Genomic DNA, 72,089 nt, shown 5'->3' with positions numbered 1-72,089 from the left:
CAAAACTCTGAGGCAGAAAAGTTTCCATTTTAATGTCCTATAACAACTCTACAATTTATCCCTTAGGATAAAATATGTTTTTATTCTCTTCATTCTGTATTTCCTTCTTTGAACTGCTAGCTGTGTGGGAGTAGAGACAATGCTTCCTCTGTATTAGAAATTCTAACATCTACAATTGTGTAACCATGAGCCTCTATTCAGCATTTTTTGGCCGATTCGGAATACTTGGTAATGCTAAAGGAATGTCTCCATCTGAGCCAAGACCCTAGAGAGAATATACACCATTCAAAGGGCAGAAATTTCAGAGCAACATTACTGTAATTTTTTTCATAATAATCCCTACATCCTGAAGATTGTTGCTGGTGATTCTGAAAGGCAGAAGAAATGAATTATTTTTGGAAAGCTAGAAACCATAGAACTTCAAACGTCCAAATGAAGCCCGTGAGTTACCTAAAACAGATATTTTAGGGAGAGGAGTAGAAACTTTCATGCCCTAACTTTTTGATAAGCCGTAGCAATTCCAAAAAGTATCACAGTTGTATACCCAGAGGGCTATCAGCTCTGAAGGTCCTGTATGGCTAAACGGCCTTCCTGCAAACGAAGAGAAACCCAACAAGAGAAAGTTCTACAAAAATACCATAACTGACCAGTGTCTCTACCTCAAAACCTGGAGCTTAAACCTGGAAGCTAATTTGAAGATTAAGTTCCAACTTCTATAGAACATGCAACTGCTAAATAATGCAGCAAAAACTCAGCCCTTTGGATGGGTTAGAGAGGGAGGTGGGCCCAAGAGCAATAAGTTTCATTTTTATATATTTAGGAAAGAATGTAGTGATATTAACATTCTGTACATTTGGAAAGCAGTCCTTGACAAATAGAGGTCCTCCTGAACTTGATTTAATGGACAGGTAAAAATTATTTGGAATTTGGGTTTATATTTTTTTTCGCAAGCTTACTGATGTTTTTTCTAGTGTGATTCTTACAATGATTGGGAGCATTTAGCAGGTGGATTCAAAGATGTCAGACACCCTGCCGGGGCCCAGACACCACACATACCCATCGTGACTCGGTCATGTTCTCGCAGACATTGACGTGGTGAGAATTACGGAAAGCCCGTCCATGAGGATCTGAGCTGAGATCCTGTGTGAGTGCACTGGGGCTACCCATAACAAAGTGCCAGAACTGGAGGCTTCAGACTACAGAACTGTTTCCTATCACAGCCCTGGAGCCCGGAAGTCCAGGATCTGGGTTTCGGCCAGTCCACGCTGCCCCCACAGGCTCCTGGGAGGATCTGTGCAGCCTGTCTCTGAGCTCCAGGTGGGCTGACTGTCCTTGGCTCGTGGACACCTCCCTCCAGCCCCTGCCTCCATCAGCACACAGCCGTTCCCTGTAGGTGTCCGAATCTGTGCCTTGTCCCTTCCGACCCACGTTATTCCAGTTGGACTCATCTGAACCACTTACATCTGCAAAGACCTTGTCTCCAGATAAGGTCACCTCCTGAGGCCACGAGAAGGATATGATGGAGCAGGGGCCCTTCCAACCCAGGGCAGACCCTCACTCAGATTTATGTAGAAACACAAAGTATGCTTTACGTTTTGCATGGTTTTAATCTGGGTTAAATTTCCAGGAACACGAATTCAGTGGGAAGATTAGGCAGTTGTGTGGTTTTTATTTTTGGAATTTTACCACGAGTTTTGTCTTTTTTTTTTTTATCTTTTCGAAAAACCATATCATCATTGGCAGTCGATAATAATCCTTGAATTGCGGATGCCATACTTCTGTTTCTTTTGCATTCGTAGCTGTCAACCACACAATGATTCTAAATTTAGGTGCGAACATCTGACTACGTTTTTCATCGATAAGAATATGCAAACTTGATCATTTATACATATTGAAACATGTATATTTTATCTTTATTTTGTCTTAATTCCTTTCCTTTTACTTCTCTCTTGTGTTATAGTTAAGGTGTCAAATTGATTTTTTAAATTATGTTATCAAGAGAAATAAGGTAAATTCTAATTTTGGTTAAAATATAAACATGTTCTATGTAATTCATTTCTGGATAGTTAAAAAGGATGTATACTAGTAAGAGTTCACCAGGGAAACAAAATTGACAGGAGATATATATATGTAATGTAAATATTATGAGATTTATTATAGGAATTTGCTCACACGACTGTGGGGATGGGCAAGTCTAAATTCTGTAGGGCAGGTTCCAAGCTGGGAACTCCAGTGAAGGTTTTCTATGAATTCCCCGGGAGAAGCTGGCTGGCTGAAGCGGAGGCAGAAATCCTCTCTTCTGACTGCTGAAATCATCAGTTCTCCTTTTAAATCCTCAGGCTGGTTGGCTGAGCCATCTCTCATTGCTGAAGGCATATCCTTTGTTAATTGTAGATGTCATCAGCCAGTAGATGCAATCAACTTACTGATGATTGAAATCCAGGAAATATCCTCACAGTAGCAGTCAGGCAAGTGCTTGCTTGACCAGACAACTGGATACTGTGTCCTGGCCAAGTTGACATGTAACTTAACCATCACAGGATGGTACAAAATATTTGTTATTAAAAGGAGTCTGACAGGGTAGCAAACCACCGCCCTAACTGAAACATTGTGAAACATGCCAGAGATTAAAAAAAAAAAAAAAAAAAGCCAGGTTGTAAAAAGACTTCTCTAGATACACTCTATTTATTATAACAAGACTGTTAATTGTGCTATTCAAATCTTTTAAATCCCTACTGATTTTTCTGTCTGCTTTGTATATTGTCAAGTTGTGTTATTAGGTAGGTGTACACAGATTGAGAATGTATATATTTGTTTCATGAAAAGAACATTTTATCATTCTATAGTGGCCTACTTTTTTTTCCTTTTCTTGATTTCAGGTGTCATAATCTTTTTTAAAATTCAGTTTTATTGAGATATAGTCACATCATACAATCATCCATGGTGTACAATCAGCTGTTACATAATACCATCATATGGTTGTGCATTCATCACTCCAATCTGTTTTTGAACATTTTCTTTACATCAGAAAGAATCAGAATAAGAATAAAAAAATAAAAGTAAAAAAGAACACCCAAATCATCCCTCCCATCCCATCCTATTTTTGGTTTAGTTTTTGTCCCCATTTTTCTACTCATCCATCCATACACTGGATAAAAGGAGTGCAATCCACAAGGCTTTCATAATCACACTGTCACCCCTTGTAAGCTACATTGTTATACAATCGTCTTCAAGAGTCAAGGCTACTGGGCTGCAGTTTGATAGTTTCAGGAATTATTTCTAGCTATTCCAATACATTAAACTCTAAAAAGGGTTGTCTACATGTCAGGTCCAGATTCATCCCCAGGAGCCATATCCTGCTTTGCCAGGGAGATTTACACCCCTGGGAGTAGGGTCCCATGTAGGGGGGAGGGCAGTGAGTTCACCTGCCAAGTTGGCTTGGCTAGAGAGAGAGGGTATATAGTGGCCCACTTCTGCACTTTTAAAATTTTTATTAATTTTCTGTTCACACACTCCATATACATCAAACATACAGACCTCCTTCCTCCCACTTCCCTATCCCCCAGTAACCTCTAATGCACTTTCATCTCTGTAGATTTGCTTTCTGGACATCTCTTACAAGTGGCATCATTCAATATTTGTCCTTTCGTATCTTGCTTATTTCACTGAGCATGTTTTCCAGGTTCTTCCATGTTGCATCATGTCTCAGAAGGTCGTTCTTTCTTATAACCAAATAATATTCCCTTTTGTTTATCCATTCATTTGTTAACAGAACTTGGGAAGTTCCTGCCTTTTGGCTATTGTGAATAACGCTGCTACAAACAGCTTTTTGCCATAAAGTCTGTTTTGATTGATATTAATATAGCAGCGGCAGCAGCTTTCTCTGGATAATATTAGCTTGCAATAGTTTTTATACTTAAACTTTCAAACATTGTCATTATGCTTAGGTGTGGGTCTTGTATCAGCATACCATTGGATTTTGCTTTTATATTCACTCTGGCAATCTGCCTTTTAGTCGGTCCATCTATATTTATAGTGACTACAGATATATTTGGATTTATTTATGGCATCATTCAGTCAATACTAATTGAGCAACTACTATGACCCGAGTGATCAGCAAAACAGACGATGAGTTTTCCTATGGTCAGTGTGAAAGTGGGAGAGAACGAACAAGAAACAAACGTGTTCTTTGTGCAGCGGGTGCCGGGGAGAAGGTTCGAGCAGAATAAGGGGGCTGGGAGGTGACGGATGGGGAGAGTCGTGGAGGCCTCTCTAGTAATGAGACTTTCAGGCCAAACCACGACTCTGAGAAGGAGTGAGCCACACAGATTTCCAGGGAAGAGTCCTCCCGGAAGAGTGCAGCGCGCCTGGCATTTTTGAGGAGCACCGAGCTCCAGCATGGATGGGGCCGAGTGGCCAAGGGCAGAGTTAGGAGACAAGGTCAAGACCCAGCGAGGCCCAGACCCCCCAGGGGTGTCCTGAGGACTTGAGCCGTGACCCGGCGAGAGGAAAGAAGCCATTGCAGGGTCCGAAACGCAGCGCGGCGTCAACTGACGTGGGGCCAGGTCGTGGGGAGACCAGGCGAGGAGAGCGGTCAGCAGCCCCCGACACGATCTGAGTGAGAGATGAGCGTGGCCTCCTCCAGGGCAGCAGCGGGAGACGAGGGAAGAGGTGGGCACATGTTGCAAATACTCTGACAGTAGAGCCGATAGGGTTTGCCGCCCCCTCGGCCACTAGCTCGAAAACAGCCGCAGACCGTATGGTTGTGTTCCCATAAAACCTTCCTCCTGGACGCTGAAATCGATTTCATAGAATTTCCACATCACAGAAACCATCTTCTCTTCTTTTTGTTTTTTTTCCCCCAATCATTAAAAAATGTGAAATCTATCCTTAGCTCACAGGCCCTACAGAAACAGGCGGTGAGTGGGATTATCCCCATCAGGGCCGCGACAAGCCAGAAGGGGGGGTGTTGGACCCTTCCCTGCTGAATGAGGAAACTGAGGGGCATGGCTGTGAAGGGACGTCCTGAGATCGGGCAGCCAGCAGGGACAGAGCAGCCACGGGGACAAATGCACCTGCCTCCGAACCCCACTCCCAGCGCCGCGTTGGCTCCCTCTCAGGCGGCTGCACGGACAGCGTGTAGACGGATCGACTCGGCACGCTGGCACAGAACGCTATCGTATGACGTTCTCTGCCAAGTGCTGTGCTTCATTTCTGAAGACCCCCATGCTTTCCATTATTGAACTTGTTAATGATAAAGCAGAGCCCCGATCAGTCAATACTTTATCCTCCCTGATCCTGGGTTCAGAAGTCATTATCACCATAATTATTCACTTATTTTTTCACATCCTGCCGTGCTCCTTAAAGGGCTTTAGGCAACTGAGAGCACTACAACCTCACAAATAAATGAAGTAATAAATGGCTGATGTTAAATCTTTAAAAATATTTTAATATATAAGCCATTCAGACCATTGAGCATGGCCGTGGGGGGCTATTAATTTGATGTCCCTCTCTTTTCAACGTTTACGCAAGGAAAATAATCCACCTGCAGTAAAAGCCAAAGGTGGCCTTGCCAGCTTCCCTGTCACGCACGTCTAGTTTCTGACAAGGGACTGGCAGTCCCACCCATAGTCCCTAATCCTTGCTACGTGCTCTTCTTGAATAGCAAATTATTTGAGAAATTTAAAAGAAACCCCTGGACAGGACCCTCAGGTTCAGGGAACTCACAACTCGGACCTCTGGAGAAACCAGGTCTAGGTGAATAAATCACCTAAAAATGTTGCCACAGCCACATTTATCCTCTTGGGCTGTTAGAACGCCTCCGCTGTGTCCTGCCTCAGGGCCGTGGCCGTCGCTTTCTCCTGCTCAGAGCCGTCTTGCCCTGTGCTTCACCGACTCCTTCCACCCTCCAGGTCCTGGCATGGGGGACCCTCTCCGACCATGCACACGGGGATTCTTTCATGTGGGTCTCCTTCACTGCGTTCCGTCTCCTTCATAACCCTGTCCACAATATGGTTTGTTTGGGCTTAATACATCTTTGTCAGGCTCCTCTTCTAAACTGAGAGTTTCATGGAGGCCATGGCATGATCGAATCACGCCCCCACCAAGACACGGTCGAGTCCTAACCCGCAGTCCTGTGGGCGTGAGCTCGTTTGTAAACAGGATCCTTGAAGCTCTGATTAAGATGAAGCCACACGGAACTGGGGTGGGCCTTGATCCAGGATGCCCAGAGTCCCGATGAGCAGAGGAAATGTGGGCGCAGAGTAAGACTAAGTATGAGGCAGAAGAAAACAGATGGCCACGTGATTGAGTCGTTCTAGTTTGCTAATGCTGCGGAATGCAAAACACCAGAGACGGATTGGCTTTTATAAAAAGGGGGTCTATTTGGTTACACAGTTACAGTCTTAAGGCCATAAAGCGTCCAAGGTAACACATCAGCAATCGGGTACCTTCACTGGAGGATGGCCAAAGGTGTTCAGAAAACCTCTGTTAGCTGGGAAGGCACGTGGCTGGCATCTGCTCCAAAGTTCTGGTTTCAAAATGGTTTTCTCCCAGGACGGTCCTCTCTAGCAAGCTTGCTCCTCTTCAAAACGTCACTCACAGCTGCACTGAGTTCCTTCTCTTTGAATCAGCTCATTTATATGGCTCCACTGATCAAGGCCCACCCTGAATGGGTGGGGCCACGCCTCCATGGGGATATCTCATCAGAATCATCACCCACAGCTGGGTGGGGCACATTCCAAGCAAATCTAATCAGCACCAAAACGTCTGCCCAACAAGACTACATCAAAGATAATGGTGTTGGGGACACAATACATTCAAACTGGCACAGTCGTGGATGGCCAGCCAGTCACCATCAGAAAGCTACAGGCGTCAGAGAAGCCGCACAGTGATGTCGGACTTCTAGCATCCAAAACAGACAACACTTTCCTGTAACTAAGCCAGCTGGTCCATGGTATCTGTTTTAGCAGCTCTGGCAAACTAAAACAGACTGTGTGTGCTTTTTGCTCATTACTGTTTCTCTGGCAGTGGCAAAGGGTGCTCAGTAAATACACACGGAGTAGACACATGGCTGAGTGAGTGAAGGACTTGAGGCAGGAGGGGGCCCCAGTGGGTGGGCTCCAGCCTCTCTCCCTCACCCCTGCCCCAGCCAGGGCACCTTAGCGTTCGTTAGTTTTACCTTTGGGGCATTCATATAATCTTTCATTTGAACAAGGGGTCCAATTTCTTAAAAACAAAGCAAACAAAAATTCTGGCCTTGCTAAATTAGAGAGATGATTTTGCAGAATTGTGGCAGACAAGGTTGGCTGACTAAAGATGTGAATATAGACTTACATAAAGCTATGGTAATGAAGTTAGTGTACTATTGGCAGAAAGATGGAGCAGTAAAGCCTTGGAGCAGAGTACAGAGTTCTGAAACAGACCTATCCGTAGATGGTCGCTTTCTTAACGTTGACAGCACCACTTTGGTTCAGTGGGGAAAGAATGGACTTTTCAATGAATTGTGCTGGTGGTGTACGAAATCCACATGGGAAAAAGGAACCCTAATACCTGCCTCACGTCATGCAAAAAAAATTATTTTTGGCAGATCATTGATCTGAAAGTGAAAGGTAAAAAAATTAAAAGCTTCCAGAAGAAAACATAGCATACTATTTTCAGCACTTTGCAGCAGGCAACAATTTCTTAAAGAGAATACAAAACATACTTACCATAGAAGGAATTATGCAAACATTGGACTTAATTAAAACTAAAAATTTCTATTTGTCAAAAAATACATTATGAAGAGCAGAAAAAGACAATGCCCAATGTGGGTAAGATATCCACAATACATGTCTCTGCCAAAGGAGTCATCTCCAAATAGATGAAGAAGAAAAAAGATGAACAATCCAATTAAAACATGGGCAACAGATTTGAACAAATATGTCACAAAAGAAGATATCCAAATGCTCAACAAGCACATAAAAACGTGTTTCACAGGGAAATACAAATTAAAACCACAATGAGATACAACTGCCTCTCTACCAGAATGGCCTAATTTAAAAAAAAAGGCTGGCCATGCCATGTGTCGGCAAGCACGTGAAACAACTGGAACATTCTTACATTACATTGCTGGTGGGAGAATAAATTGGTACAAACACTTTGGTAAATTGTTTGGCAGCATCTACCGAAGTTAACGATATGCCTGTTCTATGACCCAGAAACCCTTTCATAGAGCAATGAGCACATTTTCCACCAAAACATGTCCTAGAATTTTTATAGCAGATTTGCTCACAATAGCCCCAAACTGAAAACAACCCTACTGCCCATCAGCAGTAGAATGGATAAGTTATGAATATAATGCAATGGAATGCTAGGAAGCAATAAAGAAAGAGCACTACACATGATGACATGCATAAATCTCACAAACGTTACGTTAACCAAAAGAAGCCAGCCACAAAATAGTTCATGCTGCGGGTTTATAGTCATGTCAAATGCAAGGCAGGAAACACGGGTCCTTGTTGATGGGGTCAGGCTAGCGGGGGCATCTACAAGTCAGTTATCAGCTGGACAGGGGCCAATAGAGATAGAGGTGAGGAGAATGTTCTAAATGTTGTAATTGGTGATGGGTACACACACACATGGTATCACTACATTTCACTGTGTGCACTACATATATGTGTGTGTGTGTTATAACACAATTAAAAAGTTGTGGTTTTTTTTAAGGAAAGGATGAACTCAAGAAAGACTCTAAAGGTAAAAGTTAGGTTCTTGGATGTTTGGATACTAGAGTCGACGTAGAGAGATAGGGAGGATTGAAAGCTTTGACAGGACAGTCATGACCACTGATGGAAAGTTAGGAAATGGGCTGGGAAATTGACAGAGATCATTTGGGACACTTTAATGATGAGATAATGGGAAGGTCTCTAAGTAGAAATGCCCAGAAAATGGGTGAAGATCTAGAACTTGGGCTGAGTTCATAGCTGGAAATGTAGAGTTTGAAGGCTTCGGCAGGTGATAGAAGAAGTCTGAAAACATTTGCGGTCTCTGAGGGCAAAAAAGGGTTGAAGAAAGCACTCAAGTACTCACACACAGGATTGGTCCTCAGATAATGTCTACAATTAGAAAAAAAACATGCAGGCTCCCCGAGGTCAGGTGATGTTTGTAGAAGATTGACAGAATTGGAGCACGGATTTCACAAGCAGGGAACTTGGCTGCTGTCTTTCTTTCTTTCACAGTACTTGTGCTGGTTTGTATATATTATGTCCCCCAGAAAAAGCATATTGTTTAATGAAGTCTTGTGGGGGCAGACGTATTAGTGTTGATTAGGTTGGAACCTTCTGACTGAGTGTTTCCATGGAGACGTGACCCACCCAACTGTGAGTGACACATTTGATTAGGGTGTGACCTCTTGATTGGATGTTTCCGTGGAAATGTGGCCCTGTCCATTCAGGATGGGTCTTGATTAGTTCACTGGAGTCCTATGAAAAGAGCTCACAAACAGAGGGACCTCAGAGCAACTGAGAGTGACATTTTGTAGGGGAGCTGCAGCTAAGAGAGGACAAAACACCCCAAGAGCAACATTTTGGAGAATGCCATTTTGAAACACAACCTGGGAGCAAGCAGATGCCAGCCACGTGACTGCCGAGCTAACAGAGGTTTTCCGGATGCCAATGGCCATCCTTCATTGAAAGTACCCTATTGTTGATGCCTTACCTTGGACACTTTATGGCCTTAACACTGTAACTTTGTAACCAAATAAACCCCCTTTATAAAACTCAATCCATTTCTGGTGTTTTGCAAAACAGCAGCTTTAGCAAACCAGAACAGTACTTCTATGGACTATTTTTTCCCCTTTTTTTCCCATTTATCAAAAGTCTCATATCTGGGATATGTTATTGGAGTAAATTTCCAGGTCCCAAGAATCCCAGGTTCCTAGGATTATCACCTAGGTGGGAGACCAATTGTTCCCATCCACTCCCAGTCACTCTCTTCTGCATTCCCTTCATTCAAACTGAGCTAAGACAGGAAAGTCAAAGAAACAAAAGCTAATGGATTTGGAAATATGTTTACTCTTCTGTTCTAGCCCAGAGATGGGCTTAAAGGTCATTTGAAATAATTATCACCTTGATAATTGAGCAGATGGTAATCACCAAATCAAACAGTTCCCACCGGCCGGCATCACTGGAACTAATTCACCCTCATGTCTGGACAATTTATTTGAACTAGATTGTATTTCATGGGAGCCACTTAGAGTCCTTGCTGATCAGGGCGCCCAAGAAGCGGAATTTCCAAAGGATTTTTATTCCACAAGAAGCCATCCCTACAGAAGCTATGAAGATTGAAGATTGCCATGAGCCCAGAACCTAATTTTGATCACTCAAAATACCATAACTGTACCTTGAACATGTCTTTTCCTTCCTGCCTCTGCCTTTGCTTGAGCTGTGCCCCCACCTGTGTTACCCTCCTAACCTGTACCGGGAAGGTCTTAATGACAGTTCCAGTGGTTATTTTATACCCAGTTTAGGTGTTCAGTTAATCTCTCTCCATATTTAACGAATCTGATCCAAAGAGGAGAAAAGCAGCTGAATCTCAGGCACCATTCTTCTTAATTTGTCATCCTGGCAATGGTTTCCTTTGTCTTATTCTACCCTTTACTTTGGTCCTTTCTATAAGAATCCTAAGGGAGTTGCCAAACTTTGAAAATCTACCTCTCCTCGGAAGCCAGTCGCCCACACTGGCAGGTTCCTGCCTCCGTGAATGGGTCATCGCTTTTAGGAGGGAATGTGGATAGTCCATTCGCTTTGAAGAAATTAGATGAGAGTATGGAGGTAACTACTTATGATCACTTAATTTGGAACAGAGCCAAAATCAAATATAAGCACATTTAATTTAAAGGAAAAATCAATTAAAGGAAGTGGGCGGAATGTTCTTTCAGTCAATGAAGTCATTCAATCAGCACATAATAAATGACTAGCTTTTGAAAACATAATACCAAGTGAAAAGAGGGAAAAGATGCAAAGATTGGCATCCACAAAAAGAAAAAGACCAAAACCAAAGGATAGAACCACTTATGAATTTCATGACCTCACTGGTCCTCTAGCGCCATTTTGTTTTGCAACCATTGTAATTCTCCAACAAATTGTCATTGACTTTGTGCACCCAGAATCTTAACCCCTTTCTGTTTGATGAATTCCCACACTTCCTTGGAAGGGGTAGAGACTGCTCCCATTACAGGGTCTGGTAATGCCAGATACCGATTTCCAGTCTCTCTTGCAGCTCACGCTCCGACAGGGGACCTGACTGCAACCAGCCTGCACGTTGCATCGACTCCTGAGCTAATGGTGTCAGGAGTGAGGGTCAGGGGCTCTCTCTTGTTCTGGTAGAAGTCTCTTCTCCAGGACCAGTTCCAAAATGGGATGGTGGGAATTTCTCCAACGTGAGAATACTATGTACCTGGGGGAGGAAGCATCAGTTAGAAGAGAAGGGTGGTGGGACAGGGTGGGAAGACATCACCAATATAATATCATGTTAGTTCCCCGGGCTGCCATAACAAATTGCCACAAACTGGGTGGCTTAAAACTAGACATTGATTGTCTCACAGTTCTGGAAGCCAGAAGTCTGAAATCAAGGTTCCAGCAGGGCCCGGGGTCCTCAAGGGATCTGGGGAAGCCTTCCTCGCCCCCTCGTGTGTGGTCGCCCGCCTGCCATCCTTGGCGCTCCTTGGCTTGCGGCTGCGGCACTTGAGCCTCTGCGTCTGCGGCCACTGGTGCCCATCCTCTGTGTCGGATGCCCTCTTCTTACAAGGAGGCCGGTGTGTTGGATCCGGGCCGACTCTGCTCCAAGAGGCCTCGTCTTGACTTGGCTGCATCCGCAAAGACCGTATTTCCAAACACGGTGACCTGCACAGGTCCTCGGCCCAACAGGACGTCAAGAGATCTTTTGGGGGGACACAATTCAACTCAGAATGAATATAAATGTCACAATTTTGCTTGGAGGTGAACAAATTTAACTTGTAGCAGAAAGGGCCTCAGACAGGGTGATAGGGATGGTCTTAGGAAATATGAGAAATATGCTGTCAGTGTAACTCGCTTATTATTCTTTTTTGCCCCCCAAACCATCCTGTGTGCTTAAGGTACACTCATGGCCCAGGTTTAGGTACCAGATGCCCACTGAGGTCCACCCACCCAAGCCCCCCTCACTCCCTCACCTCCACAGGACTCTTCTCCCCCTCTTCCCACAGAGTTGGAGCCGAATTACAACTGTATTGTGTCGTGTTGCAATTTTAGGCCAACATGTCTTACCTGAAACCCTTGGGGCCCAATGTTGTTTGGAATTCAGGAATTTGCAGCTTCAGAATGATAACACGTGGCATATGCTCCCATATTATATTAAAACCCCAGAAGGATTTGGGGGCAGCACCCTATGATCAAGCACATTAATATTTCTGCAGCAAAATACATGAATATTCAGACTAAGTGAGAAAAATAATGATTATAAATAAATAGTCTCTCACCAGTTCAGGGCACATTTTGCAGCCAGAAGAGTTCCACATGCTTTCAGTTTGCAGAGTTTCTAAATCTTGGAGTTGCGTATAAGGATTGTGGACCTTTATCTCTCCCACAAGACTGAGCTCCAAGAAGGGAGAGAGTGAGAACCTGAGACCTCAGTTCTATGTCTGACTAAATAAATGATGAATGGGTTTTAAAAAGAAATGTCAAAGAATCAAAATGGTTGTTCCATTCCTTTTCCATTGAGCTGCCCCCTTAGGGGCAAATGGTTAATCTGATAAACCAATACAGGTGTGGACAAATTTTACCTGTAAAGGGTTTGGCTTTGTGAGCCAGATGGTCTCCTTGCAACTCAACTCTGCCACAGTAGTGCAGAAGCCAATATAAATGATACGTAAATGAATGGGCGTGGCTGTGTTCCAATAAATCTTTATTTATAACAACAGGCAGAGGGCCAGATTTGGCCCACAGGCCGTGTTTGCCAACCCCTGAACTAACCCGTGCAATGTCTTGTTTGATGATCAGGATTCATTCAGCAAACACTTACTGGCTTCTACCACATCTGGGCACTATTCTTATACTGGAGATTCTGGAGTGAATAGAACACTATGAAGTTTGCATTCTAGCTGGTCATGGGAATTAGATTAAATTCTTCACATCAGCTCTCTACTTCCCTTTGCCTGTATAAAAGCGGACCTATTTTAGCGTTATGTTTAAACTTTCTACCTTTATTGTTGATTTTGTTTTTAAAGCATTTTGTGTCTATTGCAAAAATATGTAATTTAGAGGCATAATCTCTCCCATGTTACCCCAGCCCGGCTGTCTGGAGATAACCAACATTTTTATAGCAGCTTGGTGCATAAACCTTCAGATACTTTTCCTAGCATTTACTACCAGATTTGTAATCTCTTCCCAGGATAGGATTATACAATATATGCTTATACTGAAGGCTGTCTTTTAAACCTATTTCCATGTCAGTGCATGTAAATCCACCCACATTCCTTTTCCTTTGTATACAGTATTCCACAGAATGGATGTGTCATAAACAAACTGCCCATTGCTGAGAAATTGAGTGGTTTCTAATTTCACTTACTTGGTTTCTGGAATCATCAGAGGAAACACGGATTCCTAGAGAAATGGCTGATTTTAGGGCAGGGGGAGGGAAGATAAAGTCCTAGAGGTAGAATTTCTGGATCAAAGGGTCTGCTACATTTTAATAAAGGAAAATTGTCCTCCAAAAATCATTGTACAGATTTTACAATGCCAATATATGAGGGTGCTTGTTTCCCCAAATCATCCTAACACTGAAGATTGTCAATCTTTTATCTTTGCCAAACTGATAGGCAAAAATTATTGCATTTATTTTAATTTTATTTGTTTATTTGACCAATAGAAAATCAGACTGTATTCATAATTATTGAATTTTTTACTTTTACGTCTGTGAATTGCATGTTCACATTCATTGCTATTTACAAATTGGGTTATTTTCCTTTTTCTTATGGACTTTTTTAAGAGCTCTTTTTTACTTTAGGGAAAATAATCCTTGTGTTGCAACTATTTGTTCCCAGATTGTTTAATTTTTTTTTTAATGATGGTTGTTACCTTACAAAAGATATTAATTTTCCTGAAGTCAAATGCATCAACCTTTTTCTTAATACTGGTTGGCTTAGTCCGGTGTATGGGAAACTCTTCTGGAAAGAGCCAGAGAGTAAATATTTTAATAGTAAATATTTTAAGCTTTCAGTGTCATAAGGTCTGCGTTGCAACTGTTCAACTCTACCCTCATAGTGCAAAAGCAGCCATAAATAATATATAAATGAGTGGGTATGGCAGTGTTTCAAATAAAACTTTATTTACAAAACATTCGGCATTTGGCCCAGGGGCCATGGTTTGCTGAACTTTATTTAAAGTATATCTTTTTGGCCTTTGCAAGAACTTCTGTGCTCCAATTTTTTTAACTCCACCGATGTTTTCTTCTATAACATTTTTCATTTTTTATGTATAAATATTTCCATTTAAAAATAATACCATTTCTGATATTTATTTTAATGAAAGGAATATGGTAGAGATCCAGCTTTATTTTATTTTTATGAAATGGCTGGTCAATTTGCCCAATGCGAAATATTAAATAATCTATTCCTTAGCCTCTGATTTGAAAGCCAAATTCTCCAGACTCCCGGGGGTTGCTTGGTCTCGTCCTGGATTCTCAGCCAACCCCTTTGCTCTTTGTCTTTGTGTTCTAACTGGCGCGGCTCTCTAGTATCTTCGAGTGTCTGTGGAGGTTAATTCTCCTTTGTCTGCTTTGGTCCAAGTTCTGCCAGAATTAGAGAAGCCTCGGCCCCAAGGAAAAGCCCTAACTTGGGGTTCTTCTGCCTCTCTGTCCCTGAGAGTTGGGCATCGCAGGATGCTGAGTTAGTTTCTTGTGCTGCTGTAACAAAGAACCGCAAACTCGGTGGCTTCGAGACAGGAGACGCTCATTCTCCCAGTTCTAGAGGCCGAAAGTTTGAAATCAAGGTGTCTGCACAGCCAGGAAATCCAGAAAACAAGAGACAGAGCCCTGCTGTATCCGTCGGAGTTTACTTAGGAGAAACAGAAACCATTTTATGGATTAAAAAAAAAAAAACACTGGAGACTGACTTTACCACCTAGAGGAAAGAGGGAGGGATGCCGAGGAAAGTGGGTGCTGGTGCTCAGGAAATTGGGAGACCCCTGCCAGGGGTCACAGCCGCGCTTTCTCCTGCTGTCGTGACAAGTGAATTGGGTAATGGTCCATCACGTGCAACTGCAGGGCGGCAGGATTTCTGGAAGCTGGGAACCTGGCTGTGCAAGACTCCTCAACTGGACTTTGTTGGGTTAAACACCTGCGCTTTGGGTGTGTTACCAAATCTATGGAACAACGTAGACCATCCTGACTCACCCAGTATATTATAGTCTGTGTTTTTAAAAAAAGTGAGGAAAATTAAAAGAACAATTGAAAGCCACTGCACCCTATTAGAATGGCTAAAACCCAAAACACTGGTAAGGCCAAATGCTTGCAAGGAGGTGGAGCTGGAGGGCCTCTGGCTCACTGCTGGTGGGAATGCAAAAGGGCGCAGCCACCGCGGAAGACAGCCTGGCAGTTTGGTACAGGGTTCCACACAGACTTGCCACGTGATCCAGCAAACAGGCTCCTACGTATTTACCCAAAGTTGCTGAAAACCGACGTCCATGTAGAGACCTGCACACGAATGGTTACAGCAGCTTTACTCAGCACCTGCCTAAACTCGGAAGCCACCATGGTGCCCTTCCACAGGTGACTGGATAAACTATCTGTGGTGCATCCATGCAATGAAGTGTGGTTCAGTGACACAAAGAAACGGGCTCTCACGCCCCAAGAAGGCAGGAGGAAACTTAAATGCAGATCTCTGAGTGGAGGAAGCCAGTCAGAGAAAGCTACACGCTGTGTGATTCCAACTAGATGACACCATGGAAAAGGCAAAACTCTAGAGACGGTAAAAAGCTCAGTGGTTTCCAGGGGTCCCCGGGGAGGGGACAGGGATGGACAGGTGAGCCGGGCATTTTTCAGGCAGTGAAGCTGTTCTGTGTGGCATCTTAATGTGGGACACATGACATTACGCATTTGGCAAAGCTCACAGAACTGCGCAACACAGAGAGTGTGCCCTGATGTAAACCGTGGACTTTAGTGACTAATGATGTATCAATGTTGGTTTATCAATTATCTCACACTAATGCACGATGTTCACAATAGGGGAAGCTGTGGAGAGAGGGGAGGGAGCTCTGGCTCTGTTCTATCTGTTCTATCTGCTCAATTTTTCTGTAAACCTAAACCTGCTTAAAAATAAAGTCTATTTTTAAAACAAGTGATGGAGTACAGTCACTCATGTACATACACACACACTCATATTTATATTTTAAACTGTTAAAATATTAGACAAGCTATGAGCTGCATGAGTTTATTTGCACAGGTGATGATTCATGAATCGGGCTGCATTTAAACTGTGTGTGGGAAGGAGCTCCGCCAGGGGGATGACGGGAAAGCTGAGAAGGGCAAATGGGGGGACCAGTGAGGAAAAGTTCTGATGGCCGTGACGTTTCCATTTGACGGAGGGGGATTCTCACGTGTGGTCTGCGTGTGCGTTCCGATAAGCTCTCTCTGTTGGACTGAAACTGGCTTCTCACCCAGCATTGCTCTCCTGCAGCTCTGTGGGGGGCATCCATTGTTTCATGTTCTCCAAAAGCTCCTGCAGGCCCCCCATTCTGTCTTCTGGAAAGTTCTTTCTTGGAAAGGGGTCTCTCCCAGCCATGCCCAACGCAGGCACCAATTCTACTTTACACCAGAAATTAATTACAAATGGTTACCTATGAGGTCAGGAAGGAACAGGGACAAATTAATGACAATTTATGTATCAAAAAGAATAATGACCATAGTTAATTATTCAAAATATAAAAATTCAAATTATAAAATTCAAACTATAATTCAAAATATAAAATTGGCACCTCAAAATTTAAAATATAAAAACCCATGCATTCATAATGATATTCAAAAAAAACAATAAAATGATGAGTTTTATACTGTTGGTAATCATCTTTTTTATTTTTTTTACCTTAATCACTTCTGCAATTTCCCTTTTGCCAGTAAGGTAATATTTACAGCTTCGAGGGATAGGTCTTAGATATATTTGGGGCCATTAGTCAGCCTATCATTCTATCTAATCAAAATAATGAAAGATTTAAGGATACGTGTAACATTGAACCTGGAGGAGCATACCATTTGACCCCAAAATTCCACTCCTAGGCACTTGTCCTGAGGACAAAATAGGACCATTGGACATAGACGAATGTATGAGTATGTTAATTGCATTTCTCTTTATATTAGAGGAAATTTGAAACTAACTTAAATGACTATCAATAGAAGATCGATGAAACAAATCGTGGCATATATGTACCAAGATATACTTTGCAGTCAATACAATTATGCTATAGATCAGCAATTATTGACATGGAAAGATGGCCATATTACAGCTAATGAAAAAAGCAATATGGTCCTATTTTTCTTTAAAAAAGAAATGTACCAGTATATGCATGCCTTGAAAAATGTCTGAAAAGTCATACATCAAAATGTTAATATTGGCTATTTGAATCTTAGGATTATTGGCAGTCTAACTTTTTCTTTGTGCTTGTTTATACTTTGTTATTAGACATAAACACATTACTATAGTAATAATTAAGAAAAAAAATAAAGTTACTAAAAAGTCCATGGTTTCTTTCTACATTCACATGAATAATTGATCTAGTTAGTGATACATGTTTACTTCAAATTAGGAATTAAAAATTCCCAAAGGGTAAGGAGCATTTTTATTTCTTATATTTTCTCCACAGCTCTATAGGGTAGGATTGCATGTAATGGGAAGGCCATACAGACTATTGAATAATAGCAAAAATAGCTACGAAGTAAATCGCCCGGCTCAGCCTTTGGCATTGGAACTCTACTAACGGAAACTAAAACCTTTGAGTCATTTCAATTTATTATAAATGAGCCCTCCTTACAACTGCCCTTTGGTTTTGAAATGTTACCAAAGTATTGGTTATGATCCTATTGCTTAGCTAATGTGAAAGTTTTAAAAGCCATTTAATGACATCATTATCCTGCAACTCATAAGGAAGGAGGCAAAACTGAATCAGGTTTTGAAAAAAAAACAACCATGCATGGACCTGTGATTTCTGATATGAGAGCAGAGCCTTGGTAGGCAAATTTGAGAAGGTGATAAAATAGGCCTTTTCATTCACAACTTCATTGCCAGTATTTTGCCCTCTTTATCAGTCAGCTGTGGCTGCATAACAACCGCAAAATCTCAGTGGCAAAGAAAACTGGCATGCACTGGTTGATCTGGGCTGGGTTTAGCTGGGGTGGGGAGTGCATCTCTGCTTCTTCAAGCTACACATCTGCCTGAACTCTTTTCCTCCCTGCTCCAGTATTTGGACTCCAGCCTGCTCCAAGTACATTCATTGTCTGGCCCAGGTGGAAAGGGCAGAAGTACTTCAGCAGAAACTCTTTTCTGTCAACGTCAGAAGGGCGAGAGTGCATGCCCACCCTTGCAAGCACATTTCAAATCCCTGCTTGTGTCGTGTCTGCTAATAACCCATTGACCAAAGCAACGTGCAACATCAGTGGGGCAGGGAAATAAATTCTGCCCCTCTAATACCATAGCAAGAGTATGGAGATACAAAACTATTATGGGAAAATGTCAAATTGTGACCAGTAATTCGGCCTGCCACAGCTCTCCTTCATGTCTCCCTCACCACTCCTCTTGCCAAGTCATCCAGTGTTTCCGTGCGGCCCTAGCTCCTTCACACTGGGGCCTCATGAATGAATTGCACTTTTATTTACTTTGGAAGAGGTTGCCTGTGGGGAGGCTGGCGCTTCACCCAGAGAAATGAATTGTGCATTTCTGGGCAATGACTCTCCAAGACACTTTTATCTAATCATCTGTTCCGCCTGGAGGGAAAATCAGCCCTGCCCGGGATGGTACGCTGGGTGTCCTTTTTGAGTAAATGAAAGCTGATCGGCTGTCTGGTGGTCCCCGCTCTTATTCTCCCTTAGGGCTCTCCTGGGTGAGAGGAGCAAAGCTTTCATCTCTCTCCGACAGAACATTGTGGGAAATGGAATATGGAGGAGGCGAAAGGGACTCGGCAGCCACCAGGAGGCTGTGGATGGCGGGAAGATTGGAGCCCAGGTTCCCGCACTTGAGAAGATGCAGGGTGACTGCAGCCGCAGGAGGTGGCAGGAAGGCTCCCTCGGGCTGCTGTGATCAGCGTCCCCTGCGGGGAAAGGCACACGTCCCTCAAACTGCCGAGGGGGACCAGCACTCACCCTACCGACGTCCGACTTTAAATCTCAAGGAAATGCACAAGCAACTTTATTTCCTAAAGTTGTAAACGAGTCTGGGATCTTGCGGGCTGATGCGGAAGATGCCAAGATGTATATAAATTAAACAATTTTAGGACTGTTAAGAGGAAAGAAGTTACAGGTAAAATAATTCTTCTGTAGCCTTTAGTGACTCACAAATTACCTAAGGGCTTTCGTATTTTTTCTCTTCAAATCTAGACATGCTTTGGATATTTTTTGTGTCTATTGTTTTCTAGACAATGAGGGGCATACATAACCAGGGACGTCCAACTCCTGCCTTCCAGGGACATAAATGAGGCTGAGATGAGAGGAAAATAGAAACATCTAGGCAGTAATACAAGGCAGTAAAAGGAAAGAGCTGGAGATAAAAGCTGCAAAAGAGGGAGGCTTGACAGCAGGGCTCAGTGGTTCTCGAAGTGTGCCCCTTAGACCTGCAGTGGTGACACCGTCACCAGGAAGCTGGTCAGAAAGGCGAGTTCTCAGGCTCCACTCCAGGCCTAGAGAATCAGAAACCCTGGGGCTGGAGCCCAGCATCTGTGGTTTCACGGGCCCTCCGTGTCACTCTGGTGCACGCTGAGGTTGCAGAACAGCTGATTTAGTGGACGTCTCTGTCTGTGCCACTCAAAGGAGGGAAGTCTGCAGGGGAGAGAGGGGAAGCCTTCCCCAAGGTGGGCGGATGGGTGGGCGGGAGAGGAGGAAGGAGCAGCACAATCAAAGACTCAGGGGCATTGCAGCCCCCTGGGTGGGCACGTGAGTCAACCAGATGTAACACAACTACTGGATTCTGGATTCGAGCCCGCGAGGACATAGGTCTGGAGATGCTCCACCATCTCGGTCCTGCCGGGAAGAAGAGGAGTCTGGCAGTGTGGACGTGTAAGGAACCACCTGAGATTTGAAGGAACCATCCTCCTCCTGGAGGACAGTGGAACCAAGAGAACAGAGGAAAAACTGGGTCCAGGCGTCGTCAAATGAATGCCTGAAGCCTGGCCCGTTCCTAGCCTTTTCAATTACATGAACCAAGAAATCTCTTTTGCATTGAAGTTATTTTGGACTGTGTTTTCTGTCCCTTGAAATTTAAAGAAATCTAACAGATGGTTTGGGGACAACAGAGTCAAAGCTGGTGCTTACACCATTATGGCTCACATAGAAAAACTAAATCACTGGAGTAAAAGTGTGAGGTCACTCTCAGCTGGATGCAGCCAGGAGACTCCAGCTGCTCCAGGCCCCGCTCGGCTGCAGAGAGAGAGATCGTAGCCCCCGTCACCCCTGCTTGGCACAGGGGGTCTCCAACACGTGGAAAGCTCTAACCTCCTGTCACCCAGAGCCGACAGCAGCATCTGCATCACATGGGAGCTGCTCAGAAATGCAGAATCGCAGGCCTTGCCCCAGACAGACTGAATCAGACTCTGCATTGTAACAAGAGCGCTGGGCTATTCGTATGTCATTCAAGCTCAAGGACACTGCTCCAATCAATGAGCAAAGTTATGCTGAATTAAATCCCAGCTATTTTAACAGTCAAATTGGATTTCTGCCCATTCAATCTGATCCCAGGCTATACCTCCAACGATGGAGATGATAAACTACTAAGTAACACTATAAGTCTAATCTAAACTAATATAATATAATCACAACATAGTATAAAATATGGATTCCACTTCGAAGTACACTAGGCATCACACAGTATTTTTTCATGAATACCCCTTTACTGATTTGCATGGATATAATACTGCAGAATATTGCGATGAAATATGTACCTCATGTGATGGCACTATGTTAACCACAGTCGTCAGCATTATGCTAAACACTTGTTGAGTGATGACTCAGCTCTTAAGTCTGTACATTTCCATTCACTGAGTGTCCAGATGGCAAACTGGACACTTGACTGGCACCAACATGACGTTCCTTAGAAACAAAGACAGCTGGAAGGGCCTTGGAAATCTCTGTCCGTTCATCTGCTACAGAAAGTAAATCCTATCTTGCTTCCTGTATTTCAAAGGGATTCTTTCTGTGGCCTTCCACTGTGACAAAGAGCTACTCAGAAAGCCCTTCAGGAGTCAGTGTCCACTTGTGGTCACTGTTCTTAGCACAACTCAGGGTAACAGGAACTGAAGCTGTGAGGACACCCTGGGTGCAAAATTGCAGTGGGATTGGCAAAAATAGGAAAGAATATTTAGAGTCCACATAGGACAGATAAACACAAATAAAACCTATCCTCATACATGCAAGGTTTTACAGATAAATGAAAATTACTTTTGGCCTTTTCCCATTTTTACTCTTGCTATCTTTATTTTATTTAGGTCAGAACAGATACCATCAAAGAATAAATGACTACCAGTTCTTGAACAGTAAGCATACACTACTGAGTCCATACGCCAGTGAAGAAATGCACTGAGGTTCAAATTCTAGGCAGGGGGCCCTTCGGGGGTGCCAATTACGGACTGGAAAGTAGCATCTGGGTGGAAGGGAAATGAGCCCATGGCTGTGGGCACAGTTGGTTCCAACAAGTCCCGTTGTCTTTTGTTCAGGAAAGTGTCTTCGCTTTCATCTGGTCCAAGTCGGGCTCGGTCAAAATCCATGGTCCTGCAGGAGCTGAGTCTGTCCAGAACCAACAGTGATGGAACCCAAGAGCCGGTTTTGATATCTCCTGGAGAAGTGCTGCTGTCAACGGAAATTTTCATTTACCACCCAGATTCATTTAGCTGACACTTACTGATCATCTCGTATTGATCGCTTTATTCTGTCATTTGCTCAGAAGTCATCGCTTTAGGGAGGCCTTCCTTATCAGCCTATCTAGGACTCATGCCCCCTCCCTGCCCCACGCCCCACCCCCTGGCCCTGCTCTCTCCCACTGCCTGGGAAGCTCTCATGTGTGTGCTCCTTGCCACACTTTTATTGTAAGTTCCAAGAGGGAGGGGCTTTGTTTTGCTTCCAGCTGCATTTCCAGACTCTAAGACAGCGCCTCACACAGAGCAGATGCTGGGTAAATGTTCCTGAATGGAGAAAAACAATGCATCAGTTGCCAGCAAAACTAGGGTTTTAAAAAATAAACGTATTACAAAACATAAGGCAGATGCTGTAGGCTGTGGTAAAATATTTTTGTTATAGTAAAATGCCTGGGGAAATGGCAGCACTCACCTCCTGCTTTGGAAGGCAGTGTATTGGCATCATAAAATTCTAAATTCTTCTGCCCTTTTCATTCAACAATTCCACCTCTCTGAATCTACCTTAAAGACACACTGCATCTCGGACAAACGGAAGCACGTACATGGATGTTTGTAGCAGCTTTTTTTTGTGAAAAGTTGGAAACAATTCTCGGGTTCTGTTTTAGTTTCCTGGTTGCTAAAACAAATAGCATGCAACAGGTTGGCCTGAACAACGAGCATGTATTGGCTCACAGTGTTGAGGCTAAGCGAAGTCCAAAATCAAGGCCATGCTTTCTCCCAGAAGACTGTGGCGTTCTAGGGCTGGCTGCCAGCAGTCCTTGGTCCTTGGCTCTTTTGTCACATAGCAATGCACATGGCGGCCTCTCCTGGTTTCTCTAGGTTCCATTGACTGCTGGCTTCTTCCTGTGGCTTTCTCTCTAGGTATCTGAATTTCAGTCTGCTCAAAAAAGGAATCCAGTAAAAGGAACAAAACCCATCCTGACTGAGACCCACCCTGGTTCAGCTGGACCACCCCTCAACTGCAATCACCTCATCCAAAGGTCCTCTTTACAAGGGTTCACACCCACAGGAATAGATCAGGTTTAAGAACATGCTTTCCCAGGGTGCGTAGTTCCAAGCCACCACAGGCTCCATCAGTGGCTTGCTCCTAGGGGGGTCTCACAGGAGAACCCCATGAGCGCTCAGTGAATGCAGCCTTAATTATGTACCACAGGACTCCTGTCCTACTTAGCATGGCCTTTTCCACGAGCATCTGCATGTGTGACTTGGTCAGTTCAACTGGTAAACACGATCTGGTTCCACAGTTCATGGCCCCAAATAGGGTGTCTTTAACCTGCTATAGTCTGAAGTCTACCCCTTGAGTGGACTGCCCACGTCTGCTTTCAGTTCTGCAGAGCTAATGCTGCTGGGAAGCCACAGCCGACAGCATCGGGTCTCAGCTTTGCCAGACAGTGTCTCTGCACCAGCAAGTGAGACAAGTTTACATTCAGGTTTCAGCAGCATGGTTGCTCCAGGCTCAACCAAAAGATCTTCCTATGTTTTTTATCAATCCAAAGCCATATATCCACTCTGGGAACTCACTGACCCTTTCTTGCCCCACTTGGAGGAGAGAACAGGGGCCAAAAGCACCATTTGAAGCTGCTTATTTCAACCCTGCAACCAATTCCCCAATTCACCCCCCTAACAGGCAACAAAGCAGACAGCCTCATACTACTCCACTGACCATGGTCCACGTGTCATCTACCAATTCCCAGGAGTTTTGCCCCCATGCCACTACTTGGACTTTGGGGCCCTTGTCTGCCTCTTCCAGAAAACCATGATTCTGTCTGTATCCCAAGCTTGCTAGGAAAATTGCTAGGTCAGAATCAGTGAAGGGCCTGAGATTTCACCCCACTCACAAACTACCAATTTATTCTGCCAGTTTCATATACATATGCTGACAGAAGACACGAGATCCCTGGGTCAGAAACACAGACAATATTGCTCACAGCAGAAACAGTAACCAGAGAGGAACCTGGTGTGGTTTCCCTGTTCCAGTCCTCACAAGTCCCCACAGTAAGGGCCAGATGCAGTGGGGTACACCACAGGAGAAAAGCCCCAAATTAGAAGAGGCTGCTAGTATATCTGCTCATCCTCCTTCTGGAGGTTTTATCTTTACTACCCTGGAAAATCTCCAGGGAAGGACCGCTCTAAACCTCTCTGGAAGAGCACACTATCTCTAGTGCACAAGACATGTTTGCCATTCAAATGTGTTCTTTGCTCAGGAGGTCTGGCCTATGCAGGAACCAAACAAGCCACCGAGAATTGTCTCCTAACAATATCATCTTTTGTGAATTGTCTCTTCAGATCGTTGGCCCATTTTTTAATTTGACAGTTCATCTTATTATTTTTGAGTTGTAAGGGTGGTTTTTAAAATATGTTTTGGATACAAATCCTTTGTAAGATATATGTATTGTAAATATTTTTTTTATTTCTGTGGTTTCCCTTATTTATTTAATGATGTCTTTCGATGAGCAAAACTTCTAAATTTTTTATAAAGTTCCATGTATCATTTTTTAAAATTTTATGATTTGTGGTATTTGTATCCTATTTAAGAAATCCTTGCATACCCCTGATTATAAACATTTTCTCCTGTGTATTCTTCTGGGAGTTTTATAGTTTTGGCTTTCACATTTAGGTCCATGATCCATTTTGAGTTAATTTTGTATATGTTGAGATATCCAGTTGTTTGAGTACCATTTATTGAAAAGATATCCCCCCATTGATTTCTCCTGGCACCTTTGTCCAAAATTAATCAATCATTCATGCAGGGCTATTTCTGGACTCTATTCCAGTACAGTCCAATAGAAATATAATCCCAGAAGCAAATGTGAGCTACATATGTAATTTTAAATTTTCTAGAAGCACATTCTAAAAACTGGGTAACTATTGGGTTGCCACTTTAATAACCCATGGTTTAGTCAGCCATGAATACTTATCCACTGGTCCTGTTTTCATAAAACTGGGTCCATGATGGCCAACACAGGCTGTGGTCCATCATGAAATGGGGGTCAAGTAAAATAAAACAGATTAAATGGATCCATAAACTGGCATCCTCAGCTGAAAGTAGAGGCGATGAGTTGTGACTGTCAACATGCTTTTATACAATCAGTGCTAAATATTTCCTCTTACTCATGCTGTGTAGAGCAAACAGCAAAATACTGAATCCATACTCAATGCCATGAGTAATATGAAGTTCAGTGTAGCCCAAAGAGGCAAGAAGTTCTTAAAGAACAGAATGTTAGAAATAACATGCAACTTATGAGTTAAGTTTCTGAAAATAATTGGATGAGACTCTGTGGTTAAGAAGAAAAAAAGATTATGGGAGAAACAATACTAGATGAAGGAAGATTGTGAATAAGCACATCTTTTTAATTGTTAATTAGTTAACAAAAATAAACAGCAGAGATGTAACGAGATGATGTACTAAGCATCACTTCTTGCTGACTCCAAATTCTATAAAATGGCAGAAAAATATAACTTAAAAGGGAATAGATCCAGAATAGTGCTAACCTCTAAATTTGAAGATTTTTGAAGTATAGAAAATACATACAACACAACCTACAGAGGGGACAAAAAAACAACAAAAACAATAGTCCAGAAAACATGTAGCCAGAGTTCAGGAATGTGCCAAACCCAGAGCAGAGCCGCAACTGGAACTCAGACTCCTAGAATCCACTCCCTAACTCTGCTAATGTTTTCCTGAATATTTAATTATTTTAAAAGTAATTTCATGTTACAAAACTGTGGCTCAAAAGGCACACACACAAAATTCTCGTAAAGGTATCTCTATTCATTATCACAACAACGTTTTTCATATTTTTGTTTTATACGCATTTTCAAGTGTATTTTACATATGTATAATTTTTAGTAGTGTGCATACTATTTTATATCCTGTTTTTAATTTATCCTTATGTAAGTATTTTCCGTCTTGCCACTGAGTCTTCATAGCTGTCGTTTTAATGTCTGCAGTCAATTGCCTGTACCATGACTTATTTTCTTCCACCCTTCTTTTTAAACATTTGGGTTGTTTCCAATTCTTGCTATTATAAGTAACACCCTCATTAACATCTTTATTTCCTCCGTTAAATTTAAATCTGCTTTTTTAATTTAAAGCAGCTGCCTTGACTTCTGTGTCATTCTTTTTGGAACAGAAATGGAATGTCCTGGTTTCCTAACAAAGAGCAATTTAAATTTAGGTTTACTGACAGAGCTGTGTGACAAGTCGGAATAGCAATGGCTGAGTTCCTAAAGTGTTTTAGACAATGTCAGTTTAGCTTACTTGGCCCTTTTTGATGAACAGAGTAAGTCCCATGTGGCTTCATTTTAAAGTGAATCTCAAGGCTGGTAATTTTACCTATGCCCAGGAGTTATTTTTAAATAATATCACTCTAGTTTTGTTATTGGTTTAGTTTCCTCATTGCTAAAGCAAATACCATGCAAGGGGTTGGCTTAAAGTACTGAAATTTATTGGCTTACGTTTTTGAAGGTGGGAGAAGTCCAAAATGAAGGCGCCATTGAGGCAGTGCTTTCTCCCGGAAGGCTCTGGTGTTCCGGGGCTGGCTGCCGGCCCTCCTTGGTCCTGGGCTTTCTGTCCCCTAGAAATGCACATGGCAGCCTCTCCTGGCTTCTCGGTTCTGTTGACGTCCAGCTTCTGGCTGCCCCCTCCATCTTTTTCTCTCTGTGTGGCCTTCCCTATAGGCCTTCTGCCAGGCCACACCTTAACTGAAGTAACCTCTCCAAAAGGTCCTATTTACGTGGGTTCACACCCACAGGAATGGGTTAAGTTTAAGAACATATTTTTCTGACGTCCATGGTTCCAAGCTACCACAATTAATTTCTTCACATCTTATTGCATAACATCAAAGGTTGAGGCCATCTATGAATGCATAATATGCAAGGTACTTGAAATAGTGTGTAACTATTTCTGTTTCTGGTTTTTTGTTTTTTTGTTTTTTTCTTTTTTCCATGAAGACTTTGTTGTAATAGAAAGAACAATGTCTGGTGAGATTGCAGCAGATTTTGTGGGATGGGATGAGGGGAGAGGGAGAAGTGAATAAAGGAAAAAACCAATTGGGGGAGTCTTAAAAATTAAAAATATGATTGTTAAAAGTTTAAACTCAATAGCTGAGGTGAATAGTGGATGGATACAGTTGAAAATGAATTATTGCCTGAAAAACCAAACCACTCCATCAGCCATCTGTGTTTCACAAGAATTGAGAGAATGGAAGGGAGAAAAAAATGTTACTAATAAAATGATTCAGAGATAAAGACTAGAGTGTTTAGGTTAAGTGAATTCACTGATAATGGAGCATTTTATATACAGACAAAAGCTAATTTGAAGACACTTTCAGACATAACTAGGATTCAAAGAGTTTACCGTCTGTATTAGGGTTCTCTAGGGAAACAGAATCAACATGAGATATCTATAAATACAAGATGTATAAAAGTGTCTCACAAACTGTGGGGATGCACGAATCCACATTCCACAGGGCAGGCCACAGACTGGCAACTCCAGTGAAGGTGTTCAATGAGCTCCTCAGGCAGTGAACAGGCAACTCTGATGAACGTGTTCGATGAACCCCTCAGGAATCACTTCACTGATCAGCTGAAGAAGTGAAGGTCCTCTATCTGTCTCACTGAAAAGTCTTCAACTATTTGGATTAATCCGGCTGACTGCATTCTCTCATTGTGGAGGACACATCCTTCGTTGATGTCATCAGTCACAGCTGTAGCCAATTGATTGATGATTTAATAAACCAGCCTTCTGGTTTATTAACCAGCCACAAATGTCCTTGCGGTGAGGTTAGGCCAGTGCTTGCTTGACCAGACACCTGGGCACCATCACCTGGCCAAGTTGACACATGAACCTAACAATCGCACCATCCATAAAACTCTTTTTAATAAGTTATTTAAGGACTTACTTTACCTAAACAAAGATAAATGCATTTAAGAAAATATACAACCTAAGATGGAAGTAACCATGGTGAGGAAAAAAAAAAACAATAAAATCAAACCACTCCAACAGCCATCTCATATGAATTTCACATGTGGATAATTGAAAGAATGGACGGTAGAAAAAATTATCTATCTAAATAGTTCATGATGCAAAATATTTTTAATTGTGTTACTAAATACTTGAAGCTAAAAAAAATTCTGTGATATTTCAACCTGGAAGTCATGTGTTAGTGTCAAGAGGGGGAAGGAAGACTGGTAGGAAATGAGAAGAGTAAAATGATACTATGAAGTCTTGTCTTAGTCAGGAAAATTATAAATACCGATGAATTCTAGACATAGAAAACCTTGAAGGATAATTACTAGAAAAATAGAAACAGATGTATAGCGTCTTAATTTCAGACTACTGGAGGGAAATAATGAATCACACAGCAGCAGAGGCTTTCTGGCCTACAAATGTCTCCTTCAGTCTGTCACCACGGCTGCCTGGTAAAGAGACAGGTGAGAGGAGCTTAGCTACTCTTGTCAGAAAACTAGAATAAAAGCCTTACATTCTTAAGCGATGATTGGAATGTGGAGGAAAACGCAGGTGGGAGGCTGCACCTGTGTGAAACATCAAGGTGCAACTATGGAGGCAAATGGTCAGGGAGCTGAAGGCGCACCCATGAGCCAAACTTTGCTGGGTTCAGGGGGTGGGAAAGAGCTGCTGTAATTTTGAGATGAAGCCATACTGGAGAGGGAACCAATGGTATGGCTTGGTTAGAAACCGGAAAGAGCAAATAAAAGATTGCCTTTGATGGTGCTTGGCTAAGTAATCCAGTTTCTCCTTTTGAAATGTGGACTTGACTTACAAAGCGTTTCTGTCTGAATGCTGGAATGAAGTGAAAAGCCTCCCCCACACCTCCTGCGGAGGCATTCCTTACTAGGGTTCTCTCATGGAGAGCCTCCTTCCTAGATAAAATTAAAGGGGACAGAGTTCCCTCCATTGCTTAGACATCTCAATGTGCATCTGGAAAGTTTAAAAATACAGAAAAATAAGGGAAATATCCCTGGAGGAAAAGGATCTAGCAATTCTTAAGACTGTGATGTACCCTAACTCCACAGCTGCTTATGTGCCTGGAGAATGTGAAGAACAGGTTATCTGGACCCCTCGGCATAGGTGCTGGTTCTTTGGAGACCCCCCACTCAGCCCAGCTGCCGGGAGGGGCCCCCTTGGGCTGCTCTGGTCCATAGCCCCAGCTGAGCTCCAGCCAGCCTCCAGCATCAGCCTCTGCGTGCGCCATCTTGGACGTCTGTATCAGTGGAGCCCCAGTTGCCTAAGGCCCCGGGCAAGAACTGCCCAATCAAACCCTTCCAAAATCCCTGACCCAGAAAACAGAGAGCAGAACAACGTGGTTGCTTTAAGCTTTAAGTTTGGGGGTTAATTTGGGTAGCAATAGATAATTGGAACAACCAAGCAAAAGAGATATGCATCTGCCTGGGCCAAGGGAACCGCCAAAGAAAAGACCCTGGAAGGGACTCTCTAAAGAATCCTGGAGAGTGGCCCAGGAGAGAGACAGAGAGACACTTTAAACAGCTGCCAAACTTAGAGAGTGGGTTGGCTTGCAAGGGGAGCACCAGTTCTTGCCTCTTTCCTCCTCCTCCTTCAGGCTATAGTGAGCTCGCTGGGGGATGCAGAGCAAAGAACAGAAGAATTCCATCAGGAACCACTGCCCCAGTGCAGGCTGACAGCCTGGAGCCAGCCCAGACTAGGAGAAGAGTGGAGAGTTCATGCAAAATCAAGTTTGGAGACTTGATTAATATCTGAGACTGCATTTCCTTCTTAAACTGACCTGGGACTTTTTGTTACATAAAAGTGGACCTAATAGGAGCAGGGGTAAGTTAGCTGCTGAAGTGGAAGAACAGAAACGAACAAACAAAAAAAAGCTTTCTGATTGCACCTGGAATCATGTTTATTCAACACACTGGGTGCAGGCCTTTCTAACGTTAGGAATTTTCATCTTCGATACGGGTTTCTAGATTCCCTTATCATCCTGGATCCTCTTATCTGACTAGACTGCAAGTTTGTCATGGACTTTTCTCTTAAAACAGAATCAGTGCATCAGCCTAAGGCTTGGACACGAAGTTTTGCAAAATCTGAGTCTTGATGTTGCAAAATCTGAGTCTTGATGTTGTGATGTCCCCAGGTCTCTCCTTCCAGTGTTGCAGAGGGACTGATCCACCAGAAGATGGAGACAGTGATTACATCAACGCAGGGTGATTTCACAGGCACCAGGAAGGACGTGCACACACTTACGTACACACGGGCATGCACACGCTTCCACACTCACACGTTGCACACATACCAAAATTAAACATTCCTTGAGTCTACTTAGTGTCGCTCACAAGTTCCCAAAAGAGACTCTTGGTGGGCGGTGTCCTGTCATCCCCCAGACAGGGCTTTTCATTTTTGTCAAGGGTTGCAATGCAAATCCCTGGAGCAAGCCAGACAGGTGCTGAAAGCATCTTTGTTAGCAGGTAGAACCACAGTCCCAGCGTGGCCAGGTCGTTGGATTAAAAAAAAAAAAGTCAGAAACCTGGATTCATTTTTGTTGTTGTTATTAACTCTCATGATTTCTGTATCTGGGCAACAAAATAAAATAATATTTAAACATTCTATGAGCCAAGAAAAATAAATATACGCACCTGACTCAAGGGGTTTATGATCTCCAATTTAATAAGTCTCATAGGTAATAAATCACGGGGTAATTAAATGATTGGGGCCAGAACTTTGGATCCAGCAGAGAGAAGGAGGCAAGCTGGGGAGTTGAGAGACAGAGCTGTCACTTTGCCATGGAAACCCCACAGGAGAGGGCTGACATTTTTTCAGTATTAAGAGATCAATGGGAGATTAATACTCATCCTGTACATCGATGCAGAACTTCAAGCCTGAGGGCTTGTTCACCCATCACCCCGTTTGCCCCTTCCTGCAGCCTGTGCACTTTCAAGAACGTGCAAAACGCTCTGACGCTGTTACAAGGAGTCAGGACCCAGGCAACTTCACTTGCAGAGAGGGAGAAAACGGTAACAGGAGAACCCGGTTTCGGTGGGAAAACTTGGAAATAAGTTCTTTTTCCCACCTTCCTCCACGCTCTCTTATCCTCCCTCTGTGTGACATGCTTTCCCTCTCTGCGTTTGCCTGGCAAGGTTGTCAGGAGAATGCAGGGGGAATTTTAGGCTGTATATGTGTCAGTAGAATAAAAAAAATTTTTTTTAAATAATGGGACTGCACAACGCAAGCAATGAACCCTAATACAAACCGTGGACTATAGTTAACAGGACAGTTTTAAAATGTGCTTTTATCAATTGTAGCAAATGTACCGCACAAATGCAAGGTGTTAGTAACAGGGTGGTTTCTGGGAACTCTTTTCTATGCATGGTTTTTCTGTAAACCTATAACTTCTCTAATAAAATTTAAAAGAAAAGCAAATGCTGCCCAGTACTGGAGGATCCCATTCTCTGCTTGTTGATACACAAACAATGCAAGCAAACCCTGGCTAACATCAGGTGGGTCCATAATCAGAAACAATAATTAACCAGAGCCAGTCTCTCCAATCTGGTGACTTAGAGGTAAATGTCCTCTGACCAAAAGCGGGGCAAAGTCCCTTTGGCCCCAGCATCCCTCTGGACCCACTCTGTGCTTGGACAATTCCCCCCCGATTCCGAACTCCCCACTGCCACTCTGCTGGCCCGCGCCTGGGAAGGTTTGCAGATTCTCTTTCCATGCCAGGAGTGTGCTGCCCTTCTTTGTCCCATTTTTCCCCTGAACCCAGCTCACAGGTGAGCTTGCTGGAGCTTTCCAGTTCAGACACAGCCTTCCCAAGAGGTAGTGTTCTCCCTTTGGTGTGCAACTCTGGCTCATCTGTATTTCGACCAGTGTCCTCTCACATATATTAGGCTTTTTGTTTTCATGTCTGTCCCCCTCTTAGGTCACAGGGGTTGGGGGGCTGCCGGGAGGTGCATGAAGGCGAGCTGGAGGTCAGGCCGAGCAGGCGCCCTGGTATTCGCAGATTGAATTGAATGACTAGGAGACTGCCATGGCCTTCAGCATGCACACTTGGTGACCAGGGGTGCACCTTCTGCCCCCTGTACTGTTCCTGGGCAGGTTTCCCTGCAATCACAGGGACTTCTAAGGGGCATCCGGGCAGCAGGAGGGCCCCGAAAGTCCACGGGAAACAAAATCCATGGGAAATCCTTACCCAAGATTCCTTGGTTAACTATGACCCCAGGGCAAGAACCCACCCTGAAGGAAAAGTACCTGGTGCACACCTGAGATCCAGGACACGGTGGGGGGGGTGGTGGGGCTGAACAAGTATGATGCTGTCAAAGGACAACCCTGGACACCCTTGTCACATTACCTGTCCAACACTTTAGGGAACTTGGGCCAGATTCCTAAGAAGGGTTGATTCTATAGTAAATAGTAAAAGAGATCAATTTTAAAAGCTGCACCCCCAGGGATATTGTTCTGATTTGCTAATGCTGCCGGAATGCAAAACACCAGGAATGGATTGGCTTTTATAAAGGGGGATTATTTGGTTACACAGTTACTGTCTCAAGGCCGTAAAGCATCCAAGATAACGCATCAACAATCGGGTACCTTCACTGGAGGATGGCCAATGGCGTCCGGGAAACCTCTGTTAGCTGGGAAGGCATGTGGCTGGCGTCTGCTCCAAAGTTCTGGTTTCAAAATAGCTTTCTCCCAGGATGTTCCTCTCTAGGCTGCAGTTCCTCAAAAACGTCACTTAGTTGCACTTGGGATGTTTGTCCTCTCTCAGCTTCTCCAGAGCAATAGTCTGCTTTCAAAGGCCGTCTCCAAAATGTCTCTATAAACTGCAGCTCCTCTCTCAGCTCCTGTGCATTCTTCAAAGTGTCCCTCTTGGCTGTAGCAAGCTCACTCATTCTGTCTGAGCTTATATACTGCTCCAGTAAACTAATCAAGGCCCATGCTGAATGGGTGGGGCCACACCGCCATGAAAACTATCCAATCAGAGTCATCACTCACAGTTCGGTGTGTCACATCTCCATGGAAACACTCAAAGAATTACAATCTAATCAACACTAATACATCTGCCCACACAAGATTACATCAAAGATAATGGCATTTTGGGGGACACAAAACATTCAAACTGGCACAGATATTAAAACCTATTGAAGGGATAGACATATGGATAGAAGGAAGAAATAAGAGGCCAGAAAGGGACCCACACACTATTCATATAGTCAATTAATGTATTACAAATGTCAAGGCCATTGAGAGGGAAAATGGTACTGGGACAACTGAATATCCACATACCAACAAATTATACACTTAAACCCTTACCTCAAGCCATGTACCAAAACTAACTCAAAATAGATCATGGACCTAAGTGTAAGAGCTAAATTCATAAAGCATCTCAGACAAAACATTGGAGAAAGTCTTTGTGACTTTGGGTTAGGCAGAAGTTTCTTAGGACACCAACGGTATAATCCATCAAAGAAAAAATTAACAAATTCATCAAAATTAAAGAACTTAGTTCTTCAAAAGACCCCATTAAGAAAATTAAAAGACAAGCCACAGACTGAGAAGTTATCTGCAAATCACATATCTGATAAAGAACTTGTATCCAGAATATATAAGGAATTTCTACAACTCAATAATAAAAGGACAAACAACCCAATTTAAAGATTTGAATAGACATCTGTCACAGCCCAGGAGGACTTTTGTAGCTAAAGGAGGTAAAGAAAGCATCAGACACGTTCTGAGACATGAGCTTTTATTATGGGGCTTACCGACAGGGTGGGAAGTCGAGTCACGTTGCCCTGAAATCAGGAGCTTCTCTGAATGGATTCAGGAGTTGCTCTGAATGGCGGTGAATTCAGAGCTCAATGTGGAAATAGTCCGCACTCTGAGGGGCTGAATAAGCTGGTTATAAGGGCTTGACATTCCAATGGGTATGAGAGCATAAGGCAGGGAGCAGAGTTGTGCAATGTAAGGAGGGATTGATTGTAATCAATAGGGAGGAAGGGAGGATTATAGGTTATCTTGTAGATAACAGTATCTCAAGGAGTCTCGGGGAGGGGGGAGGTACTTTCGGGTATAGATTGCATTTAGCACCTGATATCACAAGGAGAATAGGTCAAACCTTTACTGTCCTAGGTCAAGCAAACTGCTGTGTGCAGTCTTCAAGACACTCGGGAGCCCGGGGCTCCCACAACATCCCACCAATTATACAAATAGCTAATACGCACATGAAAAGACGCCTAGTATTAATAAGGCAGTAGGAGAATGCAAATCAAAACCACAGTGAAATACCATCGGATACTAGAAGGGCTGTAACAAAAAGACTGTCAGTTGGCAAGGATAAGGAGAAACCGGAAGTCTCATTTTTGGTGGGCATGTAAAACTGGGAAAAATTTCGCAGTCTTCAAATGTTAAGCTTATGCTTGTCATATGAACCAGCAATTCTCCTAAAAATCTATCCAAGAGAATTTTTTTAATGTCCAAATAAAGATTTGCATGTGGCAGCTTTTTTCATAATAGTCCCACTGGAAACGACCCAAATGTCCATCAGCTAGTGAGTGGATAAACAAAATGTGTTATATCCATACATGGATACATCTATACCCATGGCATATGCTTTAGTTTCCCAGCTGCTAAAACAAACACCATGCAGAGGGTTGGCTCACACAATGGGAATTTGTTGCCCATGGTTCTGAGGCTAGGAGAATCCATAATTAAAGCGTCATCCAGGCGATGCTTTCTCCAGAAGACCGTGGCCTTCTGGGGCTGGCTGCCAGCCGCCCTGGTCTTGGCTTTTCTGTCACATGGCCGTGCACATGGCAGTCTCTCCTGGCGACTCCTTTCTCTTCCAGGTTCTGCTTTGTTCAGCTTCTGGCTGCTCCCTTTGGCCTTAGGTAATCAGATTAAGATCCATCCTGATTCTGTTGGGCCACACCTTAGTTGAAGTAACCTCTTCAAAAGTTCCTGTTTACACAGGTTCACACCCCAGGAGCGGATTAAGTTTAATGTGTTTTTCCTAAGGTGCATGGCTCCAAGCCACCAAGGCATATTACTCAACAAGAAAAAAGAACATACTGCTGGCATGGAAACCCGTGCATGGAACTCGAAAGCATTCTGCTAAGTGAAAGAAGCTCAACACAAAAGTCCACCTATTGTATCATTTCACTTATACAAAACTTCTAGAAAAGGCAAAACTCCAGAGGTAGTAAACCAATCGGTAATTGCCTGGGTTTGGGGTTTGGGGTTAGGAATGGGGATTGACTGAAACAGACACAAGGTAATTTGGGGGGTGATGGAAGGGTCCTAAAACTGGATGTTGGTGATGGTTGCAGAACTATACAAATTTACTAAAAATCATCAAACACCTCATTGTTATTTTAGTATTTTATCTCCTTTAAATATTAGAAATGCGTATCTGAAATAAAAATGACAGATCAGCGGTTGAAATTCTGGATTGTGGGGTGCTTATTCTCTATGCTTTTCTGTATTTCAGGAACTCCCTCAAAGCATTGAGGCTCAGTCCTTTATGGTAAGAGATTGTTAAGTCTGTTACTGTTCAACTCCGACATGTGAGCAGCGGGTGCTTATCGTTAGATGCCAAGGAGGTTTGTGATTGGAGTTTCTTGGCACTACTGTGGTAACAGGTAACTGGTATACCAGGGCCACCACTGTCTTCCAAAGTTCCTGTATCTCTGCAGGTAGAGTAGCACACACTACCAACTGTTTCCCTTGCCTTTGTCTGTTTGGATTCTTCCTAGTTCAGGTAAAAGAATCAGCACTTAGGCTTTCTGCAAAACCTCTCCGAGGAAGTGTGAGGGGCTCTACCTCTTCCCGCCCTCTCCAGGCAGCACCCACTCACCTTATTGGGCAAGGATGCATCAATCTCCTCCTGCAGTTTCTTCTGGACATCAGGGTGCATGGCCAGCTCATACATAAGGAAGGAGAGAACACTGCTAGTGGTCTCGTAGCCGGCGAAGATAAAGACAATTGATTGAGCTACAAGCTCCAGATCATTCAGAGCTAAAAGGAGAGGAAAGCCATTTTAGGTGAAAGAGGTCGTGGTAAGAGACATGACACTGTAGATTAATTTCATCTAAAAGAAATTCCCAAAACCCTAGGGAAAAATGGAAAAGCATTTAGTCACACTGGGAATGTTATGTTACAAAACCTGAAAACAGCAAAATGGTTTCCATTTCGTTTTTTCAGAGGTCTGTATTATTCTCAGCCGTCTCCTCCTGGTTGTGCAATTGGGTGGAATGTCACATGGCAGCACTTCTGTCAACTGTGCACAGCGTCATGGGTGGCCCTTGGAGAATTTCCTAAAAGTACTTTAGCCCAAAGTCATATATGGGTTAGCATTCCCACCCCTGAAAACATTTTAAATCATTCTAGCTAAAATATTGCTTGAAAACTTTTGAGAGCATTTGCAATACTAAAGCTTAATTGTAGGGAAACCATAAAGGATCTTCCATCTAAACATGTTTTCTGGAACCAAAGGAAACAGGATGGGATCACGTGAGCGGCTGCCCAAATCTTCGTCTCTGGACCAGGAGCACTGGCACCGTCTGAGAGCTGTGTAGAAATGCAGGATCCCACCCCACAGCCTGGGACTGCTGCGGCAAAATCTGCCTTTTATCCCCAGGTGATCTGTGTGCACAGCCTAGCTTGGGAAGCACAGCTTGTACCTTTGAGAGGCACTGGATACCAGAAGACCTGGGCACAAGTCTTCGAAACAGATGCTCTTAGAAATGTACAGAAACTACAGAAACAGACAAAATGCAAGAAGAGTGGTGGTGCACCCTACAGTAATCATTGGCATATAAACAGCAGAAGAACGAACGTGCCACTAGAAGGACATTGGTGGCATGACATATGTAACAATGGGTCCAATCCCCAGACAGAAGTTACCGATGCTCGTTCAGTCCTCCCTCAGTGCCCCCTTCCTCAGGACGGCCCTTCCTTGTTCTCCTTGAGGCTGCCACACAGCCCCTGTGCTCCTGAGCTGGCTGCCCACCTGGTCCTTCTCCGAGAGAAGCTAAGTGTGGCTGGTGTGGTCTGTAGGGTCAGGGCTGGATCAGGCTTTTAGGTGTCTGGACTCCTGCAGTGAACAGGATGCCTGCCCCAACCGCATAATTCATAGGTAAAAACAAAAGGGACTGAACGTGGGCAAGGTCTAAGGAGTTTTGATTTCCCAGTGATGGCTTCTGTGGTGCTGTTTAGGATGACTCAGTGATTAAAGTCTTTCCCCTTATCAGCTGAATCTTAGGACCCTGAATTGGCATTGGAGTAGAAACTCAAGGTTCAGGGCTGTGCTATCCATTTGGTAGCTGGAAGCTTCATTTAGCTGTGTAAATTTAAGTTCTAATATATTAAAATTACATTAACATGAAAAATTCATTTTCCATAGCTCTAACCACATTTCCAGTGCTCAATAGCCACAGGCAGCTGGTGGCTGCTGTTTTGAACAGCACAGATAGAGAATACTTCCTTCTTCACAGAAGCACTGTTGGACCATTTCTGTTCTCTACAACCAGTTGTTCCATGCTCAGGAATTTTGTGAAATGAAGGCCAAAGCATTGATTAGTTGAAATTCACTATGATAAGATTATTTCTGCCACAGGAATTGGATAAAAAGGAGGGTATTTTTTCTTTTGAAACCCAGTTTATTTCAGGGGATAGCGGTAGTATAGACATATTTAGGTTCTTGGTTCTGTGCTAATACATTTGGTTTTCTTTGCTCTGTCCACTGAAGAGATCTAGAAGGAAGGAAAAGCCAGTAGCAATGAGCACAGCTGGCTCTCAGATTTTGGTTTCTAAATGCCATTTCCCTCTAAAAGGGATCCAGCTCCTTTGGGAAATGGCTGGTTCCAGGGCTGGACAGGGAAAACAGAGGCGAAACCTGCAATAGCTGCACCAGAAAGCAAGACTGCGCTTGGAAAATGGTCATGATGGGGCAGCAAGAGAGGAACCAACTAGAAAAGGCTTCTCCTGGGTGGACCTGAGACAACTGAACATTAAAGTAAACGATGGTTATGAGAGAGTAAATAATTTATGAGACCATCCCAATAAAAAGAAATGGGGGAAAAAGGAATGTTCTCCTACAGTGGAGTACAACTCATAAATGTAGAAGGAAGGATGAAATTAGAAAAGCACCGTTTGGCAACCACTATAGTAATGAAATTATCAGAAATCATCAACATATGATAAAAGGGTGGGTGAAAGTTGAAGAGGAATGAGATGTTTACCTAGTCCCAAAGGTTCCCCCCACATTACTTGTTAATTACACAGAGAACAATAAACCGTGCAGTGGACTGACCCAGTGAGCCCGGCCCAAGCCAAAAGCTCCAAGTCAACATCAGAAAGACGGGGACAACGAGCCTTCTGAGGTTATGTCTTGGTGCAAATTTCTAGGCCAGAGTTCTGATTTGGGGTGTCTGGGCATGGCCTGGGTGTCTGCATTTGAAGCAAGCACCCTAGGACTTCTGACGTACGTGGCCCACAAACCACCGACTGACTTCTGGGCGTGAAATGCTTGTTTTATTGGTTGTCCTTGAAGTTCAGAACAAAGTTATGCCTTCGTGCTTCTGGAAAGTGCGCCTGGCTACCATTTAAAAGGTCTGACTATCTCTTTCTGCAATTTGGCTGAAATTCTCATCTGCCTGGAGAACTTCCGGCCCATTGTCAGAGCACCCCCCACCTCTGGACTCCCCGTCTGCAGCCCCCATGACAGCCCCCTTGTTACCTTTGTGGGACTCAGTTTCCTGGGAATTCTGGGAGTCAATCATCAGCTGAAGAAAATCCACTCGATGCTGGAGACAGAAGGGAGATTCCAGTGACCGAATGGCACTTGGGGTCTCGGGGAAAACCTTTCCTGGGAACGTGGCCCCAGTAAGGCCCAACGTCTGACTGGGGCTGCCTGGGCCACCCCGGACAGAAGGTCCTTCCGCAGTCCTTGAGAGAAGATGGATCCCCAGGGAAACGCAGCCACTACCTTCTGCTTTGGGGCCCTTGTCCTCCCTGACCCTGGCTCTCCGGCTTCTGGACACAGCTTGCTGGACGCAGTTGCCGCTCCTTCCCCTGCCGTACCTGCTTGCTCAGGAAGAAGTCCCTGACCTCACACAGTTTTCTTCTCCTGCCTTAATTCCACCCCATCCATCTAATTCTTGACAAGTGGCCACAAGTATTCACCCCCTGACGTTTCTGCCCACTGGCTGTTCTTGCCGGAGCATCTGCAAATGCCACCCCCCCACTCCCACGACTCCTCACCACTGAAAGTGAGCCCTGGGGTGCTCAGCCCAGCCCCCCTGACCTGCAGACACCCTTCTGCTGGCCTCTCAGGCTCACGAAGGCAAGGCCAGCCACGCCAATGGCAGCCTCTATGCCCGGGGGATATTTAAAATAGGAAGCTACGAATTAAAATGATTCTTTGCCAGTCCACAATCTGGGGTAATTACAATGCCAGTACCATCACTTTTAAACGGGAGGTTTTATCCTTTGACAATTTCTTGAGGGAGGGGAAAGCCTATTAGTCCCATTAGGAAATCGTACACCCATCTCTGTGTCTCCTTCTCTTCCATCCCCAAATTCTACCTTCTGCATCCCCCTAAAATGTGAAAACTCTCCTGCCCCTACCCTTGAGTCCTTTGCATATCTTTTTTTAAAGAAACAACACTGAAAAGAAATCTTAGGTATACAACCGAAGAAATTACCAAAAATTGTAAACACTCACGTAACTGAAACCAGGTCTTACCTTTTGATTATCTTTGAGGCGACTTTCTTTCATCTTTTTAACAGAATGTGTCAAAAAATCAGTAGCATCTTTTGAAAACAGAGAGATATTTATTGCTTCCAAAAAGTGGGTTAAGGAATGGAAAGAGTGCTGTAGGGAAAAGGAAAAAAAAGAGAAATAATAGTGAAAATGCATAATTTTCCTGGAAGAATTATAAAATTCACTGTGCTGTTGAGAAGAGGCAGAGACACCGGGGTCCCTGACAGAAGCCCCTCCCCAGGGACACTTGCTCAGGCTTCAAGGTCAATGGCCGCGCCTGGTTAAGTGCACACACGGCCCACCATGATGGTTGACCAGTCGTCCCATTCTCATCCAGGTTACACCACAATCCCTGGTGACTCAGCCTTCTTCCTACTGCTCTAGAATGTTCTTCAATAAAGCAGCAGAGAGTCTGCTGGTCCCACAAGTTATGCTGTTCAAGAAATAATAATCAGGATTTAAAAGGTGGAACTTCTGTCCTCTTCTACTTTTTGGAAGCTTTTGTGAAGAACTGGTATTTATTCTTCTTTAAATACTGAAGCCATCTGAGCCTGGCTTTTTCTGTTGGGCAAAACTGATTACTAACTGAATCTCTTCACTTATTATTCTGATTGTTGCTTTCTTTCTGAGACAGTCTCTGTAGTTCTTGTCATCCTAGGAATTTCTTCATTTTGTCTAAGTTGTCTAATTTATTTTTTGATAAAGAACATTTGTAAATTATTGTTCATACTAATCCTTTATAATCCTCTTAATTTCTCTAATGGTGGTGGTCCCTCTTTCATTTCTGATGCTAATAATTTAAATCTTCCCACTTTTTTTCTTGGTCAATCTACATCAAGTTTTCCCAATTTTAATGATCCTTTCAAAGAACGGGCTTTGGTTTCATTGATTTTCTCCTTTGTTTTTCTATTTCAAATAGCATTAATTTCCACTCTACTATTTCCCTCATTGGGCTTGCTTTAAGTTCAGTTTGCTCTTTTACTTTCAGTGTCTTTACTTAGAATGTTAGGTTATGGGTTTGAGCTATTTCTTCTTTCATAATGTAACTATATACAGCTACAAATTTCCATCTAAGCACTGGTTTAGCTGCACCTCATAAGTTTTGGTGTGTTGAGTCTTCATATTCATTCATCTGAAAGTAATTTCTAATTTCCCTTGGATCTTTTCAGTGGCCCATTGTTCATTCTAAATAAATGGAAAAACATCCCATCTTCCTGGTTCAAAAGACATAATATTGAGATGGGAATACTCTCCCAAATGATCTACAGATTCATTGGTTTGCCATCAGAATTCTACCTGTCTCATCTTTAAAAATTGAAAAGTTGATTTTAACATTAATATGGAATTGCAAGGGACCCAAGAGAGCCAAACCAAACTTGAAAAAAGAGTAACAATATTAGAAGACTTTAAAACTTACCACAAAGCTATAATGCTTAAGGCAATGTGGTAAAGGTTTAAGGATATAGACTCATGGAATAGGATTAGACTCCAGAAATAAACCGAAGTGTCAGCTGATCTTCAACTAGGTGCCAAGGCCATTCCACGGGGAAAGAAAAGTCTTTTTAACAAATGGTGCTGGGACATTCAAAAGGATGAATGTGGACACTCCACACCATCTATAAAAAATAACTCAAAATGAATCAAAGAATGAAATGTAAGAGCTGAAACTATAAAACTCAGAAAAAAATAGAGCAGTGAATTGTTACTATCTCTGATTTGACAGTAGACTCACAGAAAAGAGACCAACATCACAAACAGCAAAAGGTAATACATAGATTGGAAATCTTAAAAATTAAAACATTTTACATTTCAAGGAATACTATCAAAAGCATAAAAGATGATGTGAGAAAAATTTTGCAAATCATATATATGATATATGCTGAGTGAAAGAGGCCAGTCACAGAAGACCATGTTACATGATGTTATATGATTCCATTTTATGAAATGTCCAGAACAGAAAAACCTATAGAGACTGAAAGTAGCTTAGTGGTTCCGTGGGGATGAGAGTCAGGGGGGCATGGAGGGCGGCAGTTAAATGGGATGAAAATGTTCTAAAACTGTGAGGAAGGTTGCATGTATCTTTGAATATACTAAGAGCCACTGACTTATACACTGCAAATGGGTGAACTACATGGTGTGTGAATAATATGTCAATAAAGCCATTATGAAAAAAACGAGGGAAAGAAGTAGCAGTGCACTTACTTACTGAGAAGAGGAGTGGGTCTAAGAAGTCAAACTTTACGAGCTTCTTGACTTTCTGCACAAAGGGATCCTGGGGGTTGCTGAGGGAGTCCATGTTCACCCCAAATGACGTGCTCGTGATGACGTCCAGGCTGTAGGCCCCGAAGACGCTGAGCAGAGAAGGAGGGATGTGGAGGTTTACAGTCAGCACCCCTCATCGTCCTTCCCCAGCAGGGTCAACAAGAAGAGCCTACAAATTCAACCCCCGGACACGAAGGCACAGGGTCCCAGACATGGAGAACCTTCTGCTGGACAGTCTGAGTGTCCACACTGCCATCACCCTCACTGCCTCCTGAGGCCTCCCCCAGGTGCCAGGTTGGTGGGACACGAAGTGACATGGACCGAGCTCTGGGCGAGGAGCTCAGTCACAGGGAAAGGGGCTGTCAGGAGACAAGGGTGTGTAGGCACAGGGCTGGAGCAGGGCCACGGGTGGGGAAATTCACTCCACTCGGACTTCCAGAAAGGAGACATTTCATCTGGGTCTTGCCTCCCACAGTGTCTGTGCCCAGAGCAGAAAACTCCGGCACATTCCAGAACTGCCAGCCCATTCTGAGATGCCAGGAAGGTTGTCCCTCCTTCTCTACTCCACCTGCTGATGTCCTCAAAAACCTGCTCCTCCCCAACTCCTGGGACCTGGGGTTTACATGAAGACAGAATCTTTTCCATAAATGGGAGGTCTCAGAATATTAGTGACACAAATAAAAATCACGTGAGTCAGTCTGGGGCTTCCCATAGGCAAGTGGCCATATGCCCCGCGTTTGCCCAGGACAGTCCCAGTTTACACCTGTTATTCCTGCCTCGTTCAAAAATGTCCAGTTTAGACAACAAATGAAATGGTCACTCTACCCATATCCTGTAGAGGGCTTTCTCCCTTTCAGACTGAAGGAAGCAGTGGGGGAAATACTTAACATTTAGCATTTTGCTTGTTCATTCAGCAAAAGTGGGAAAGGGTTTTGACTGGCCCAAGTTCTGTGTTTGAGCTTTCCTGCTCACCCAAAACCAGCTGGTGTGTACCAAAGCCTTCCCCTCCCACCGGGCCGTCCCCCATACACGCTGAACTTTGGCACTATCAATCATGTTCCTTTTTTCTCAACCTTTTTATTTGTCTTTTTCCCCTGAATATCCACGGTGACTACTAGGCAGGTAAGTTCGTCGTGGCTGATGTACACAGGGAGGGAGACCCTTCCCCCCTTCCCCACCCCCCGTCCTCTGATGGGAGCCGCCCCTTTTGGTTTGCACGTTGCAGTTTGAAGGCCCCACACAAGCTCTGTTTGGCCAAAAGAGGATCTCGACAGTGGGAATGTCAGCTTCTTGGCAGGCGGCTCGAAGACTCGTGACTGCAGTCAGAACCCAGCAGCCACCCTCCTACTTACTCTTTCAGGGTGACAGGCTTGCCCCTCTCTGCTTCCCTCCTGAGGTTCTTCACCAACACATCTCCGTACCGGCCAATGATGGGGAACATCTAAACACGAAGCACATCACCGCCGTGAGTTAATGGGAGGCCCAAGGCCTGCAAAGACAGGCTTTTCCAAGCACGGAGCCAGAAGTGACATTTATGGTGAACCTTGTATCTCTTCCGGAGTATCGATGAAGGACAACTTTAGGAATCTCAAGCATAGTTGAGTACCCCTCGGAATGGGAGAATAATGTGATTTCCACCAGTCCCCAGATTCATTCAAGTTTCGAATTTAAATTCCTCCTATTTTCTTACCTCCTTGAGCTTTCCACTGGTGAATGCTGGGGACAGCAATGTTCGTATTCTCTTCCATTGTTCATTCTCAGCTCCGAAGATGGAAACTTTCATAAATCCTGTTGAACCAAGGGGCTAGATCCAAAGCAAAGACATATTGCCCAACATAAGTTTCAAGGTCTCCACAGTTGTGGAAAATTTCTTAAACAGTCGCTCATTCACTGAGCAATTATTCAGTGACTGTCTATTATGTGCAGGCTCGATGTTAGAGTCTCCAAAAATATTTATCCCACCTGCAGTGGTTCCTGCGTTCACATACGAATCTCCTTTTAAATGGAGTGCTCCACATTGTAGGGAGATCCTTTTTGTGGGAGAGTAGACAGGATGGTGGGGAGTAGAAAGGCTTTGTGAGAGAGAGCCAGATGACGGTGTCAAAGGGTATGGGGCCTCAGATCAGTTGTGTTTTCACGAACATCTGTGGCATGAGCCGTTCCAAGAAGGAATGCCTTCTCACAGTGAGCTTTAAAATACAGGTGAATACTTAAAATATTAGGAATCCATTTGGTATTATGAAAGAAAAAGGTTACAGGGCAGTCCTTTATCCTTACATTTCCCTTGGGCTTAGAAGGGAAAACGAAGAGATCATTTTCTATCCCAGACTGCACTGGCTTATCAATCCAACTGCTTAAAACTTTCTTCCATCTTACAAAACAATATTTTGTGTAAAATGATTACCTCTAATACCTATTCATAATGAAAAAAACTTTCACTAAAGTAGGAAGACAGGGAAATGTCCTCACCTTAATGAAGAATGTCTCCATAAAGACCTATAGATATCATACTGAGGGTTAAAGCCCAAATGCTTCCCCTTAGATTGGGAACGAGGCTAGATGAACACCTCATCACTCCTCCATATCACACTGGAAGTCCTAGTTAGTGCAATAAGACAGGAAAAATAAAAGATATACAGATTGGGAAGGAAGAAATAGAACTGTCCCTAATTTTAGATAACATAAATGTCAACATAGAAAACCTAAAATCTCAAGGAATATAGAAAAGAAGAAAAACCCAAAACCTCCTACTAATAAGAGAGTTCAGCAATGTTGGAGGACATAGCATCAACATGCAACGTCAACTGCATTTCTCTATAATAACAAGAAATGGGTGAAACTGAGATAAAAACACAAGATCATTAACATTTGGTCCAAAGCAAACAAAATGTGTAAGTATAAATCTGTCAACACATGTACAAGATCTATATACTAAAATAATAAAATGCCAAAGATGATTAAAAATGAACCAATGCAAGAGGAGAGACTTACTCTGTCCCTGGTTTGGGAGACTCAACAGAGTAGACATTGTTCATTCCCAAACTTATCTATAGTTTAATCCAATTCTTTTCAAAATCCCAGCAAGGACTGTTGTAGACGCAGAGAGTCTTACTCTAAATTTGTGTGGAAAGACAAGGAGCTAGAATAGCTATAACAATTCTGAAAAAGAGTAAGAAAGTGGGAGAAATCTAATAATAAAGTTAAGACTTCCTGTATGGCCACAGTGTTCAGGATGTTCACAGAGATCAATGGATCAGCGATAGACAACGAGAAACTGACCCACACAATACGCCCAATGTTTCTGACAGCAGTGCAGAACAATTCAATGGAGCAAGCGTAGAGTCTCCAACCAATCATTGCAAAGCAATCGGACACCCGTAGGCAAGAAAATGAACCTCATCCTAAACCTCATACCCTATACCAAAATTAAGTCATAGTGTATCACAGACTTAAGTGTAAAATGTGACAGTGTGAAACTTTTAGGAAAGGAAATGGGAGAACTTTGAAGCTAGTGTGTGCAGAAGAGTTTTCAGACTCAACAACAAAAGCACAATCCATAAGAGAAAAAATTGATAATTTGGTCTCATCGAATGAAAAACTGTTGCCCTTACAATAAACCTGTTCAGAGGAAATGACTAGTTGACAAATGCGACTATAAAAATGTGGTGATGGAGAGTTCTGCATCTTGATATGGGGGCAGTTACACAAATCTACACCTGTGATAAAGTTGCATAGAGCCACAGGCACACACACATGCATTCGCGTGGGCGTATAAATGCGCCTGAAACTGACGAAATCCACATGAACTATGTGGATTTTCCCAATGTCAAATTCCTGGCAGGATCTTGCAGTATCTACTTGTGGGAGGTGTCACCAAGGGCCCACTGGAAGAATAAATGGGGGGTTCAAGAAAGCTACGCACCCGCCGGTTTGTGAAGGTGGAATAACATTCTTTCACCAGCACGGTCTTGATCATGTCTGGATCCGTGATGGCCAGCACAGGCTGTCGACCCTCATAAATCCTGTGCCAGGAACAAAGACCTCGTGACATGTCACAGCTACAGCCCAACCTTCACCCTGACTTTCCATAATCTGTACACCTAGTTGTACAAGGCACAGCACACTTCCTTCTAGCTCATGCCAGGGGGTGACATACAGCAACGTTCTGACCACAGAGGCCATCCTTCATAAAAAAATAAAGAGTAAAGTAGTTCAAATAGGTTAGAGATATTTAAAGACAAAATAGATCTTAACCGAGATGGTGGTTACAAGTAATGTTAGAACATGTGTTAGTCCTAGGTGTCGGGTACATATGTATTCATAATATCATTATCTGTAATTTTTTTCGGGGGTGGTTTAAAATATTTCATTATCAAGAAGGACATTAGGTTAGTGAAAAATCAAAGTCAAGTAAATTATCAAAAGCAAAAAAAAATTAAAGAACATTCACCTATTTAGTCATTAAAAGTTATAAAGATATTTAAAAACACGTAGAACAAATACGATAACATAATAGATAAAAATGTAGAAATACTGATCATAAAAATGTAAACATGTATGTGCAAATAGAAAAAGACTTGGAATGCTCAAAAAAATATTCGAATTTCACTGATTTCTTTGCATTATGCTGTAAAATTTTCTTAGTTCTTTACACTTTTTAAAGGGAAATATTTTAACTATTACAGGGAGGTCTTTGGGAGCACTGAAGGTAGAAAATTTCAAATAAAAAGGATAATGCATATAAAGGAATATGGAGGAAAGTAGATAACTCATTTTTTAATTACTTTTCATTACTTACATTTGTTCTTATATTTGGGCCACTGGTGGGTATCGAGCACAAAGTAGCTGACATTCCTTAGCAACAGGGAAAGCCCCATTTGACACTTGTTCCCCACAAAGCTGAACCTTTGAATGTGATATATCCAAATTTGGCTCGTTCTACTGACTGTTAGATTGCCATTTGTGGGAATCAGACACTGGAATGAAGTTTAGGTTAAATTACACTGTCCTGGTATTTGCTTTCCACTATCAAACATCTGCATCTGACAGAGCAAAATGGAAGATTTTTCAAGAGTCATCTATTCTTTGGGGCATGGAGGAATTTACAGTGGTTCAGTGATCATATTTAAAAATGGGTGAGAAACACAGCACTAAAGGGTGTGTATTTAAAAAATAGTCAAAAAATAGTCGAAGTCTCAGAAGGTGAATGTAGGTGTTGAGTTTACTAGTGCTGAGCCGCCATATGCATTCTTGAGGGGAAACCTAGGTCTGTTCTACCACCATCATATTTACTGCACGATTCATGGCACACCAGCATTTTCTCCAAAATCCCTTGGTGCGGAAGGGACGAAAGTAAAGTCAAAGGTAACAAAATTGACGAGTAACTAATGGTGGCTCCTCTATACTTTTCTCTTTGGATTACCTTGACTGGTCACTTAATAGTCACCATCTCACTCCAGCCCAAGTATTTCTTCCACCATCTGCTAAAATTCAAAATTTGTCCCCCCCACCCCAGATCCTTCATGTCGGGACTTGCTGGGTCGGGCCCAAGAATAGGCATTTGTAACAAGCTCTTCCAGGGGCTCCTCCTGTGCAGCCAACCCGAGAATGCCTTAGGAAGAGGAAACGGGCCCTAACGATGGAGCGACCCCCGCGGGTGTTCACAACCTGCTTGGAGGAGCTGAGCTGGCCAGGGGGGGCCAGGGCTGTGTGTTTCCTCCACTCCCTCACGTGGCCTCATGGAACGTGCCGCCCAGCAGAGCCCCTCAGCCCACTCTGGGGTCCCTGAGCTTCAGCGGAGAAGACAAAGGGCAGGAAGAGGTCAGTGTGCTGCCACGTGCTGTTGGCGTCCAGGCCCGGCCACGATGGCACCTCGTCCGCTGCACCCACCAAACCGTCAGCAGCTCCCGAGGGCACAGCCCAGCAGTGTGCCCAGCTCACCTTGCAAAGTCATAAAGGCAGTTATCCCACGGGGGGATCTGCGTTCAACAATATTCTACACTCCTCCAAAATCAGGAGGGATGGCGGATATCAAGAAATACCTGTATACACTTCTATTGTGAAGTCTTGGCTTAAAACTCAAAAACAGTTCCACACTTGGGTAGGAAGTAGAAAAGCTGAGCATAACGGGTTCCCAATGTGTTTATCTCTATCGTGCAGACCTTCTTTTAAGGTACATATTAAATACTAAATTTAAATAAAGGAATTTTGGTTTTTAATTAAGTCAATCCATGTGGGAATGGGATAATTACATGCACTTATTAGCACATATTAGAAGTGTCTGAAATAATCCGTTTTTATGCAATTCAAGAGGATGTAGGGAAGGAAAAATGAGCAAGGGGAATAGCAAGGTGAGGGACACTCACCTTGCGGTAAGACAGAGCAGTTCCCACAAAAGGCAGAGGTGTTGGTCCCGGAATTCTCAGCTTCTTAAAAGTCCTAAATGAGGAGGTTCCATACCTATAAAATGAGAGAGAAACCAGGTGCCTGGGTCGTGAGCCAGTCATGGACGTGGGAGCTGGACCAATCCACATAAGGAGGTGTGCCGGTTTGAATGTATTATGTCCCCCAAACGCCATTATCTTTGAAGTAATCTTGTGTGGACAGATATTATCAATGTTGATTAGATTTCTTTGAGTGTTTCTTTGGAGATGTGCCCCACCCAGCTGTGGGTGATGACTCTGATTAGATATTTCCGTGGAGGCATGGCCCCACCCATTCAGGGTGGGCCTTGATCAGTAGAGCCATATAAATGAGCTGACAAACAGAAGGAACTCAGTGCAGCTATGAGTGACATTCTGAAGAGGAGCCACAGCCAAGAGGGACACTTTGAAGAAACCACAGGAGCTGCAGATGAGAGACAGTTTGAACATGGCCATTGAAAGCCGACTCTTGCTCTGGAGAAGCTAAGAGAGGACAAATACCCCAAGTGCAACTAAGAGTGACATTTTTGAGGAACTGCAGCCTAGAGAGGAATGTCCTGGAAGAAAGCCATTTTGAAACAAGAACTTTGGAGCAGACACCAGCCACATGCCTTCCCAGCTAAAAGATTTTCCGGACACCACTGGCCATCCTCTAGCGAAGCTACCCAACAGCTGATGTGTTACCTTGGACACTTTATGGCCTTAAGACTGTAACTGTGTAACCAAATAAACCCCCTTTTATAAAAGCCAATCCATCTCTGGTGTTTTGCATTCCGGAAGCATTAGCAAACTAGAACAGGAGATAATGTGTAGGTGATCGATAAGAACAACTCCAGTGGTCATAGTTACATTTTATCATCATCTCCTTCCCCAACTCCCCTGGGAGACACCCAAAAAGTCACCATGATTGGGTAAAAGCTGTTGAGAGCTTCATGGTACCAACCCTAGAGTGACTACTTGGTAAATGCTCCCAAACTTGAGAGCTCCTGGGAGGTTCCAACTGGAACTCTCCTTGAACATGCCCCTGTGTCTATTTGGTAAGCTGACTCTTCAGTGACTGTGGGATTCTCCATTCTAGGTAGAAAGGGAAAGAACAATCTTTCTGTTCTCACGAGCAGGTTTTGTAACAGATGGTTACCAGGAGACCAAGAGAACACTGTCTTGCAGGGCACTCCAAGACCTTATGCTTTTCCTTTACTCCCTGGCCCTTCCCCCAGTTTAGCATCTGGTCTTTCTTGAATATGCCTTAGCAAAGAGCCCTGGGAGCAGCCACTGTGCTTCCATTTCTGTACAACGAAAGCCATGTGCAAGGCTTCTACTGATCCTGTAGAAATGAAAGTGCTGTTTTGCTTCAACCAGGGCTGCATTGTTGGTGTGAGCCATAGGGGAGGGTGACTGACCAATGTGTTCCCTGAACTGATACCATTAGAATAAGCAACAGTAAACGATCCATTTCCAGCTAGTGCTCCCCTAGGGCATCAGGTCCTCCAGCCCTGTGGTTTCCCACCAGATAAATCCAGTGCCAGGCAACCTCCTTCTTTCAACATGGCCAGTTGGGAGGTGGTTATTTACTGCCTCTGGATGTCCACTCTCCTGAAGACCTACCCAGCTCGGTGCTCCTTGGGGCAGACATGCCTGCAGCTCATCTCTGAGGGGTCCCCTATGGATCCCATAGCTGAGAGTTTTGGATCCTGGCAAGTCCTCCCAGTCCAGTGTTACTGAGAGACTTTGGAGTAGAAGACGCGAGGCTGAAGACAGGGGCTGCTGACAGCCACTGAGAGAGAAGCTGCTGGGTCTACACGGTTAGCCCCGTAGAGGCAAATTCAGAAAATATGGCTCAAGAGTGTAAGTGGTTTAACATTCCTACAGTAGCTTTCAGCTGAAGAGAGGGAGCTTTCTGAAATCCAGGTATTTTCCTGGTGCTAGCAAAGATGGGTTACGCAACATAAAAAAAGTCCCTATCAAATGTTCAAGATAATTCAATTCGAACTTTGTTTTCTCTTCTTTGGACATTGTAGTTTAAGTCAGTATATGTTTTACGTATTCTGTACAAACCCAATAAATCTTATATTATAAAATAAGACCTAAAACTCACAGCAAGTATCGTGTGCTTGGAGCTCTGTGCAGATGCTCCTTGGCCAGGTGAGCTGGGCGTTTGGATCTGTACCCATGCTCTGCTGGTGGCGTGTGCCCACCGGCTTCAGGCTGGGGTGGCCTCAATTATTTCCACCAAGCTCCATCCCTTGCCATCATATCAGTTGGCAAATTAGGTCAACTAATTTCTGCTTCTGTACTTCCAGGACGTTCTATGAACTCTCAAATGAGGCCCAGCTGTTGCGTTCATATTTCAGCAGTGCTGTCCCCAAGAGGGACCTGGTTTTCCGTGTAAACTGGCATGTTCCAGGTAAAGGCACAGCATGACTGGGTGAATCTTCAAATTTCTCTCCGGCTCCCCTATTTTGGTAAAGTTACGCTGCTTTTGGTTCAAATGGTGGGACTCACAACCACAACCACAAAGACCCCTTATGTTGCTTTTAAACTGGGCTGGCGTGACGTGGGCCTGCTCTCCTTTCTAGCTGTTACCCCCTGACCCGCCCCTGCGTCTCTCAGGCTGCAGTCTGCTTCTGCCTCAGCTGGAGCCTCTAGGGCCACTCCCTGCCACCCAAGATGCCAGCCCTGCTGTCCTAGTTTGCTAATGCTGGAGAATGCAAAACACCAGAGATGGGAAGGCTTTTATAAAACGGGGGTTTATTTCACTACACAGTTACAGTCCTAAGGCCACAAAGCATCCAAGGTAACACCTCAGCAATCGGGTACCTTCACTGGAGGATGGCCAATGGCATCCGGAAAACCTCTGCTAGCTAGGAAGGCAGCTGGCGTCTGCTGCAAAGCTCCGGCCTCAAAACGGCTTTCTCCCAGGACGTTCCTCTCTAGCAAGCTTGCTCCTCTTCAAAACATCACTCCCAGCTGCACTCTCTTTCCTCTTTGAGTCAGCTCATTTATATAGCTCCACCGATAAGGGCCCACCCCGAATGGGCGGGGCCACGCCTCCACGGGAACATCTCATCAAAATCATCTCCCACAGCTGGGTGGGGCACACGCCAAGCAAATCCAACCATCACCAAAACGCCTGCCCCACGCAAGACCACAAAGATAATGGCATTTGGGGGACACAATACACTCAAACCGGCACACCTGCTCTCCTCACCGCACCCTCCTGAGGGGTCAGGGTCTGTCGGTGTCTCCGGGAGCTCTCCCCTGGGTGGCGGGGAATGTTCTCCCGTTTCCTTCTCCCCCCCGCCCGGATGCCTTTCCCACCCACTCATCCGCAATGAGAGACGAACGTGACCTGCGCTCGGGTATGTCTGGATGTGTCTGTGCCGTGGGAACACAGACGTGTGCATTTGGCTGTGGACTCACGTTCCTCACGTTATGTACGTAGCAGAGGGCAGGTGCTTCACACGCCTGTAACGCTAAATACTGAACCTACAGTTCTCCTGTATCCTCCAGGAAAAATGTGCTGGAAACCGTCTTATTTCCATAAAGATCTGGTATTAAATAGAATGAAATTAAAGCATAATGGTGAATTTCAAAGTGTCTTTAGCCAGAAAGCAGCACCTTGAACCCTTTCCTTCAAAGAATTAAATCTGGGCTTATGGTTTCTATTTTCACCCCATCGTGATTTCCTTCTAATGGATGTGAAATGGAAATAGTGTTTGAGGGTGACATCAGGGTCACCCCAATAACTGTTCTCCCAGCCACGCGGTCATGCCTGGAATTGCACCGAAGGGGCTTTCTCTGCTCAGTGGCTTGGGTTCATCTTCTGTAGGTGACTCAGAGGGAAAATACTTAAAACCCAAACTGGATTTAGGGCTTCTGCCTTCTAAATCTGTCAGCAGAGCTTCTATCAGGGGGAGATAAACCTCCAAACTGAAGCTCACCCTTCCAGAGCAGGGAAGGGAAAGGTGAAGAAAAAGTACAATTTCAAGATCTCTGCCAGGCTCCTGTGTCTTCAAGATTCCTCCTTTAGAAGTCGGAGTTCTGCCCGAGGCGGGGTGGGGGAGAGCTTCTGAGGAGGCCCAGGTCGGAGCCCAGAGAAGGGGGTGAACCGAGTTAGCAGAAGGACCCTGGCTGCGCCCTGGGCCTGTGAACGCCGTGAGACGGCAGCAGGGACCACCGGTGGCTCCTGGGCCAACCCTTTTGCAAGGCGAAGACAATGAGGGAAAATCCCCAGGCCGTCCCCTCCCAGCCCCAGAATCCCCACCCTCGGGAAAGGGTTGAGGATCCCACTGCACGCGGAGGCCAATTTTGAAAACTACATCTGCTGAATTTTAGTTACATTAGTGTAGGTCCAAACTGGTCAATCCAAGACCAAAATATGCCACTCAACTCCCCTTCCACAGAAATCGGGAGGTGGGGGTGGTGGCGGTGGGAAGGGCACCTGTTTCTCCTGAAGAATCTGTAAGGAGAACAAAGCCCGACGTTTTTGCAGCATCCAGCACTTACTGAGTTTCCCCTCCATTATCTCCTTGACCCTCCATACACCTGGGCAAAGTGTCCTGACCGGCACCAGAGCCCAGCCCAAGGTGACGGGAGCCGGCGGAGACAGGTACTCACAGATAGAGGAGCCCCAGGCAGGCAGCCAGGAGAGCCCAGGTTTCCGTGGAGAAGCTCGGGATCAGGTCCATCGTCACTGCCCTCCCGCGACGCTCTCCGCCGAGTGCTCCTTCCTGCCGTCTGTGTGAGGAGCAGAGCCTGTTCCCCCAGCCCTGCGGTGACTCAGGGAGGCCAGCCGGGCCCTTTATACGCTGGGGAGGTGGGTGGGGCCCCGGCTGCAGCCAGTGGCAGGGCCACCTGTCCGGCTCCTCCATCCAGGGAAATCCAGGGGCTCCTCCACGTCTCCGTTATCTCCCTGACCCTCCACACACCTGGGCAGTGTCCTGACTGGCACCAGAGCTCCCACACGGACCTCCCCTGAGTTCAAAGCTGCTGAGATATTGACAATTAAACTATTTGCGGCTATCAGTAAACCCAAAGGTCATTGGCCTTCCATCTCCCCCGTCCTTGTCTACTAGCCTGGCCCCAGCCTCCCTCCACACTTGCCCTCACTCCAAAACCCTTGTTATGGCACAAACAAGCTTCGTCTGCAAATCTCCACCCATGCAGATGCCTTGGCCTAGAATTCCCGTGTCCCCTAAAAGGCTCCTAGTCATCCTTCAAAACCCAGCTCAGACAGAAGCCCCTTTGTTAGTCTTTCCTCCCTGACCTCCTCAAACGGCTTGGACCACTTCCTGGCAAACTCCCACCCCGTACCCACTTCTGTCATTCTTGTTGCCCTCCACCTCCATCACTGGTTTCCGTGTTTGTGTCTCATATCAGCTAATGCTCCCGGTTTTGTCCCTAGTTCCTGGCAGAGCCCTTTACACAGAGAGGGCACCCAGGAAGGGTAGGTGGCCTGGCCGGGCTGTCGTGCCTCCTGTCCTGGCCCCTGCTGGCCCCACCAGGCCTGTACTGAGCTAAGCTCGGCCCCCAGCACTGCACGTTCAGGCAACCCGCAGGGTCCACTGGCAAGAGGGCCCGCGAAGGAGGGGCAGACGCTGAAGGGATGGCACTGACAGCCACCCTGGGCAGTCTCCATGCAGGCTGCCTCCTGTCCAGGCGCTCAGTGACCTCCACAGACGGCCAGTCAGACAAGCTCTTGACTGGAGCGAGGGGCCCTGGTTCTGGGGAGAGGTGACGTCTCCAGGAGCAGTGGCGGGAAGGGAGGGAGGAAGGGGCTGCAGCTCCATTGGCCCCGTGGCCCCCACCGTCTTTGCCACCAGCAAAGTGGCCCATGTCCCTGCACACGCAGCAGCTCGGGCTCTGCTGCTCTCCTGACCCACGTCCGGTTCTGCTTGGCTTGAGGAATCTTGGACTACGTGAAACCCCACACCTCCACGTTCTTAAAACTCAGCTGAAATGTGAGAACTATCAGCTTGTGGGTTTCCTTCTTGCTTTATCCCCTTTCAGCCCTTGTGCACATCCTGACCCCACCCCTGCCCCAGGTCCCCAGGGCTGCAGGGCCCTGGCTGAGCTGGTGGACATCTCACTGGTGACAGGACTGAAGTCCCGGCTACTCACCTGCCTCCCCCTGCCGTGGGAGCTTGTCACGGAGCCTGGGCTTTCTACCACCCCAGGGTTTTGCCTTTGGGTTACGGCTTTAGGCAGGTGGCTCCTGTCAGGTTCCAGAGCTGCCCCAGGAGAGTGTGATCTGTGAGCACATTTATCCCTCCAGGCACTGAGGCCAGTGGGTGGATGTGAGGGTTGTCCCAGGCCGTGGCTGGAAGTCACACGGTCCCTTCCTCGAGAGCACCCAGGCCCAAGGAGGGAGACGTCAGTGTGGTCACAGGGAGGCGTGAGCAGGGCAGCCACTGGCCCTGGACAAGTTCGTCCTGCAGGGATAACCAAGGAGAGAAGTGGCGGCCAGTTTCCATCCCAACAAAGGAGACCTGGGCAGCCGGGAGACAGTCTGCAGGGAGTGTTGCTGAAAGTCCAGGGAAGGACAGCTCGCTCCTGCCCCTCTGGGTGGCCTCTCTGGGTCCTCATCAGCAGACCGACTGCTCTGATCTCCCATTTGCAGAATCCGAGACCCAGGGACTGCATTTGGCTTCCCAACAATGTTAACCGCATCTAAATATCCACACTCCCGAGCAGACAGTTTAAAGCTCCACCCCTGCTAAGGGTCACCAAGGAAACTGACCCTGAGTGCAACAACTAATTTGTTAAATTTCTTGTCTCCTCTCCATGTTTTCTCCCATAGCTCCGCAGGGACCTTTCAGAACAAAAGGCTCCACCCATCTCAGCAGAGAAGGCTGCAAGTCCTGAGGATTCCAGGGTTTGGTGTCTCCTAGAGCCTGGGGTCAGGAGGGCTCTCCGTGCCTGAGCTCCCAGCAGACAGTGGCGAGAGTCCACTCGACGGGGAAGATTGGAGTGTCTTCAGATAATGACTGAGGACCCAGTTAGCTCACATAAACCTCAAGCCTTTCTTACTCTTTTTGGAACCAAAACTTACATGGAAACTAAAATGCTTTCATCTTCCTGCTGGTCGCATCCTGGGCCAGGATGTTTTTACAGCTAAGTTGAGTGTGACCTTCCCACCATCGTGCCCACCCCAGGACTCGTTCAACTGGCTAACATCTCCACTGACAGCCGTGAGCTAGACTGTGCTTGGAGGAAATGAAGCCCACGCTGTGTCGTAACCTGTGCAAATGCTTGTGTTCTGCCAGGACTATTACAGAAGACATCTCTTTGTGCCACTTAATTCTGTACTTGGAATCAGCTGACATGCCTCTGCTCTACTCATTTGCATATGGAGGTACTTATTGTGCTCTTTTAAAGCTCTGCTCTAAGGACATCCGGTAGAACAATGACTAAGACCCAGGCACTATTCAGAGAAAAGAAACAAACAGATAATATAACATAGCCAAGGAAAGGTATACAGGAACAAGAAATGCTTTACCTTATCAACATTTAATAACCTATTTTCTCTCTCGGGCTCCTCAACACTTGGCCAAAGTCGAATCTCAAACAACGTTCAGAGAGGCTCGGATCCTGGCATAAGTGGACGGCGAGTGCCTCTACCCCGTGCCTTGGGGAACGCCATCGGGTTGATATTTCCATTTTTTTACCCCAGCCCAAATGGTCCCTCTCCAGGGAAGCCTGCGCTGACTGCCACTGGCCGTGCTAGGTGTATGGGCAGGCACCATTGCTCTGGGATGATCTGATATTATGTACAAATTTTACAGGTTACACTCGAGTGTGCCAAAAACAAAAGATTGTCGGTAACTCAGTTCTCAAGCTCCCAGTCTTTCCTGTGTGGGGAGAACTTTATCCTGCCAAATTGGGGTAACCAAGTGGTATCTGAGTTTGGATCGTTGGGGGTACGGACAAGCCAACTCATCTGTGTCTCACGGTGGGGGGATGGCAGTGAGGGGTCGCTGGGTCCGTGGCCATCCTTGGCCCTTGGCTGGCACGTGAGGTGGCAGGTGCTTCACCCCAATGTCATGCTTTTGGTGGGCTCTCTCCCTCCATTTCCTCCACAAGGTCCCCTTGGGATTGTGTCTCTTCCAGGCCCTGTGTCCTTCTAGAATTTTCCCTCCCTGCACCCTGAAGCATGAGGTCTCTGATGGGCCCCCTCAGGCACCCCCACTTCTGGGACCACCCTGTGACACCCCTCTACCATACTGGGGGAGCGCCTCTTCTAGAAGGCTCCAAAACGTGTCCTAGGAAAGCTGGAGCTGCTCTTCTCTGCTCTGGTATCCCCCAAACCTGCTATAGAGTTTGGATAATTCACCCCCACCCCACTACCCTTGGGCTCCAGTACAAAAAAGGCTTCACCCCCTCTTCCTGGGAGATGGAAAACTGGTTTTTACAGCATGTGTTTTAAATACCCATTTAGGAACCCAAAAGGTGAGCACTGCCTGGTTCTCTCTCTCTGCCTTCCTTCTGTAATGATGGAGCCCTCCCTGGGGTAACAGATGCCGCTGACCAAATTCTGAAAAGGCAACGTTCAAGAAATTGCAACGGATGGACTAGTCCTCAGAATTTCATCGTATTACTTTTTCTTATGTCTCTGTCTCCACTGCTGGATCACTGGTTCCTCCAGGAAATGAGGATTCCTCCACTAGAACTGCCTCTGTCGGGTTCCCCATGACACTCTAAATGCCCAAACCCCTGGACCAACGGGTGCTTCTCAAGCTCCCTCTCGTTCATCCATCCATCTATTCTGCAGAACATTGCTGTATATTAGGCAACGAGCGACACACTAAACATAAAGAAGATGGAATCCTTTCCCCTCCCACATAGCTCACTCTAATGGGAGAGAGACACTGGACAAGTAACTATACAAATAAACATTACTGGGACAAATACTGGGACATAAAAGAGCCCTGAATTACAAATTGAGAGAAGTGCTACAGAGCAGAAGAACCCCGAGACCTTGGCTCCTAGCAGTGTCTGACAGTGTTGGCCCTTCTTTCTTTCCTTCAACTCTCTCAGCCTCTGGGAGGGACAATGACAGCAGAACCCACAGGACCTGTAAGGGAAGCTGACCCCAAGGGACCCGAGAGGACCAAGGAGCCCCATCTCCCAAACTTAAGGGACCTCAGGGACTGTCTGCTTCTCTCAGCTGTATGTGCTCCACCAGGATTTTCTAAGATCTCCCACTGCCTCCTGCATTCTAGCTCCCGTGTGGGTCTTTTAGGGGCCCCCCAGGTCCTCCGGCCCAGCCAGGACCCATGAGCTTCTTAGGCCTGAAGGGGAGAAACAGGATGGGCCTGGGGAAGGCAGCGGGCACACAGGCCGTCTGCTCTAAATTCCGGGGTGGGACCTCAACCAGGGATGTGGAGAGAGGGATGCCACCCCACCCACCCGCCACCCCATAGACAGTGCATGATGCCACCTGAAGCAACGACAGCTGACATCCGCCACTCTAGGCTTGTGGCCTGCCCTCACTGACGCCATCCCTCAGGCCCTCGGAGACAGTGTCCTTGTGGTGCCTGTTTCACAGATGAGCAAACGAGGCACAGAAAGTTCAGTGACTCTTCTGAGGTCAGAGCCTCATCACGGGTGGAGCGGCAGAGCCCGAAGCCTTCATCTGCAAGCACAGGCCACACGGAGTCCGTGGTGGGACTAGAACTAGAGCCCAGGTCTTCTGAATGGGGAGAAAGCAGCACCGCCCCCTCCACAGGGGGAAGGCGAGGGCCTGGCAAGCCCCTCTGTGGGGGCGGGGGTGAGGTGAGGGCCATCTGCTCTGCCCCACAGCCGGGGCACACGGCACCGTGCAGAAAGCCCCCTCACCCCGAACGGTGACCACTCCCAGGGACTTGATGGCGAAGGAAAGAGCCACTCACCTTCCCCTCCATCCCAGAGGGCCTGTTTCCTTATGATGCAACCGCTAAAGCCTCTGAGCACTTAAGTGTATAAAGGACTTCACATCTCTCTGTGAACCCTCCTGAGGACCCTGTGGGATGAGCAGGGTAGGAGTTCCTGCATTCCCATTTCCATGTGGGAAGTCAACCTCAGGGTGGGAAAGTGTCTCACCCAAGTGACTGAACCAGGAGCCAGGACAGGGAGCCAGACCCCGTGAGCCAAACTGTGTCCCCGGCCAGGAGGCTCGGGTGCCAAGGGGCCCCTGAGACGACTTGGGAAGCTGAGTCAGCCTCACATTGGTAAGGAATTTCCTCCCACACCTCTCAACATGCTTCCCCAGGACGACGAAATGCTACAGGGCTGGGACCACAAACCACAGGCACAGCCTTCGACCATTACTAAATCATGAGTTCACTGAACTCGAGGTGTCAGCAGGAAGGGGGATGTTGCAAGTGGCTCTGACAATGCCGCCATCGGAATCGTCTGGGTGGCCAGGAAAGCGGAAAGTAAAAGTAAAAGGTAGTAAAAGGTGATGAAACAGCTGAGTGAAGTGAAGGGGGAGTGTTAGGCAAATTTCAGAAGACCACGTGGGAGGGAAGGAATTGAAAAAGGAGTATGAGATGAAGAAAAAGAGTAGCATCACGGGGCAGGTTGCAAAATAGGGCACCATCTTCACCATCGCTCGCTGTAATTGCCGCAGGAACCTCCTGATTTGTTTTGCCCGACCCAAGCTGGCCTCACCCAGAGCAGCCCCTACAGAGCCCCCCAGAGAGAGACTCGGAAAACTGATCCCGGAACATCCCTCTGTTGCTTCAATCCCCCCGACCGCTCCTGTCCCGCTCTGGATAAACTCTAAATGCCTCTGGATGGCACCCAGGACCCCTCTTCACCTGGCCGTGGCTGGCATTTTCGGTTGTGGCTCCGCCTACTTCTCCACAGGTACCTGGTGTTTTAGGCAAGTCACATGAATCGCTGTTCCCCATTTCCCCTGATGTGACACCCCAAGCCTCCTCGGCTCTGCACAGGCTGCTCTTTAGCTTGGAGTGGACCCAGCTCATTTCCGTCGGGTGAGTCCCAGCTCTGTCGGGGCCACGCACCCCCAAGAGCCTCTTCCACCGCCTCAGCGGTCAACTGGGGGAGGGGTCCCCCTTCTGATGCAAATCGTTCATACAGATGAACACGGTCGGGTTCCCCATTCAGGATCCATAGTGAAAACCACCCGGGCAGCTTTAAGAGCAGATGCCTGGGTCCCTCACCCCCCAGAAGATCTGAAAGTAGGAGCAAAGCATCGGTGTTAAAAAACCAAACAAATCAACAAATACCAACCACCTTCCCTTCCAGGAGGATCTACCCGGCAGCCCCGGGTGGGAATGGCTGATGGGACACAGTGCTTTGATTTTGTCCTTGAGAGCAGCAAGTTCGTCTTGTTCATTTTGAATCTCAGGCCCCAGGACAATGCTTGGCATATCACGGACACTTGGTAAATGTCTGTTGAACGAGTGAAAGACTGAATGAATAAATAAAATATATGAAGGTTAAAAAAAAGTCAAGAAGATGCTAGTGTAGAACAGTCTGGAAATCACACATCATACATATTAGCAAACCAGCTGGTGAATATCTCCTAAGCTAGTGAGGTGGTGACTAGGGAGACTGATTTTGGAAACAGTCAAGTGTTGAGAGAAACCACCAGCAAGGAGCTCACGGCTCATATGAATCAGCCCCCAGTTCATGGTAAAACAAGTGCAAACATCATTTGGGGGAAGATGTTTGTTTTAAGGACTTTGCTAGCATTAATTATACTAGAGGTGGCAAAAACAAAATCGTTCTCATTGTAAAATATATTTATCATCACTATGATTTGAGAGTCTCAGGAGATCTCTGTTGGCCAAGAATATTGGGCAAAGCAACCCCCATGGAGCTGAGTTAAACTGGGACTTGGAAGAGGAGACGGAGGATGTGGTTTGTTTGGTTCCAGTCCTGGCCAAGCATCCGAGAGAAGCCTCCAGACTGATAGGAGGCAACTGCTTCTAGAGCTCTGCCTCTTAATTTAACAGAATACTGGTATTTTTAATCCTACACATAAACTTTGAGACATACTACTTAGCAAATATAAGATTATGATTTATGACTTAGAGTATAAAATCACATCTACAAGTACACAAGACCATGAGGAAAAAGGCTTAATTAGGCATCTTTCAAGTTTCTTAATTAATATTCATTTGCTATTTGTGCATTCCCTTTCTCAGATGCAGGAACTTATATACAAGCAGTTAAGAGTAGCACATCCTGGTTATTTCTTTTGGGATGAAGACTACACTCATAAAATTATCCGTTCATGTAATTTTTCCTAATACTTGTTAAAAACCTTAATTGAAATATTAGAAGCAATAGACTAACTAGTTCTTGGGAAAATATAATTTACCAAAATGGACCCAAGAAGAAATAGAAAATTAAATAGTCCTAGAACTCCTAAATAAATTAATCAGAAGCAAAAATCTTCCCCCAAGGAAAACATTGGGTCCAGGAAGTTTTACAGTAACTTTCAAGGAATAAATGTATTTTAGCCTGGGGTCCCAAAAAGGGGAGCTTGAGATACAGGCCTTGATGCTACTATTTTGTTAGAGAATAAAATCTCAGAGGAGGAAGAGTGAAAGAAAATAGGAATGAAACATGGAAGGAGGGAGAGCCAATCGGAGGCTCTACATCAACCTGTCCAACACTTGACATCAGAAGGGGCTTCTTTGATTCAAAGAGACCATCTCGTGAGAGGTCATTCGGCCACTACAACTCAGGGCGTCCATCCAAGGGCTTCCTTCTCCCATTGATCAAATACTCCTCTCACGGGGCATAAACTCCGCTGAACCTCTGTGCTACAGGCAGCTGGGGCCCCCGCGGCCTCCCACTGGCGCCCCACTCCCACTGGCATCTCGCGCCTTCGTGTCACTGGGAAGCCTGATGGCTGGAGGCTGGATGGGAGGTGCTGCCAGGCTACGCCTCGGCAAATTAAGTTGGAATCCAAGCAAAGCGGGTTCCCACAGAGGTGCCTGAAACTGAGCCAGTGGCCTGGGGCCACCATATTGGAGCTCCGCAGACTGGGGGGCTTTAAACAACAGACATTTTTTCTCTCACAACTGTGGAGGCCACAAGTCTGAAATAAACTGCGGGCAGTGCCGCACTCCCGCTGCGGGCTGTAAGGAAGAGCCTGCTCCATGCCTCTCTCTGAACTTTAGCAGTTGCCGGCTGTGTTGGTTTGAAGCTGTTATGTACCCCAAAAAAGGCCATATTCTTCTAATCCACCCCGGTGGGTGCAGACCTGCTGTGGGTTATTTCAATTGAGATGTGTCCCAGCCCATTCAGGGTGGGTCGATCGTCCTACCACAGCCCTTTACCAGGGGTTAGAAACATACAGAAGAGAAGAGATGAAATTAAGAGAAGCTCACAGAGAAAAGCCTCCAGAGTTGCTGAGAGAGGAGCCACTGAGGCCAGAAGGTGAAAGCAACAAAACCCGGGAGAGGCCCAGCAGACGCCGCCGGGTGCCTTCCCATGCGCCACCGGAAGCCCCGTGCCGGCAGCCTGTCTTCAGAGGGGTAACGTCCCGCTGATGCCTCAACTGGGACATTTTCATGGCCTTAGAGCTGTAAATTTGTGAACCAATAAACCCTCATTGTAGAAGTCAACCCATTTGAGGCATATCGCATCCTGGCTGCTTCAGCAAACCGGGACCCCAGCAACTCTCCGTTGTCACCTGACATCTTCCTTGTGTGTCTGTCAATCTGTGTCTCCCTTCTCAGAAGGACACTGGTCATTGGATTTTGAGCTCACCCCAAACCAGCACAGCCTCATCTTCATTTATCTAATTATTTGCAGACTGTATTTCCAAATAAGGTCATGTTCTGAGATTCCAGAAGGACATGCATTTTGGGGCAACTATTCAATCCAGCCAATGACCAGGAGAGGTAAACTGGCTATCTGTTGTTATGCATCAAATTACTTCTCCCCCCAAATAGCAGCTTAACACAGCAAACATTTATAATCTTGGTTTCTTGGGCTAGAAATCCAGAGGTGGCTCAGCTGGGTGCCTCCGTCTCAAGCTCTCTCATGAGTTACAGCTGGTGCTGCCATCCATCTAGAGACTTGGCGGGGGCGGGGGGAGGCATCCACTTCTGAGCTTGCACCCCTGGCTGCCGGCAGGACCCAGTTCCTCGTGAGCCCATGGACTCCCTTCCTCACCGGCCGCTGGCCGGAGGCTGCCCCCTGACAAGAGCCCCTCCTCTCTCACCACACGGCACCGGCTTCCTGAGAGACACTGCCCAAGAGCGAACCATGGTCTCCTCACAGCCTCGTCCCAGAAGAGGCGTCCCGACCCTTTGCCGGGTTCTATTCACAGGAAGCAAGTCACTGGATCCAGCCCACACTCAAGCAGAGGGACCCCTGGGGCAGGTTCCTCGGAGGCCGGGGCTCTGGGAGGCCCCCTGAGGGGCAGCTGCCAGGAGAGGCGAAGCCAGGGACTCAGGTGCTACAAGTAGTCAACCCAGAGGCTCGAAAGAGGGCATTGTGCCCAGCTCACCCCGAGAGGGAGTATCGCCCGGTCCAAGCCAGACTAAAGCAGCACAAGGAAGGAAGATGTTCCAGGCCACTCTCGCTCGTGAGCACCACACAAAACCCCACACAAAATATCAGCAAAGATGATCCGCCATAATCATACTCAAGGGAGCTCAACACAGAAACCACCCAAATATCTGTTATCACATTAACAGCTCCAAGGAGAAAAGTCACGTGGTCATCAAAATAGTTACAGGAAAAGCTTTTGATAATAGCCAATCTCCCATTTTTGATATTAAATAAATCTTGACAGACTACTACTAGCAGTGAATTTCCTTCATCCGAGAAAAGCATCTACCCCAACCTAAAGAAAACAACATTCTTCATAGTATAAAAGCATTATCCTTTTTGCCACGTTAATGTTTGACTAATGCATGTGTCACCATTGTAAAAATAGTAACAGTTTTTAAATCAAGAGAATCCCCCCCGATTAACTTTCTCTGCCGTAAAGGGGAAAAGTACCACTCACCTTCGGCAGGAATCCAGCCTGTGGATCCCAGCGTGAACAGGGGAAAGTTCAAGAATCACAGGACAAACATAAATGTTTTCTGCCTCCTGGGCTGCTTGAGCTGGCCACGTGGGAGGGCAGCAAGGGCTGGGGATGGAGCCGACCAGCGGGCCCGCTCGGCGGAGCTGACCCGGGCTCACCAGCTGTGGGTCTCGGCCGTTGATGGGGCACGAAGGTAGTGGCCTGTCACCCCAGGAAAACAGACGTTTTTGCATTCTATTCCAAGGGGTTCCCAGGGAGCCGTGTCACCCCGGCACCTGAGTCACCCGGGCACCCACCAAGCCCTGCTTTGTTCCAGGGGCCCTGCCCTGTCTGCTCCAGCCCACCCGGGACTCCCTGTTTTGCACAGCCACATGATCATCTGGGGCCTGGGGCCTCCCTGCCAGCATGAACCGGGTCTTCCTTGTGCCTGATTCTCTGAGGCCCTGGGCAGGGGCAGGACTAGAGGGAGTTTGTGCAGAGGACTGGGGGTGGGTGGGAGAGGAATCACGAAGGCAGTGGGAGAGCGGGAAAGGTGGAGACGAGAGCGGCAGGACACCAGGGAGGCTTCCTGGAGGCGGCGGCCCTCTGCTTGCACGGTCCTGAACAGAGGAGACTGGGGCATAAGGGGTGGGGGAGTGACCACGGCTCACCCTCACCTGATTCTCACTGCCCAGGGTCCTTGTCGTTCTGGGTTGTGATGTGCAACGCCTGTGTGGAGCCACATGGTCAGGATTAATGAGTCCCCAGGGGGCTGGGGACTGGATGTGGCAGGCGCCAGAGTCATGTATCTCCTTGGGAACCCTTTGGAATTGCACGCAAAATGTCGTCTTGTACTGATGGGGGCAGGGTCTGGGAGAACGTGGGGAGAGGGGGGCAGCAAGGAAAGGGTGTGGTCAGGGCCCTGCCCGGTGGGGCCCCCGGGACTCTGTGGCCCTGGGGGATGTCTCCTTTCTCTGCTCCATGGACAGCTGGCAAGGAGGGACTCCCCAGAATTCCAGAGACACAGGCCCTGCAGGGGTCATTCAAATTCTCCAGCCTCAGTCGCCCGCTCTGTAAACTGGGAGCTGGCAGTTGAGCCTCTCCTTCCCAAAGGAGGCCAGGCCAGCGGAGGGCTGCGGTGGGCTCGGGGCCTGCAAGCCTCTCTCGAGGCCGAGGCCCAGGATGGTGGCTTTGCCCAGAGAGAACTGTGAGTCACCCAGTCTGGGGTCAGAAGAGATCCCTTCCCAGACACGTTTGCTCAATATGAACTCGTCAGAAACAGTCAGTTCAAATGAGCTCTGGAGTGAGGACAAGAGTTACTGAGTAACTGCAGCATTACACAACAAGAGGGGAGGTGAGTTCAAGTTCAGTTGCAAGAAAAAATGAAAAGGTGGGGTGTCCACGGAGCTTCGACTGTTCCCTGTGTCCTTTTAAGTGCTCATTTGAAGTGGCTCTTTTTGTCACCTTCCAGATGCCGATTACAGCCTTAGACTCGATTTCCTGGATTCCAGCTGGGGCAGGTGGGGTTTGCAGTGCTGGGGGGAAGCTCCGGTCCACCCGTCCCCAGCCCCATCTGCTGACACCCCTCCCACCCTCCTCCCGAGGACAGAATTTGTCTCTAATAGTCCCCAAAGTTGAGCCATCGGTGGATGGAGAAAAGGCAATTTCCCAAGGGGCCCAACGGAGAAGCAGGAGAGCCCTTTCCCACTCACCCTTAGGTGGTCTCTACACCTTCGGTCATGACCCAGGAAGGGCTGGACAAGGGCAAGGAGAGGGTGACTCAGGCGCCAAATTGCCAAAAGCTCAGGAATCAAGATGAATCGCATTTTGGTGCAATATTTAAAAAAAAAAAAAAAAAAAAACAAAATTAATGCAAAAAATCTTCTATGAGCCAAATATCAAAATCTTAAATAGAGACAAGACGGGTAGCCTCTAGGTTGTGGGGGCTGGGTGTGCACTATAATCCTTCCATTTTTTCTGGTTCAAATTTTCTGTATTGAAAATGCGTCATTATAGAATACTGGGAAAAAAGCACTTGCAAAACCTTTTAAGAGTTCAGATACCTTGCCAGTTTTCCTCTCTTCTCACTCCCCATGGCCCCAGCCCCCACCTGACCCTCCTTCAGTCTGTCCTGGACAACAGCCAGGGTCCCTCACCAATCAGGCCCTGCCCTGGGCCCCCGAGGTCCCTGCCCACCTCCAGCCTCATCTCCGTCCGGGCACATGGGCCCGTCATTGGAACCCAGGCCCTGGACCCCACTCCCAGGTCTGCAGGAAGATGCCCCTCATAGCTCTATTTGCTCCAGTGGGAATCCAGACACCAGCCTCTTTCCTCCACCCACTTTCAACAGTTTCCAAAACACCCCTGAAACTCAATCCCGGGGCCCTGTGATTCCTCTATTCCCACCTGTCCTTTCGACTCTCTCTGGGACTCCTTTTCTCTCCCCAGGTGAATCTTTAGCCCGGCTGTGTCCTACCCCGTAGCTGCCTCCACACACGGCCACTGAGCACCTGAACCTGCTGCTCTGTGTGGAGAGATGCTACGGAGAGTTACTGGAGTCTGAAGACTTGGTATGAAAAAAGAATGTACACAATTTCATTAGAGGGAAGCTGGGAGACCAGAGACAAAATTCTCCTTAACAGACCAAGAAGGGTGCATGCTGGGCCGAGACTTTCAACACTCCCGATGCCAAGTCTTTTCTTGAGCCCTGAAACCCTCATGTAATCTGGCCTGGGAAGATATGAGTTCCTGGGAGACAGGTTCAGGGAAAAAAAGAGACATTGTGTGTTAGAGAGGCCTCTCTCCTTTGTGAGTAAGGGAAACCGACTTAACATAAATGGGCTTAAATGGAAAAGGGCATTATCTGGCTCAAGTAACCACCCCTCCCTCGCTCTACGTTGGCTGCGTTCCCTGGCACATTTCCACTCCGGTAACGCAGGGTGGTCAGTATCAACTCCAAGCTCACATCCTCATAGCTCAGCAATCCAAAAACAAAACAAAACAAAAAAATGGAAAGAACATGCCTCTTGCTCAATTGTTCTAGCAAAAATTACAAACCCGGCTCTTATCAGCCCAAATTGGACACACGCCCACCCCTAAGCCAGCTGCGTTGACTCTGACTGGCCAGGCTCGGCCCAAAGGCACATCCCGGAGCAGGACAACAGGGTCACCCTAAAAAGAACACATGCCCTGGGAGCAGAGGAGGGGTGGTTCCCAGAGAAGGGAGAATGGAAGCTGGTGGGCAAAAGCAACAGGTGTCACCCACACAGCCTCCCTCTTACCGTCACTTCAATCGTCTGAGCCTACTGAATAGATCGCATGCATGCCCCCCACCACAAAGATGGGGAAAGATAGTGGTAGTTAGTGTATTTCAAATTGCGAAGAACAGAAATACACTCACGTAACATTTGGTAATGGAAGTTTATTCCAAGAACACTTGGAAATATGAAAAGACTCAGATATCAAGGATATTGGAAAGGAGGCCTTTGGCTTCTAGTAACAGACAAATAATAGTGGCATAAGCAGGAAGAAGGACACTGAATTAATTAATAATAGTGGCAGTTAGTAGGAAGGAGGACACTTAATAATAGTGGCAGTTATAGGAAGGAGGACACTTAATTATCTCCCATAAGGAAGTAGGTAGTGGCAGGATTGGTGCAATGACAACATCAAAGAAAAAGCTCCTTTCACCCCTCAATGCTACCACCTTCAGAATCTCTCTCCTCATGGCTGCAAGGTGGCTGCTGCAGCTCTGAGTTCTTTCCTCACACACTTGTCCCGTATCATGGAAGACAGGATTTCCCAGAAGCCCCTAAAAAATTGCCCTTTAGATCTTATTGGCTAGAACTGGGTGACATGTCCGTCCCTAGACCAATCCCAGACAAGGGGAATGGGATGGGTGTGTCTGGCTTAGACCACTGATAATCGTAGCCTGTGGCTGGAAATCTCGCTACTCAAATGAAATTGGGGCTATGTTTGCTAGAAAGAAGGGGAGAATGGCCATCGAGTAAGCAACAAACAGCAACTTCCACATCATCTGAGCAGCCATGCAATCATTGCCCTGATGACAATCATTCTGCCAGATGCCTGACCTGGGTTCTCCCTAGTTCTGCGTCTTCTGTGACTGCGTCTACTTCCACCACTGGTTTCACCAAGTCTTCCTGTGTCTCTCATGTCCAAGGACCCCAAGAGAGCGGCCGGTCACTGTCCATCTCAGCAGCATGAAAGGCTGACGTCCTATAGCACGAAGATCAACATAATTACATTCCACTCCTGGAAAGGCAGTTGTCAAGATTAAATAAGAAAAGCATGGTGACCAGTGCTTAGGCCAGTGACTGTCACAGATTAAGCACTCCACAAAGGTTACCTGATACTGTTGCCATCGTCATCATCATTTTGATGACATCTTTTGGACCAAACAGTGATTTCTGTTTTTTGGGATAAAAAAAGTAGTGGAAATAGACTGCAGTGATAGTTGCATCTAATTCCATAGAATTTTATACTTAAAAATGGCAAAGATAGTAAATAGTGTGTTAGGATATTTTACCACAATAAAAAATTAAAAACAAAACAATGGAACTAGCAAGAATAAGAACCTATAATATAAGAAAGAGGAAGGAAGAAATGAAAAGAGAAGGCAGCAAAATTTGAGACACATTTGTGTAACACTAAGAAACAATTGGACATTTCTGGACTCTGAAAGAAAAGGGAGATACTGCCTGGAGCTAGGAAATAATTACAAATGTTTATACTATTTTGATGTAAAGAATTGTAAACGCATGTTGCATTAACATTCTGAGCATAGTTTTAGATTTACAATCTGTAATACAGTCCACCAGGTCTGAGGTTTAGATAAAGGTTTTCAGGGAATTTCACAAACAGATGGTGGGTTTGCTCCAGGTCACTGTCCTTGAATAAGGAGAAGTGACTCTGAATTTGATTTTTGATACAGAATTTTGAGAATTTTTAAGTGGCGCCCTGGGGCTAAGAGCAGATTTGCAGTCCACATTCTCTGTCTTTGTATCTGACAGTAAGTTCAAGCTAAAAGAAGCAGAATCAGGTAGCTTATAACCCATCCACCCTTCTGAATTCCAGATGAAATGTAAAGGGGTGGGAAATAAATTTCAATAACACAATAGAGACCATCCCTTGATAACCAAATTAAGCCTTCCTTAATATGCGATGTATCATAAACAATCAAACCTATTCATGGGGCTCTTAGGGGGACAGGCAGGAGGTGCCAGGCAGCTGATGCCCAAAGGAGCAAGGGGCAGGCGTCGGTGAGAAACAGCCAGCTCCCTCGGCCCTCGGAGGACAGTTTCAGGGAGAGCAAGTGAAGGAAGGCACCTCATGCTCTCTAACCATTTTAGCTTTAGCTAAAGGAAGGAACTGATAAATATCATTTCTTTCAATCATCTGTCCCAGCCTTCCTCTCTTTTCTGGATGCATTTCCTCAACTTTCTTTTTTCTCAACCAGAAACTTTTCAGTGGCATGGATGACAGAAATCCTGGCTCTCCTAGCTAGGCTGTGTTTTCTTTTCTGTTTTTAATTTTATACTTTTTATTTTGAGGTACTTCAAACTTACAGGACAGTTACTAAAATAATACAAACCCCATACAGAGAACTCTAGTGCACTCCTTTCCTTCCAGATACTCAGAGCCACAATTTTGCCACATTTGCCATATCATCCTATCTATTCATCAAACTATTGATCCAGCTATACATCCATTTATCTGTCGGTCTGTTTATTTATCAATCCATTTTCTGAACTCTTGATCATAGGTTGCATTGTATACGTTATGCTCCTTGAATAACACTTAATACTGCCATGTACATTTCCTAAGAACAAGGATAGTCACTTTTGTAACCATCTTCAGTGCAGTTATCCAACTCAAAAAATTTAACATTGACATAAAGCTTATGATCTACATTCCAATTTTTCATATGTCCCAGTAATGTCCTTTTAAGCCTTCTTGCTTCCCTTATTGGAACCTGTCCAGGATCATGTATTGCCTTTCATTGTCATTGTTTAGTTGCTTGCTCTTTCTTTTTTTTTTAAATTAACTTTATTTCTCAAAAAAATAATAACACTTCCAGACAAAATAAAACAAAGGAATAAGAAAAACAAATATCCTGATATGACTTTATTGCTTCCAATGTGATCCTACCATACCACAAGGAAATTAACAAACCATAGTCATTCCTGGGCATTCCCACATCATTAAAATTATCCTCAATATCTTATCTGTTCTTACTAGATTATTGTTACCCCTTCAGTAACTGCTATCTATCTCTAGGTCCCCTAAATTCTACCTTAAGAGTTCACATTAGTGTAACACACAATCACTCTCCTTTTATACCTGACTTATTTCACTTAACAGTAACATGCTCTTCTTTTTTTTTTTTCATTGTGGGAACATATAGACAGCATAGAGTTTCCCATCCAAGCCTTCCCAAGCATACCCTTCAGGGGGTAATCACATTAATCACATTTGCTATGTCGTGGTACCACCTTCCATTATTAAAACTTTTCCATTTCTTCCTACAGACCCCTCCATTCCTTTCACAGGAATTCCCCATCCCCCCTGCCTCCCGCCCATCTCCATGAGCTTGAGTGTGCCCCATATTTTCTTTGCAGTGACCCTGGGGTTTAAAGAGGGTGTGTTTTAGGATCACCATGACAGACATCGGGGGAATTCAGTGCTTATAGAGCCTCACGGGTAGACCCCGGAGACCCGCTTCCAGGCACTTGGTGCATCCCAACCTCCCCCCACCCAACAGCACCTACCACCCGGCTCTTAGCCTGGAGCTAAAACTTCAGACGTGGCTCTGAAGAGGTGTATATGAGACTTAAAATAGGGCAATCAGGGCTGGGAAGGAGACCACATTAGTGAATAAATGGCATTGACTTACTCGTAGGCGGAAGTTTGGCGACGACACGAACCTCTCTTCCGTGGCTTTCCAGACATGTGGCAGCAGTTAGTTCAGAGGGTTTTCTTTCTTCTTTTTTTTTTTTTTAATCCTAGGCAACATGAGTTTCCTGGAGGGTTGACTAGGCCGCTCGAGAAGATATGTCCAAGTCCTAACAGGTGGTCTTGGAAATGTGACCTAATATGGAAATAAGGTCTTTGCAGATGTACTTAAGTAGAAGTTGGGAAAGACTACGCTGGACTTAGGGTGGGTCCTAAATCCCACGCCTGGGGTCCTACTGGAAAAGGGAGAGTGATATTTGCACACTCAAGCCAGAGAAGAAACCCACATGACAGCCGAGGCAAAGACTGGGGTGACCCTGCCTCAAGCAAGGAGCCACCCGAGCTGGACGAGGCCAGGCGGGACCGTCCCCTGGAGCCTGCGGGTGGGCCGTGCCCTGCCGACACCTGGATTTCAGACTCTGACTTGCTCAACTGTGCAGTTACAACTTCCGGCCGTCTCCAGTCACCAAGCTTCTACCCTAGGAAACTAAGACGGAGTCATCCAAGCCAGAGGTAGTGAAAAGGGTTTCAAGTAAGATTCACTTCCTCTGGGCATCTCCCAAACTTCCTGCCAGGGCTGCGTCATCATCCGAACTTCCGGCGCGGGCTGTGGCATCATCATCTGAACCTCCGGCGCGGGCTATGTTGTCATCACCTGAACTTCCGGCGCGGACTGCGTCACTAGAGGGCCGCAGCTTGTAGGAGGGCGACAGGTCTGCTGTCTCGGGAAGAGCCGACGCGTCGCAGAACGTCTCCGAAGTAAGAGCCAAGCGGCAGGCGAGGGAAGAGCGTGACTCACGAGCTACGTGAGCAGAGGAGGGAGAGGAGAGGGAACGCGGGAGGGGAGCCCCGGAAAGCACGAGGGCGCGGGGCGGGGACAGGACGAGGTCGCGCGCTCCACCCCGCTCCTCAGGCTCCCGCGCTGGCCGGCACAGCCTCGGGGGCTTTCGGGTGGAAGCCCCGCGGCAAGAGCAGTTTTCCTGACAGGAACCCAGATCTGTTAGGAAAATGGCAGATAGGTAAATTAGATCGGTCCAGGTTATTTTCCAGCTGGAAAAGATACCAGGCAGCAGCCCGTTGCTGTCTAGGCTCACTCGTCCACCGAGGAGTATCTGCTGAGCGCCAGTTCTTTGCCTCGTTCTGTTCTTGCCACTTGAGATGCCCTGATGAGCAAGACGAACAAAGTCTCCACTCGTGGAGCTTCCATTCGGGAGAGACAGGTGGACGAGGAACCAGCAGGAGAAGTGAGGTGGTCAGATGAGCGCGCGGCGTGGAGGGGGGTGAGGGAAGGCCCTCAGGAAGGGCCTCTCTGAGGGTCCAGAGCAGTGAGGAGGAGCATGAGGGGAGCTGGAGGACCACCAGTCGGGCAGAGAGAACGGCACCCGCAGAAGCCCTGATATGAAAACACTAGTGAAGTTTAGACCAAGGATAATTAAGGGGCCACCCGAGGTCACACAGCACGGTGGCAGAGGAATTGAAGTCAGCGCTCAGGCCTTTCCTGAAGCAGCCAGGACGGATAGGAGCTGCACCTTCCTGGCTCCACCTCTTGGCTCTACCCTGGCTCACTATGTGGCCCTGAGAAATCGGTTTCATC

General features: G+C 45.8%; 1 protein-coding gene and 1 long non-coding RNA gene across 2 annotated transcripts; both read right to left on the bottom strand.

The window, feature by feature from the left end:
• Window positions 1-19,392: 19,392 nt before the first annotated feature.
• LOC119517048 (cytochrome P450 3A8-like) lies at window positions 19,393-53,431 on the bottom strand. The gene is given in 10 exon segments (XM_037813522.1): window positions 19,393-22,385; window positions 35,951-36,111; window positions 38,834-38,900; window positions 39,842-39,940; window positions 39,942-39,970; window positions 42,062-42,210; window positions 43,474-43,562; window positions 43,812-43,925; window positions 48,487-48,580; window positions 53,161-53,431. Coding segments are annotated over 10 exon segments (1,086 nt in total). The 5' UTR covers window positions 53,415-53,431; the 3' UTR covers window positions 19,393-22,355.
• Window positions 53,432-54,606: 1,175 nt separating this feature from the next.
• On the bottom strand, window positions 54,607-65,266 carry LOC119517049. Its single transcript, XR_005213460.1, has 4 exons — window positions 65,236-65,266; window positions 64,201-64,252; window positions 63,524-63,745; window positions 54,607-54,974 (listed from the first exon to the last, which is right to left on the bottom strand). It is a non-coding gene; the product is annotated as an uncharacterized LOC119517049 (long non-coding RNA).
• Window positions 65,267-72,089: the final 6,823 nt, after the last annotated feature.

The sequence above is a fragment of the Choloepus didactylus genome, chromosome 21, assembly GCF_015220235.1.
Source record: "Choloepus didactylus isolate mChoDid1 chromosome 21, mChoDid1.pri, whole genome shotgun sequence".
NCBI classification, from domain to species: Eukaryota; Metazoa; Chordata; class Mammalia; order Pilosa; family Megalonychidae; genus Choloepus; species Choloepus didactylus.
The sequence above is the reverse complement of the archived record's forward strand: the minus strand, read 5'-3'. Positions and strand labels throughout refer to the sequence as shown.